Genomic DNA, 71,361 nt, shown 5'->3' with positions numbered 1-71,361 from the left:
ACCTCTTCTGTAGCTATAACCCGCATGTGTTTGCTGTCCCAGGAGATGGTCACGTTCAGGGACGTGGTTGTGGTCTTCAGCGAGGAGGAGCTGGGACTGCTGGACGCTGCCCAGAGGAAGCTGTATCGTGATGTGATGCTGGAGACCTTCAGGATGCTGCTCTCAGTGGGTGAGGATGGGGTCTGGGTTTCCTGGATGAGCGACTGGGACCAGCTGCTGGGAGCCTGGGAACTGCTGGAGTTGTTTTCTGGGTTTGGTTTTAGCTGTATAGGGGAGCCCTGCTTGGTTTTATTAACTTGACACAAACTAGAGTCATCTGGGAAGCGGAGCCTCACTTGAGAAAATGCTTCACCAGGTTGGCCTGTGGGCAAGTCTGTGGGATTTTCTTGATTGATTATTGCTATGATTTTGGCCCAGCTCACTGTTGATTGATTATTGCTATGATTTTGGCCCAACTCACTGTGGGTGGTGCTGGCTATGCCAGGTGGCTCTGAGCTGTGTAAGGAGCAAGCCAGTAAATAGCACCCTCCATGGCCTCTGCTCCAGCTCCTGTCTCCAGTCCCTGCCATGAGTCCGACCTTGACTTCCCACCATGAAGAGCTACAAGCTATAAGATGAAATAAAACCTTTCCTCCCCAAGTAGCTTTTGTCATAGTGTGTACAGGAGGCAGAGTAGGAAAGTGGGGACAGTGGGCCCTTCGCATTAGTTTACATAAAACCATTTACTACGTGCTTCTAGCTAGTTTTGTTTTATAGGCTATGTGGTAGTTCCTATTTATTAGTCCATTTCATTGGGAGGTATGTTTAAAATATATTCAGTGTGTGTGAGTGTATGTGTGTGTGCGCGTGCATACACCATGTTGAGGACAGGTGCCTATAGAGACCAGAGAAGGCTTCAAATTTCCTAGAACTGGTGTTAGAGGTGGTTGTGAGCTGCTGTGTAGGTGCTGGGAACCAATCCTTTGCTCTCTGGAAGAGCAGCATGTACTTTTTTTTTTTTTTTTTAACATCTTTTTACACTCAAACGACACAGAACAGCCAGTGCTTTTAACATCTGAGCCATCTTTCCAGGTTGGTAGTTCTTTTCGGCCCTTCCTCCCTCCCTCCCTTCCTTCGCTCCCTCCCTTCCTTCCTTTGGTTTTTATTTCTTTGACTCAGTGTCTCATATAACCCAGGCCAGACTATTCTCAAAGTTACTATATAGTAAGGGTGATCTTGAAACTGCTCTGCCAGTCTCTACTTCCCACTCTTTTTATCTACTATTTACAAACTAGACATCATCAAACTTTTGATTTTCTTTCTCTTTTTTCTTTTCCTTTTTTTTCCCACTAGCACACCAGCCCTTCACTCCGGGTCTGATAGCCCAGCTGGAGAATGAAGAGGAGCTCTGCAAGGAGGACGCCCCAGGAGGTGAGATCTCAGTTGGCAAGGATGCTGCCAGACCAGTGGGTGGGAGTGGTTTCTCTCCCAGGGGCAGGGCATAGCATTTCTCTCCTTAATTCTCCACTGGTTCCCTCTTCACAAATAGTATAATGGCTTTTAAAGTGCTTAGAGCAGGGCCGCTGAGAAGGCTTCTTAGTAAGCGTGCTTGCCCGAAGCAGAGTTCCATCCCTAGAACCTTTGTGTTGTCAGGGGGGAATAAACTGACTCCCTCAGGTTGTTCTCTGACCTCCACAGTCATAACATTGGTGGAGCACATGTATGTGCATGCACACACACACACACACAGAAAGAGAGGCCACACTCACTTACACTCATATTCATGCTTATAAAGACAAAAGACATGTTTCCACATTGGGAATATCTGCTTTTTTTTTTCTACTGGATCACCTAACAAACCATGATAAAGCACAGTGATGTGCTTATAATTCACTAGAACATTTGAATGCGACCACAGTTGATACCCAGATTTTGTTAGGAAAATTCAGATCTTTTGTTTTGTTTTGTTTTGTTTTATTTTTTTATGTATTTATTTTTTTGTTTTGCCTTTTGGAGACAGGGTTTTTCTCTATGTAGCTCTGGCTGTCCTGGAACTCACTCTGTAAAGCATGCTGGCCTTGAACTCACAGAAATCTGCCTACCTCTGCCTCCTAAGTGCTGGGATTAAAGGTTGCTCCCCTACTGCCTGGAAGAAAACCCATATCTTAGGCACTCAGAGGGCCTTGGTTTTGTGTCTCCTGTGTGTGTCAGGTGTTTTGTCAGTCTCCACAGAAACAGTGGGGCCTGTCTGTTTCCTAATGTGAGCCATGTGTTGCACGCCAGCGACTCTCAGTAAGGTGTTCACTTGTGTGTTTGTCTGGATTCTCATCTTATAGGAAGCCAGGGTGGACGTGCTGTGGAGAATGATGAAGACATGGAGTTAAGCTTCCTTTGTCCCAGAGAGCTCTCCTCCTGTCAGACCTGGCCACAGGGTGCAGGCTTGTTACCCGGGGATCAGGATTCCATGAAAAGATGTCTAAAGAGCAACGCTGAGTCTCAGAACCAGGGAGATTCTTCCTTCCTGGTGTGCGCAGGGATGCTGGTTCAGATTTCTGAGGATGGGAACTACGTGTTGCCTCCTGTAGATGATGACTCTGCCTCTCTGAGAAGTCAAGAGTTTCCTTCACTGAGAGCCCAGCAGTCTTGGCGGAAATCGCATCTCAGTGGGTCCTGTAATCGCCAATGGAAAGGTCAGCAAATGCCTAGGAATGTTTCTAGTCAGAGTTTATATCTTCAAGCTAATCAGGAAATCCACGCTGAAGAGAAACTATATCCAGGCGTAGAATGTAGAAAAGATTTCATATATTGTTCAAATTTTAACACTGAGCAGAGAGTTCACATGGAAGAGATTCTCTATAACTCTGAGGGTGGTGACCACTTCAGTCTGCCCCCACATTTCCCGGACTTTTCAGCAGTGTACCCCAGGGAACAACCTGATAAACATGCATGCAGTACAAGCTTCCATCAAAAATTGTGTATTCCAAGCCATCAACAACTTGACATCATTGAGAAACCTACTTATAAAGAGGGTGGAAATGAGTGTAAGAGCCGTCAAAATCTGCAGAAACCTAAGCCACACAAATGCAACACCTGTGGGAAATGCTTCAGTGACAGATGGGTTCTTACTGTTCACGAGAGAGTCCACACAGGAGAGAAACCATATCAATGTAAGGAGTGTGGGAAGTACTTCAGCCAGAATGCCTATCTACACTCCCACCGGAAAGTTCACACTGGAGAGAAACCATTCAAGTGTGAGGTGTGTGGGAAGGCCTTTAGTCGGAGTTTCTACCTACAAGGCCACCAGAGAAGTCACACTGGGGAGAAACCATATAAGTGTGAGGAGTGTGGGAAGAGCTTCAGTCGAAATTCCTACCTGCAAGACCACCAGAAACTTCACAGTGGGGAGAAACCATACAAGTGTGAGCAGTGTGGGAAGGGCTTCAATCGAAGTTCAAACCTTCAAAGTCACCGGAGAATTCATACTGGAGACAAACCATATCAGTGTGAGGAGTGTGGAAAAGGCTTCAGATGGAACTGTAATCTTCAAATTCATCAGCGGGTTCACACAGGAGAAAAACCGTATAAATGTGGAACATGTGGCAAAGGCTTCAGATGGAACTGTAATCTTCAAATTCATGAGCGAGTTCACACAGGAGAAAAACCCTATAAATGTGAAAAATGTGGCAAAGGCTTTAGTATATCCTCAAGTCTCCTGATCCATGAGAGAGTCCACATGGGAGAGAAGCCTTACCAGTGTGTTGAGTGTGGGAAGGCCTACAATAGGTATTACAATCTCCAGATACATCACAGAATCCACACTGGGGAGAAGCCGTTCAAATGTGAGGTGTGTGGGAAAGGTTTCACCCAGAAGTCAAATCTTCAATCTCATCAGCTTGTCCACACGGGAAGGAAACCCTATAAGTGTGACACATGTGGTAAGGGATTCAGTAGGAATTCAGGTCTTCTGATGCATCAGAAAGTCCATAGCAGTGATAGTTTCTGTAGGAGGAAAGAGTATAGGAATGGTTCTCATCCTTCTGAGAACCTATGCAGAGATGAAGGCCTGTCAAATACTGTTCTGTTTTGTTAATGAAAAGTAGTGTTTATACCCAACATGAATGCCAGTGGTTGTTGGGAAACAACACAGGATAGAGATTCATCAAATGTTTGCCAACATCTCAATAAGCTCTTGTAGAGGATCAAGAACTTATCATGAATGTCAGCAGGAATTAGCAAAAGTTTGATTATATGTGGAAGTTTCATTTCTCATAACCAATTGGTCCCTAATATCTGGACCCAGAAGCTGCTTCCCAAATTACCATGCAGAAGCTTAATATTACTTAAAAATGCTTGGCTAATACCTCAGGCTCATTATTAACTAGCTCTTTCAGTTGAAGTTAACTTGTATTCCTTAATTAGTCTTTGGCATTTGGTGGTTCCTGTTCTCAATAGGACGCACCCATTTTGCTCTCTCTTGTGTTTGACCTGAGTCTCCTGAACCTCCCCTTGCTTGTCATCCTTAGTTTTGTTGTCCCACCTATACTTTCTGCCTGGTTACTGGCCAGTCAGCCTTTCATTAAACCAATTCGTGTGACAAATCTTTACAATGTGCAAGATGATTATTCCACAGTATATCTCCCTTTTGTCCAATTAAAAAGTAAGTTTTGATGATACAAAATTGACTTTATTATTCAGTTACAAAAAATAATCAGAAATAGAAATCTTCCCTTATATATAGCACATATTAGGTTCCATATGGGTTTACCGGGTCCTCTAGTACAAGATAGTGATGAGATTGATTAACTAGGTTGAAATGTGCTAGAAATTTCATAAGAAAACCAGCATGTCAATAGCAAGAGTTTAAACCTTTTTTTCATCACTTTACAACAATACAAGGAAAGTATAAGGCAATTCCCCTACTTGTTCTTTATACAGCCAAACTCCAATACCTGTGAGAACTAATCCAAAGAATACTCAATGAAATGAACTTTGGCTGCTGGATGTGTTTCATTTTGCAGAATTTGGAAAGTTAAAATGTGTCCACCATATCATAGGTTCATATTCAGGATTTCAGTGGGCCACTGCTTTGAGTTCTGAAAAGGATGATTCTATAGTCACAGATTTGCTAGAAGTTATGGACCTTATGTTTTTGTACTCTGGATGTACCTAACGAATTATGGTCCTAATCACTTTGACATTTTCTGCCTGTTACACTTAAAAACCATGACCATGCCTAGGCACAACCTTTGGAGTCTCTAAAAGGAAGATGGGGCCCCAAAACAATTCCACCTGGATTGTGGTAATGTTACCAAGCTGACAGACACCATCCAAAGATTGACTTTGGATTACAAACGACTCAGGACAGTTTCAACATGGCTAGCTGAGATAACCCAGCCTCACAGACTACCCTAGCTAGAAGTTGAGATAAACCCTACATATTTCCATTATGCAGAGACTGAATCACAAATGCTTCAGCTACCTCTTCCAGGACTTGGTAATTATTCCAGTGATTTTTTTCAGGGTCCCTTAAAGATGCCATCACTCCCAGACAGCAGGAAGTAATTTTAAGAACACGAAATCCACATTCCCAAGTAGTGGGCAGATGATATTTGGTCAGTTGGCTATGGATATTTGTCATTGTTTAAGGGATTTGGTTACAAGTTGTTACTGGTAAAATGGTCAGGAAAAAAAACTGAACAAAGGAGGTTAGATTCAGGGTTTTTGTTCTAAAAAGAAAAAGGGAGGATATAGAAATATGAGGATAAAGGGTAAATTATTGAGTCTACTCTGAAAAAAGTGGGTATAGATGTAATAGGATAATAGATAATTGAATCTACTTTTAATCTATAAAAAGCAACTACTATAAGTGTTTTACATTCTATTGTATTTTTGTATATTGATAACATATTTGAGGTTATTTTTGTAGCACATACTACTTATACGTATCACTCTGGTTTAAGATATTGTACCTATACAGTTCATTTAACAATGTAATACTAAATTCTAGTCCTTAAAAGTAATTATTATTACAGACTATGACAATAAAGTAATGCAGGTAAATAGTCACCTATTACAATGGAACTTGTATTCATCTTAGGTTGTTTTCAAGATCAACCAATTATATTTCAGATAGGTGGTCTTCAAACACTTCAGAGATCTGCAGAATATGGTATTTATGTTTTAATAACATAGATTCTTTTTTCTTTAATGACAATGAGAAATGTCTGTTCCTGAAAGCACCAATGTACTTCAGAAAAGATGAGCATTGAGGATATTCCATATGGAGTTTACTTTCTTTGTGGTAAAAGTAAGCCACTGGTGAAGAAACTACCCTTGCATCAACTGTTGTGTTATGTCCAAATTGGACAGGCAGGACACAGAAGAAAGCAACTGTTCAACTTTGCGAAGACAAAGTAGAACAGCCCTTCAGAATTATCCTGCTCCACAGAAAAGTATGTCAGATATGCTAGGCCTATAGGCCGAAGATAAATGCTCCAACGTTATAGAGGAACCTTGTGTGGCTGTCCAGGCGGCCTGCTGTTTCTGTCATTTCGCACAGGTTTTAGAAGTTGATTGCTTGCACTTCTGTTTACTCAGGTAATATTTCCTTTGAGCATCTGTGATGGAATTGAAGACTAGAAACTTACAAAGGAATGTAAGATGTATAAAGTTTAGAGAGATAAAGCGATAGCTTTGGGTAGGTAATACAAATTAGGGTGAAAGGTGAATTAGGTATAACCCTTTGAACTCACCAAGATAGGATAAATAATGGAGTATTTCCTCTCAATTTGTCAAATGCAAATGGACTAGACATTGTTAATGTACTTCTTGATGCTATATATTGTTTATAATTGTTGGCCTTATTGTATATAGCTTTTTATGTTAGTTGTAACCTTTGCTTTTTATTTAGACAAAAAAGGGGAAATGTTTGATATTTTGTGTTCTGACAAATAAATCTTGCCTGGAAATTAGAGGGTGGAGCTAGCCACTAGTTAACAAATAACCATAGAGGTCTGGAGGTCTGTACAGATAGGAGACAGGAGTGATAAGGCTGAGTGGGGAGGGAGGAGGTGATTAGGGGTTGGAGACAGGATCTCAGCCCTTTTGACATGAGGATTCAGAGAGGTTCTAAGAAGTCTCTGGTGTCTGCTGCTCTGCTTCTCTCATTTTTCAGTTTTTACCCCAATATCTGACTCTGGGCTTTTATTGAGTAGAGTAATTAGGATCACACTTCATAGAGCTGGCAGGCATTGACTAAATAGGAGAAACTTGGGAAGAGAGGAAGGAGCAAGAAAAGGGGCCACCCACCGACCTATACAGCTAGGCATAAAAGAAGAAGACAAGATGTACAAAAATAGAGAGGTAAGGCAAAAAGTAGACAGGATAATTTAAGAAAAGCTGACAAGGAACAAGCTAAGGCCAGGCATTTATAAGTAATAATAAGCATCCATGTGTGTTTATTTGGGACCTGGGTGGTGGGCCCCCAAAGGAACCAAAAGAGTAGAGTAGTAACTACAAGCAAGTAGTGCTAACTACAAGCACCCATGTTAGATGGATCACAATGTTTTTGTAAGTTGTTTCAGGGGACCTGACACATTCTTTGTTGCTGTGTGGGTGTTGGGTTCACACAGGTCTGTGGCAAGAAGACTCAGAGACAAGAATGAATTTAGCCTTTCACAGCTGTAGGGTAATACCTCTAAGGACTGAAGCACTTTTCCTTTTCTCAGGACATTTTTATTTTCCTCCATATGCTCAAAACAACCTGAATGAAGTTTTCAAAAATAGAATGCCACGTGCAAATTCTCAGTTCATAAAGTACCACAGTTTTCCTGGTTTCTCAAACCATGTTTTGCATAGGCTCCTTGGGAATCCTTGGGAAACTCCCAGAGAAGATTCAAATAGAGTAACAAGAGAAACAGCGGGTGTCTGCTAAACAAAGGATTTATTAGCGCTAAATGCTAAACTAACATTCTCCAGCCAGTTGTAGCACATGACATCCTTGGGCACTACACTCACACGGTGAAGATACAGTCAAGAACGTGCATACACACTATTTAAAATGAGTAGTTTCTTTTGTATAACTTTGTTTTCTTCTTTCTGTATTCCAAGTTCCTCTATATGATAACTTCTTAGATTGTGGATGGTCGCTCTGTTGATTTTGTTTGCGTTTACTTGAGTTTCACGTTTGGAAAGTTTTCCTTTATTAAGATTACAAAGGAGGTGAATGTTGGAGAGCTGAAAGTGAATAGCGATTGGTAGAAGTGATTCGGACTAAGAATTCCCATACTTAGGTGACTATGCAGATGGTCTTGAAGGCGAGAGAGACCTTCCCTGCAGAGGCTGTGCCCTATAGCCCGGAATGTCCACGCGGTCCCTGACAAGCTCTATCAAGGGTCGATTAACACACAGTCTTCAACAGAAAGGTGGAAAGGCTTCGTGGTTAGACGATTCTGGTCTACAGGAACGCTAAAGACGCTGTTCCGGACCTAGAATTTGTGGAGATTTAATCTAGTTTCCTTATGGCGGCACTTCCGCCCTGGAAAGGCAAGGCGAAACACTGAGAATTGTGGGAAATGTTGTGTACGACCGTCCTGTCCCCAGATTACTAGAATAACATCCGTTGCAGGAGGTTTTGAGAGCTGCTCCACTCTGTCAGGAATTTTGGGAAATGTAGTTCGAAATCCCAGGTTCAAGGCTAATTTTTCTTCACAAGTCTTTGTGTTGTCCCTGGTCACCTCGGGAACTGGGAAGTGTGCTCCCGGTGGCCTGTGCGTGAAGGGTCACTTCCGCCCCAGGTGTGCGAGGCCGTGCCCCGCGTTCCTCTCAGAAAGGTGAGCCCTCCCTCTGCTGTCTCCTCCGGCGTCTTCCCGATAGTTTTCAGTTTGTCCCGGGTGATAGGCACCAGGCGTGGATGCTGGGAAGGAAATCCGCCTCAGAAGGGCAGGAGGCGAGTTGGCTGTGAATGAGCCTGCCGGAGCGTGCCGCGCTTGCGCACATTGACTCAGGCCTGGCCAGGGCTTCTGTTACCAGGACTGAGGATGTCGTGGGCGCCGGGAGGCCCCAGCGGTCTCTCTAGCCACTGTGGGAAATGCACAGTCGTCTCCGTCTGTGCCCCCGTTTCTTCCTCAACACTTTGGTACCTATCGACGAGTGAGCTCGTGTTTCCTGCAAGGCTCAAGACAGCGGGCGCGCGGCACCAGCTCTTGGCTATTATTTTGCTCTAGTGCTTTACAGGTTTGGAGGAAGCGCCCCAGTTCCTGGAAGCTCCAGAGACCCACAGATGGTCTCAGAGCTCCTGCTATAGGGTCCCTGGCCCCAACCTGACCACATCTGACCACTTCACCAAAATCTTCTCTCTCTCTCTCTCTCTCTCTCTCTCTCTCTCTCGTTCTTTTTCCCTTTGTTTTTGTTTTGTTATTGAGACAGTCGTTCCCAGCTATTGCTGGAACTGTCCACTATGACTGGGAGGGGGACGGGGCTGATGAAGTCTGTTTTCATCTTGTATCTTGCCTTCCTAATCCTGTATTTGAAAAAGAGCGTATGAGGAAGGAGACATCAGAGAACGGGGTGCAGTAGTCTGAATAAGAAATGAACCCATAGTCTCTGGTCTTTGAGTATTTGGTCCAAGGTAAGGGGACAGTGATGATTCCTGAAGTTTAGGTGGCATGGCCCTGCTGGAGGAAATACATCATTGGAGGGGGGGTCTGAGGAGGTAAAGTTTTATGTAATTGCAATTTGCTCTCCCTTCTTTGTGGTTTGGGTTCAAGATGGGAGCACTCAACTTCCTCCTCCTTATGCCACACCTGCCACCCTCTGGAACCAAAAGCCAAAATAAACGCTTTCTTCTACAAGTTGGTCATGGTGTTTTATCCCAGAAGCAGAAATGTAACTAATACATATGGTTGGAATTGAGCATCCTTCCTTTTCAGTACCCTCTCTTTTCATGGGCGATGGTGTGGTTTTTACTCATTGACGGATCTTTCTATGAAGCAGCCCTATTATTTTTTTCAGTAAATTCTAGAAGTGGTGAAGAACTACTTGGGCATATACAACAGGGACGCTAAATAAATATTTAATATTAAATACTTATAGAACTTTTATACAAATTATTAAGTTCAACTCTCACAAGAGCTTTATTTTGTATGGAACTATCATTCTCATTTAATTCACTTATTTTTATTACATCTATTTAAGGGAAAATAAAATAAAATCTGTTTTTAAAATGAAGATACAAATTCACTTAATCTACCAAAAGGAAAAATATAGTTGGGTGATGGTGGTTCATGCCTTTAACCACAGTAGTCAGGAGGCAGTGGCAGACAGATCCCTGTGAAGCGAGGCCAGCCTTCTCTACAGAGCGAGTTCTAGGACAGGCATTACACAGAAAACGAAGAAGAAGAAGAAGGAGGAGGAGGAGGAGGAGGAAGAGGAGGAGAAAGAAGAAGAAGAAGAAGAAGAAGAAGAAGAAGAAGAAGAAGAAGAAGAAGAAGAAGAAGAAGAAGAAGAAGAAGAAGAGATTATTCGCATTACATCCTGTGTAGATAATTGTAATTTTTTTAAAATCTATATATTTTCTTAATCTACAATCATTTCTACCTTTATATAAACTAGGCATGGTGAGATGGCTCAGTAGGTAAAATCACTTGCCACCAAGTTTGATCCCCAGGACTCTCATGATGGAAGAAGAGAATTGCTATGGAATGTTTATATCCACCCACCCACCACTACCGCCACCACCATCATCATCATTTATGCCCGGCAACGCTAAGCATACATGGGCAGCCCGTTCAGGGCGGTTCTCCAGTTGTTCCTATCCTGGGAAGTCCTAGATGCTTGTGTTATTGTCATGCCCACGGTTCCACAGTCTTTCTTTATGCTGTCTATCCAGTGTTTTTGGGTCTTCTTCTTCACCTTATCCCATGCACTCCTCCAGGCAGTTCTGCCTTTGGGGTTCTGTCGTCATTCATCCTCATAACATGGTTGATGTATCTCAAGCGTCGATGCTGTATCCTGTAGTTTACTTTCTTCTGTAGATGGAGATGTTTCTTAATGTCATCATCCTGTAGCCTAACTCTTCGTGTGACACCTAGAATTCTCCTGAGTCATGTCATCTCAAACACATTCAGCTGCTGTTCTAAGAAGCATTTCATTGTTCAGGTTTTAGAGTTGTAAAGAAGGCAGCTGAAGACAAGTGTCTCATACACTTGTAATTTTGTTGTTGTTGTTATGTCTCTTGCTGACCAAACCTTTCCTAGTGCCTGGATTGCAGCCCTTACTATCCTTATCTGCCTCTTGATGCCTGAAATAGTTCCCTCCTTTGAACTGAGTTTCCTCCCAGATAGACAAAGCTGACGGATTGCTTGAGGTTCTGATTCTTTATTACAATGTTGAAATCCTGTGCGCCCTTCCATATGTTGTATCTCGGTCTTCTTGATGTTTACTTTCATACCAAGGTTTTCATTGACTTCCACACTCTATTTACCATGGCCTGCAGCTCATTTGAACTTTCAGCAAGTAGTGTTGTATCATTGGGGAAATGCAAGTTATTGAGCTGTATATACCCACGCACCTACAAATAAACAAATGTTAAGAAAAAAATGGATTTGGGGATGGACAGATGGCTCAATGATTAACCAGGTTTAGATGGCTCATAACAAACTGTACCTTTTGATCCCAGGGATCTTCTGACCTCTGACAACACTGCGTGCCGTGGAGCAAATAGATGAGCAAGCATATGCATAACAATACATAAAAATTAAACTATAAAGTACAACATTGAAGTCCTCAACCCTTATACTAAAAAAATAATAATTCAAATATTGCATGTGCAAGGCCCTGGGTTCAAGCCCAGCCCTGTGAGAGAGAAGAGGCATAAAACATGCACGTTTCCTAACTAGAGAGTTTGTTGTTTATAGCAGAGCACATGCAACCCTAGAAAAGGTTTCTGAGTTTCATTGTAGTTTTAAAATTCTAATATTAAACACACCATGGGGTCATCAATATGGCTTAGCAGGAAAAGGCACCTTTTGACCTGAGTTTGAGTCTCAGGACTTACATGTTGGAAGGAGAGGATAACCCCAACAAGTTATCCTCTGACATCCATACACTTGCTATTGTATGTACATGGTCACATAATGAGCAAATAAAATTTAATTTTAACAAACAAAAATGCAGAAGGTGAACAAGTAGATGTGTTTGTTGCAATTCAAGATCAACCACTAAAGGCAAACAAATTTTGAAGTTAGAGCCAAAAGCTAAGAGATAAACTGAACGAAATGGTAAAAATAAATAATAAACAGCCCAAAATGAAAATGGACAGGAATAAGAGAAATAATATCAGGGAGAACAAGTCACAAGAATACCATGATGGACTGAAATCTAGCCACCTTAGTAGTTATAGGATGCCAATTGTTCTCGTTTTACAACTGTTGTTATGAGAAAATACTGTGATGTAAAGCAGTATAGAAGGGAAAGAGTTTATTTCAGCTTAAGGTTAAGAGCACTGTCTGTTCTTCCAAAGGTCCTGAGTTCAATTCCCAGCAACCACATGGTGGCTCACAACCATGTGTAATGAGATCTGGTGCCCTCTTAAGGAAGAGACCTGGTCATTCGTCCTCATCAACTTAGACCATGAAACCCAATATGGACAAGTTCAACAGTACTGCCATATATGGGCAGTCCATACTTGGTGCAGCATTGCCAGCCCATCATTGTGGAAATGTCACAGCAGGAACTTGAAGCCACTCGTTGCATCACATCCAGAGTCACGAGCAGAAGAAATTTATGCATGCATGCTTGCTTACTTGCTTGGTTGTGCTCAGCTTCTCTGCTCATCTCCAGTTCAGAACCTCTTGCCTAGGGAATAGTGCTTCCTACAGTGGGCTGAGCCTTACCACAGCCAGTTCAGATATGTCCACATGTGGGTTTGGGGATGGGTCAGAGGTTAAGGACACTTCCTGCTCTTCCACAGTCCAGAGTTGAATTCCCAGCAAAGACAGAGTAGCTCACAACCATGTACACAACCGTCTGTAATGGGATCTGATGCCCTCTTCTGGCATATATGCAGACAGAGCACTCATACCTAAAAAAAGTACATAAATAAAATTAAGAAAAAAAGATATGCCTGTATGCTAAGTTATATGGTCCATTAATGAGATTCTGTTTTCAGGTGATTCTAGGTTGTGCCAAGTTGCTAAAGCCAACCATCACATCAATAAAGCAAATACATCGCTTTAAAAGATTACAAATTGGGGCTAGGCAAGGTGGCACATGCCTTTTATCTCAGCACTTAGAACATGAATCATGATTGATAAAAAGTCAGAGAGAGAAATTGGGGTTCACCTCCTGGTTTTTGTGTTAAACTGATGTGGCTACTGGATTAAAGGTGTATGTTATTGCTGTGTGGTCTATAAGGCTGGCCAGTGTGAGACTGGTTTACTTTTCTGATCCTCAGGCAAGTTTTATTAAAATAGAAGTGAAATGCCACTGCATTTCCCCTTTTCATCTCAAACAAAAGAGAAAACTGTAACTAATGTGAGAACTATATATAATAAGTGCAATAACCATATACAATATATACTGGCAATAAATGCATCAACAATATCTATTTAATTTGCATTTGACAAATTCAGAGAAAATACTCCATATTTATCCTATCTTGGTGAGCTTAAAGTCTTGTATCTAATTTACTTTCTGTCACAACTTGCATTACCATCCAAAACTGTTTCTTGCTATCTCTCAACCTTATATACTTACATTTCTTTAATGAATTTCTTTTCTGAGTCTCGTAAACAAGGGAGATTATAACTATGTAGCCTTCATCTACCTCAGAGACCAAAGAAAGAAATGATATATCATAAGTGAACAGGAAGTGCATGCAAGTGAAAAATGTGAGTAATGACAGAAACAGCTGGCTTTGGACAGTCACCCAAAGTTCCTCTGCAATGCTGAGGCATCCATCTTCGGTCTACAGACCACAGGCCTAGCATATCTGACAGACTTTCTGTGAAGCAGGATATTTTGTGTCCTGTTTGTCTAATTAGGACAGCACACTGTCAACATTTGAGACGGGCATTTTCTTGCCCAGTGGCTTGCTTTTGCCACAAAGAAAGTACATTCCATGTGGAGTTTCTTTGATGCCCATGATCTTCTCTGAAGTAGTTTGGTGCTGCCAGGAACAGACATGTCTCATTCTTATAAAAGAAGAAGAACCTAGGTCATTAAAACATCTTAAATACCATATTCTATAGTTCTCTGAAGTATCTGAAGATAACCTGTCTCTCTAAGTTATATCTTTGTTTTACCTTAAAAACTTATCTCATGTAACTACAAGCTTGATTATACTGGGTAATTAACTACTAGCCTATATTTCCTTATTTTCCTAAAGAGTTGGTAATAATAATTTTCAAGGACTAGAAATTTGCATTACATTGTTAAATGAGCTGTATAGGCACAATACCTTGAACAAGATTAAAAATGTATGTACAATATGTTTTAACAAGATTAATCACAAATTTGTATCAGCATACAAAATTTGGTCACAGTATACAAAAGCCCTATCCAGTGTACAACACTTAAATTTAGTAGTTGCATTTTAAAAGTAGATTGAATAATCAACCTTTTAATCTTATCATATCTATATCCTCTCTTTTTCTTTCCAGAGTAGATTCAATAATCTACCCTTTTATCTTATCATATCTATATCCCCATTTATTTTCTTTTCAAAACCAGAACCTTGAATCTAATTTCCTTTGCTTAGCTTATTTTCCTGACCATTATCTGAAGCAACTTGTAACCAACACACTAAATGAAGATAAATATAATCCATTTTTTGTTGAATGTGGGCATAGTTTCTAGGCTGTTTCCTGCTGATTGGGGGCACTGGTAATCTTATGGGAACCCTCATTGGAATCATGGAATCTTATGGAATCATCTCAACCAACAGTCTTGAAGCTTCTTGAATGTAGAACTCAGAGGAAACTGCAACAGTGGTGCTCTAAAATGTTAGATCATCTGGGCCATCTTCTCCTATCAGAGATATTTCAAGGGGTCTTCCATGATCAAACCCTATTTTTCTTAACCCAGAGTGAATTCACAGCCTCTCACTTCCTGTGGAAAAAAACCAAACCTCTTCACCAAAGTAACATATCTTTTGACTTAAATTTTGAAGTCAAGGCATTTTCAAAATATATAGGTTGGATTAATTCAGTAGCATTTATAATCAAATGTCTTTTAGCAGCTATTGTTCCTTCCTTAGCCATTAAACAATTTTTTTGCCTTTAAACAATTTAAAGACAACACAGTAACATACAGTATCCAGATTCTTTGTGTATTTTCCATCTTTACGTGGAAGCTAAACAGGGGCAGATGGGAGCTGGGAGTGCTGGTTTTTCTCCTGAACTGAGGTGGCTAGGTTTGGGTTTCATTTCCTAGAACTGGAATACCAATCCCAGCTCTGGCCTGGGCTGGTGACTAAAAAACCTCAGGAAAATGACTTTTTCATAGATTTGTGCCCCAAAAGTTGGGCACCAAATGAAGCACAATTAATAAAAATTCAGAGAGAGAAGTTGGGGTTCAAACTGATGGTCTGAAAATCAAATAACCAGCCACTGACTCTAACTTTGACCTCAGTTCGAAAATGGTGATCCTGCCTCCAGGAATCTTGGAATGAGAGTGTGTCTGAGAGCTGTTTTCTCCATTTTATAATCTTCTCTAAGGCTTAGATTAAAGGCTTGCACCACTGGGATTAAAGGCACATACTGCGTGATCGCTATGGCAAACTAGTGTGGCTACTGGAATTAAAGGTTTGTGTTATTGCTGCGTGGTCTGTAAGATTGGCCAGTGTGTGGCTGTTTTACTTTTCTGATACTCAGGCAAGTTTTATTTATTAAAATACAAGTGAAATGCCACTACAGGAACACGCAAACAGGTCTCTAAATTCCAAACCAGCTTGGTTTACACAGTTAGTTCCAGGTCAGCCAGGGTGAGACCTTGTCTCAATCAATCAGCCAGCCATAATGAAACCTTGTATCAATAAATGAATAAATAAATAAAATCTATCTATCTATCTATCTATCTATCTATCTATCTATCTATCTATCTATCTATCTATCCATCCTATGTAAAGTTAAAAGAAAGAGTCAAGTATATGCTGTCTGAAAGAACTTCACTTAAGATACAAGGTCTGAGTAAATTAAAAAGTTTAGCTGGGCTGTGATGGCACATGCCTTTAATTCCAGAATTTAAGAGGCAGAAGTAGGTGGATCTCTGAGTTTGAGGCTATCTCAGCCTACAGAACAAGCTCCAGACCAGGCTCCAAGGCTACACAAGCTACATAGAGAAACCCTGTCTCAAAAAACCCTAACAATAATAACAACAACCCCTCCCAAAAAAACCCCATCAATAACAAAACCCAAAAAAGTTAAAAATATAAAAGATTAGACAGGCTGTTTCAGGCCTTTTCTTTTTGGACCACCAACCAACTTCCAGGTCATGACATAGAGACTTAATGTTAGTTTTGAATACTCCACCTAGCTTAGGCACATTTCTTTCTTTTCTTTTTTAAAATTTATTTATTTATTAAAAATTTCCACCTCCTCCCTGCCTCCCTTCCCTCCCCCTCCCCACCTCCCTTTCCCTTTCTAGTCCTAAGAGCAGTCAGGGTTCCCTGCCCTGCGGGAAGTCCAAGGTCCTCCCCCCTCCATCCAGGTCTATAAAGGTGAGCATCCAAACAAACCAGGCTCCCACAAAGTCAGTCTATGGCTTAGGCACATTTCTGACTAGCTTTTAACTTAAACTAACCTGTTTCTCTTTATGTAAGTTTTGCCTTGGGGCTTATTACCTTTCTTACTTCTGGATATCTTACTTTCACTGCTTCTGCCTGGCTGGTGGCATCTGCTTGACTACTTGTCCCAGGCACATCACTCCTTTTCTCCCTCATTCTTTTCTCGCGTTCCTTCCAAGCCAGATTTCTCCTAATTATTCTCTCTGCCCACTAGCCCCACCTGTCCCTCTCCTGCCTAGCTATTGGCCATTGAGCTTTTTATTAGACTGCTCAGATGTTTTAGGCAGTTAAGGTAAAACATGTACAACACATCTCTATATAATTAAACAAATGCAGCATAAAGAAGTAACACACCTTTACACAGTTAAAGTAACATTCTACAACATAAACAAATGGAATACATCTTTGCCCAACTAAAATAATCCACACAGCAGGCAACTCTCTGAGTTTGAGGCTAGGCTATTCTACAGAGTGAGTTCCAGAGGAACCAGGGCTACACAGAGAAATCTTATCTCGGAAATAAAAAAAAATGTAGGAAAAAAGAGTTTAAAAGATTAAAGAGAGAAGCGTATTTATAGTTTGAATCAGTAGTGTCCCGCACTGGCTTATGTATTTTAGTACTTGGTCGCTGGCTCTTTGCACTGTTTTGGAAGGTTCTGGGGATCTATCAGGTGGACGTTGGTCTGTGTGGATGGGCCTTGGGGTTATGATAACCGCGATTTCCCACCTGAACAGTGTAAGTGGAGTTTCTCTGTGCTGCAGCAGCTGTTTCCAACTAATTACACAGAAAGTTAGTATTAATTATAAGTGTTCGGTTGATAGCTCAGGCTTATTACTAACTAGGTCTTATAATTTAAATGAACCTATTTATATTAATTTACATTCTGCCACGTGGTGTTACCTCTCTTCTATCTTGTGCCTCCTGTTTCCCTCCTTGTATCTGGCTGGTAGCTCCTCTGACTCTGCCCTTCTTTTTTCAACATTCTCTCTATCCCCAAAATCCTGCCTATCCATCAGCCAAACAACATTTTTTTTATAGTTCCAGTGTATAAAGATTGTTTCCCCTCAGACCACTGCAGCCTGTTCATTCTGACATGAGGCATTTCCACATGCTTGCCCCACCATGCCTTTCTGACAACTCTCCAAGACCTAGAGCTCAAATACAGCTTCTCTGCTGTTAAGTCGCTCTGCTAGGTGTTTAGTTACAGTAGACTAATGAAGAAAGGAACCAACAGACATGGAGCACAGAGTGGTTTCTTTAATAGCAGACACAGGAGGCTTCAAGACTGTTGTCAGCTGTGGCAGGGGACAGTGCACCACGGGTCAGTTTGCCAACTAGACATGACATACATGACCACCCCAAATGTACAATCGCAAAACATCCCATGAAGGACAACAGACAGACCCAATCTATCTCTATACTTTTCTCAGTGAACATGCAAAAAGTATGCTGCACACCAATAAGAGACAAAGGCCAGAATAATACTCTCATCCTCCTGGACCTCGTTCACATTTCTTGAACAAGAAACTGCCATACATTCTCTTCAATTCTCTTCAGGTTGATTGTGTTGGGCTGAGTTTGCTGGTATCTCTGTTGCTGGTCTCAGATATGTCTCCCATGTAATCCACATATTTTAGGGAATAGTAACCAGGTAGAGTTCCCATCATGCCTCTTGCCTTGTGTAGGCTTGGGCAGACAGGAATTAGTAGTGGCTGTTTGTCATGGGTATGCCCTTCAATAGGAACCTTTGGCTCAGTGAGAATATATTCAGCTTCTTTGAAAACGGATGTGAAAGAAACAGTTTCAACACCCATCTATCCCTGTCCCTAGACAGTTTTGGTGGGATGTTAAAGACTGTCCATTCTACTCCAAAGATGTTAATGCCTTTCTGGTATGGCCAAAGAATGATGAGTATATGGATTTGTGATACCTAACCTAAATACTTCCCAAAGACAAATGAAGGCTGGTGTGTGGACTGCTAACTTCAGCGGCAACAAAAATAGTCTTATCAATTGCTAAGCATGTTTGATGTTTATTATGCACAGCCCCAATTCTGTGACAATCTGGTTAATGCCCCTTTTTTCTTTTCAAATTATAATATTTATTTTTTTTGTGTGTGTAGTAAATGCCTGTGTCTTTAGGGTGCAAACACCCATGGAAGTGCAGAGGTAGGAGGAGGACATCCGGTGTTTTGCTCTATTATTTCTCCATTCTCTGGAAAGAATCTCTCTCTGAACTGGGAGTTAAATTGGTGGCCAACAAGCCCCAGTGCTCCCCCTCTCCATCTCCAACAAGCATACAGCCATGAGGTTCTGATTCACATGAGTTCTAAGGATTTATCTCAGGTGCTCCATGTTTGTGAAATAAGCCCCTTATCCACTGAGCCATCCCCAGCCACCTAATTGTTTATTTACTTTTCAGTTTTGGGGGTAGAATTCAGTGCTTTCACCATTGAGCTGCGTCCTCAACCCTCACTGGTAGGTTCCTTGAAGTGACTCTACCATTGAAATTGTGTGGCACTATTCTTGGGGAGATATGACCAAATGCCTGCTCATCCCAGATAGAGAACATTGACAACCCAAAAAGTTCATCATGGTGACCAAATGAGTTTTTATTGAAATTTCTTATAAGAATATTACCTACAGGAGCAGAAATGACTCAAAGGCATCTGCATCACCAAAGCCCCCTCCAGCATGGTGACAGCTCACAAAACTGGAAACCCGGAGCACACTGCAGTCTGCAGGCAGGTCAGCCAGTTGGAGAGTGTCCTTTCCAGGTGCCTCAGTTGGTCAGAATCTGGTGCGGGAGAATTATCTGTATTCTGTCAATCATATTTTAATAAAACGCTGATTGGTCAGGCAGGCAGTATAGGTGGGAAAGCCAGACAGGAAGTAGGGGTGGAGCAAAGAGACTGGGAGAATTCTGGGAAGCAGAGAGGTTCCTCTGCCACTCCTGCGCAGACCACCGAAGAGGCAACATGTAAGCTGTCACACTGAGAAAGGTACTGAGCCCATGTGGCTAACATAGATAAGGATAATGGGGTAATATATGTTATAAGAGTTAACAAGAAGCCTGACCTAATGGGCCAATCAGTTTATAACCTTATGGAGTCCTGTGTGTGATTTTCCTTGGGAGTTGCCGGCTGTGTGGTACTGGGCAGGAATGGAAACCCCAACAAGCTGGCCCCGTCATGTTACATATGGCGCCCAGACGTGGATAGGTGAGTCCACGGAAGGCCTGGGAGAGTTTGGGAAAGAGTAGAGTGGGGTATGTTTTCTTGGTGGCAGCAGTTTTTCGGTTCTGCTCTGCTTGCTAGAGGCGGGCAAGTGCTCTCATCTAGGAGAGGCTTCTTGACTCAGCCTTGGCTGCAAAACCTTGCAGCTCATTGGGAGGTCCTGCCACGAAACACTTGGATGCTGTTGGTGGAGAGCTGAGCGCATGCTTTTCGGTCGTAGCAGGAAAAAAGCTGTGCTGTTTTGAAGTGCCGGCTTTCTGGGCTGTCCTGCCAGGACAAACTCTGACTCTTGCAGGCAGGCAGTCCGACTGAGTGTGGTCTGTGAGCAGAATGATGCAGCTTGCTTGCTAGCAAGGACCTTGAAACACGACAAGTTGTGGCAGTGAACACAGCTGTGGCTGGTATCTCAGCTATGAGGCTGAAAAGCTAAGGAATGAGCTGGATCTAGCCGTCAAAGCCACAGCTCTCCATATTGCTTAGTAAATTAAAGACTCATATGGTCAGAAAAAGAAAAATATACAGTAAAGAGAGATTCAAAGAGGAAGAAAACCTCTAAATGGTTTACAGTGTGTATATGCAGGCTAAAAGTTAAAGTTCTTAAAGTTAAAAGGAAAGAAAGAGAGTAGTTGGGTGTGGTGGTACACACCTTTAATCCCAATGCCTGGGAGGCAGAGGCATATCGACCTCTGTGACTTCAAGGGGTAGAGGTAGATTGACCTCTGTGACCTCAAGGTGTGGTAGTACACGCCTTTAATCCCAATGCCTGGGAGGCAGAGACAGATCTCTGTGAGTTCAAGGTGTGGTAGCATACACCTTTAATCCCAGCACTGGGGAGGCAGAGACAGGAGGATCTCTGTGAGTTCAAAGACAGCCTGGTCTACAGTGTTATTCCAGGACAAAGATATACAGAGAACCTGTCTCAAAAAGTAAAAGTAAAAATAAAAGAAATAGAGTTTAAAATAAAGATGGAGAATACACAGAGAATCTTGATACTGTATGCAATTATGCTCTCTTTGAATTGTTTGAATGTTGAGGAAGGAGCAACAGCTGCTAAAAGACTTTTGTTTATAAATGCTGCTGAACTAACCCAAGATAGGTATTTTGAAAATACCTTGGCTTCAAAATTGAAGTCAAAAGGTATGTTACTTTGGAGAAGAGATTTTGCTTTTGTTTCCACAGAAAACGAGAGGCTTTGGATTTATTCAGAGTTAAGAAAAATCATCTTTGACCAAGGGAGGCCACCTGAGAAATCGACAGGAACAGATGGCCCAGATGACAGAGTTCTACATCCAGAACTGATTCAAGACTGCAGCCTGAGATGATCAAGACTCCCAGGATACTTCAGTCAGGACTTGATTATAACTCTAAATTTTCTTTAGGTCCCCATAAGATCATCAGCGCCCCCAACCAGCAGGAAGTAGCCTGAAATACTACGCCCACATTCCCAACAAATGGATTATGGGTATTTTCCTTTGTTTAAAAAAAAAAAGAGGGAAATGGTGCGGGAGAATTATCTGTATTCTGTCAATCATATTTTAATAAAACGCTGATTGGTCAGGCAGGCAGTATAGGTGGGAAAGCCAGACAGGAAGTAGGGGTGGAGCAAAGAGACTGGGAGAATTCTGGGAAGCAGAGAGGTTCCTCTGCCACTCCTGCGCAGACCACCGAAGAGGCAACATGTAAGCTGTCACACTGAGAAAGGTACTGAGCCCATGTGGCTAACATAGATAAGGATAATGGGGTAATATATGTTATAAGAGTTAACAAGAAGCCTGACCTAATGGGCCAATCAGTTTATAACCTTATGGAGTCCTGTGTGTGATTTTCCTTGGGAGTTGCCGGCTGTGTGGTACTGGGCAGGAATGGAAACCCCAACAAGCTGGCCCCGTCATGTTACAAGAATCTCTGTCAGCTCAGCTGGTCTCTGCTTTGGGGACTTCTGTAGGTGTGAGCATCTTCTAGACAGCTTAGCTTGCTGAGATGTCACTCAGTATTCTTTACTGCTTATAAATGTCTGGGAAGGGAAAGGTCTAGTGAATCTGCTCAGTGTCTGGGACTTCACGAAGCTTTGGAGTTGTTCACTTCCTGAACTTTATTGAGTTTCCCTGCATGATGGAATATTTTACCTCCCCTTAGAACACCCTCCATCTCAGGAGGGTTACTGTAGGATGAGATGTTTTATCTTGGTAGACATTGCTAGACACATTGAGCCACACCCCAACCCCTCACTGGGAGCTCTAGACAGGGGCTCTACCACTGAGCCACGCCCCAGCCCCTCACTGGGGGATTCTAGGCAGTGGCTCTACCACTGAGCCACACCCCAACCCCTCACTGGGAGATCTAGACAGGGGCTCTACCACTGAGCCACACCCCAGCTCCTCACTGGGGGATTCTAGGCAGGGGCTCTACCACTGAGCCACACCCCAACCCCTCACTGAGAGATCTAGACAGCGGCTCTACCACTGAGCCACACCTCAACCCCTCACTGGGAGATCTAGACAGGGGCTCTACCACTGAGCCACACCCCAGCCCCTCACTGGGAGATTCTAGGTAGGGACTCTACCACCTAGGCATGCTCTAATCTCTCAGTGAGGTTAGAGTGCAAGGTCAGTTCTGTGATGACTCTTCAGGACACTCATGGGGACAGAGAGGTTTGATTTCTTACAGTAGCTGTCCACCGCTGGTGCACAGAATCCCACCAGCCCTTAACACTGAATGCCAACACTCTAACAGCCCTCTTGCAGAAGGCAAAATTGAAATGTAGAAGGTTAGTGAACGTAGCTATCGTTACTCCATGAGCACACACGTTAGCACCACACACCTTCGAAAGAATGACTTATAGTTATTAGTGTATGTGTAATGACAGAAACACAGGTCAGAGGACAGCCTGTGGGAGCCAATTCTCTCCTTACATGTGGGTCCTGAGGATTAATCTCAGGTCATCAGGCTTGGCAGCAAGCACCCTTAGCTTCTGAACCATCACAGCCCAGCAGCAACCTCTGAACACAGGAAATTTGTCTTTGATGCTGCTGGGAGCCAATAACCTTCTTTTCCAAGTTTCCCAGGATGGGAGTGAACATCTGGGGGATGTCCAGTATGAAATAAGAACAGTTGGGAAGGCTGTCCCTGCCTATAGCCTAGGGTGGGACATCCTGGGGGTAGCTGGAATGTGGCCTGATTTTCAGCATGTGTGTGCCTGCCTCTGGAGGCAAGGGGCATCTGGATCTCACCTGGCCAAGCTTGTATTTTACCCCTCTCATGGTGTCTGTCATCCTGTCCTGTCTTCTCAGGTCTGCACCATTTCCAGGAAAAAAGAAGGAGAAAATGGTCCAACTGCAGGTGTGTTGACATTTATCTGTGCCATTTATGCTTGTTTGAGTGTTTCTATTGCTGTGAAGAGACACCATGACCCTGGAAATTCTTATAAAGTAAAACATTTAATTGTGACCTACAGTTCAGAGGTACAGTTCATGGTATTATCATCACCATGGGGCATGCAGGTGGAAATGGTTCTGGAAAGGAGCTGAGAGTTCTACATCTTGATCCCCAGACAACAGGAGACAGTGTGCCACACTGGGTATAACTTGAGCATATGAGACTTCAGAGCTTGCCTTCACAGTGATATACTTTCCAACAAGGCCACACCTACTTCAACAGGGCCACACCTCTAATAGTGCCACTATGGACCAAGCATTCAAACACGTGGGCCTATGGAATCCATGTTTATTCAAACCACCACACTCCCTCATGTCTCAGAATGGGTGCACTGTTCCCTTCTTAGATCAGGGTAAGTAGTGGCATCAGGTACTGGGCCATGCATGTGTCAGGCACATAAAAAAAATCTTCCTGTGTTTAGTTATTTTAAAATCTATTTGTTTATTTATGGGGCAGTGAGCACTTGTGCTACAGTGTGCCTGTCGAAGTTAGAGGACAGATTTCAAGATCCTAGTCCCTGGCTTCCACCATGTGGGTTCTGGGATTGAACGTAGGTTGTCAAGCTTCGGACAAGTGCCTTCACCTACTGAGCTGCCATCATAGCTCTCATCTGTCCAATCGGAGCCTCCCCTTTGTGTGTTGGGGATGTTAATGTTCTTTTCTTCCTTTTTTTGGAGCTAAGATTTTACTCTGTAGCCTGGGTTAGCCCCATTATCGGCTATCAGTGGCTGGAGGGGCTTCAGCCTTTAGGCAGTACCCAGGGTTTATGAAATATCCATGAATGAGGCAAGGGCTAGACCTTTTCTATCTGAGGGGAAAATAAGGAAACGTACATGCTTTCTGATGGTAACTTTCTCTTTTACTTCATCTTAAAAACCTTCTATGAGAAGTTCTCTGTCTCAACAGTTACATGCTTTACATATAGCTACATATCTTTCTTTACATACACACCCCACCAGTTTGGCTAAGCTAAGGGCAATAATACAAAGTTCTGATGAAACACCTGCAGGATTTTTAGACAGGCTATTGGAGGGGTAAAGGATTACACCACTTTTGATCCCATGGCAGGAGATCGCCAAGCTGATGTAATGATGTCTTTTTTTTTAAAAATATTTATTCATTTATTATGCATACAATATCTGCCTACATGTGTGCCTGCAGGCCAGAGAGGGCACCAGATCTCATTACAGATGGTTGTGAGCCACCATATGGTTGCTGGGAATTGAACTCAAGACCTTTGGAAGAGCAGGCAATGCTCTTAACCACTGAACCATCTCTCTAGCCCCCGTAATGACGTCTTTTATAAGCCAGTCAGCATCAGACATTCGTAGCAAGCTGCAGAGGATGGAGGGACTGCAGGGATGCTCCCTCCAGGACTTAGTGAAAGAGACAGAGAAAGTGTTTCATAAGCGAGAGACTGAGTCTTAAGCGAGAGACTGAGAAAGAGAAGCGAGAGAGGGAAGGGGCGGGAGGTAGAAAAAAGAGAGGACCAGAAGGATCGTAGACAAGAGAGAAATTTGACTAAAATTTTGGCCGCAGTGGTAGGGGAGAAAAGAAAGACAGGACCTAGACAGATAGGAAACCTGGGTAACAGAAGACCAAAGATAAATAAAGACGGACAGAGACACCCTTTGGACAAAGATCAATGTGCTCACTGAAAAAAAAAAAAGAAAAAAAAAGGACATTGGGTCAAGGACTGCCCAAAACAATCGGCTGAACCTAAGAAGGAGCCAGTTCCCATCCTATCTGTCCTATCCCAGGGCTCAGAGCCTCCCCTGAGCCTTAGGTAACTCTCCTAGTGGGGGGGGCAACCTACCACCTTTTTGGTAGAACTGAAGCCCAGCATTCGGTCCTCACCCAAGCAAATGGACCCTTGAGCTCAAAAGCCTCTTGGGTACTGGGGACCACCGAGGGAAAGCTATACCGATGGACCACTGAGAGAAGAGTCAATTTGGGCACAGGGCAGGTGACCCACTCTTTCCTTCTGGTGCTGGAATGCCCCTACCCACTGCTAGACAGAGACCTCCTGTCCAAGGTCGGGGCACAAATTCACTTTTCAGACACTGACCTGGCTCTTCAAGTTCTAACCTTAAGGTTAGAAGATAAACACAGACTGTTTGAACTGTCCCCTCACCACCACCCCAGGACTGCCTATTGAGGACAAATGACTCTGTGATTTCCCCCAAGCCCGGGTGGAAACCGCAAGTATGTGGTTGGCAAACAATCAACCTCCCCTGATAATAGACTTAAAACCATTGGCCACTCCAGTGTCTGTAAGACAGTACCCCATGAGCTGCAAGGACCAAGAGGGAATTAGGCCCCACATTCAGAGATCTTTAACATGGGGCATCTTAAAAGCCTGCCATTCCCCTTGGAACATACCTCTTCTCCCAGTGAAGAAGCCAGGCACGGGGAACTACAGACCAATCCAAGATTTAAGGGAAGTTAATCACTGCACCCTGGACATCCATCCAAAAGTACCCAACCCTTATAATCTCTTAAGCACCCTACCTCCAACCCATACATGGTACTCAGTACTTGATTTAAAAGACGCTTTTTTTTCTGTCTGAGAATTAGCCCTCAGAGCCAGCCATTGTTTGCCTTTGAATGGAAGGATCCTGATTCAGGTGTTTCTGGTCAGCTCACCTGGACAAGACTACCCAAGGGATTCAAGAATTTGCCAACCCTATTTGATGAGGCCCTGCATCAGGACCTGACCAGTTTTCACACCACCAATCAAGAGGTAATCCTACTCCAATATGTGGATGACCTCCTGCTGGCTGCAGAGACTGAGCAGGAATGCCTCAAGAGTACTCAAGCCTTACCCGATTAGGTGAACTAGGCTTCAGGGCATCTGCTAAAAAGGCACAAATTTGCAAGAAACTAGTGGCCTATCTAGGGTACCTCCTGGAGGGTGGGCAGAGATGGTTGACAGACAGTCGGAAACAGGCTGTGGCAAAAACTTCCCCACCCACAGGAGCATGAGAAGTTCGAGAGTTCCTGGGGACTGCCAGTTTCTGTAGATTATGGATACCAGGTTTCACGGAGCTGGCCACCCCTCTGTACCCACTCACCAAAGCCAACACCCCTTTCTCCTTTGGAGAGGACCAACAGCGGGCTTTTGACAAAATAAAATGGGCCCTCCTTTTGGCTCCTGCTTTGAGCCTCCCTGACGTTACTAAACCACCTTATATGTGGATGAGAGCAAAGGGGTAGCAAAAGGAGTGATAACTCAGAGACTGGGGCCCTGGAGGAAGCCAGTGGACTACATCTCAAAGATATTGGACAATGTAATGGCAGGATGGCCCCCTTCTCTCTATATGGTGGCTGTAGGAGCCACCCTCGTCAATGATGCAGATAAGTTGACCCTGGGCCAGCCACTGACTATGATAGTACCCATTTCCTAGAGACAGTTATTCGCCAACCCCCTGATAGATGGCTCTCGAATGCCCACATAACCCACTACCAGTCACTGTTGCTGAACCCCGAACTTGTCACTTTCAGGAATGTGATGACACTGAATCCTACCACCCTGCTCCCCAATTCGGAACCCACTGCCTGGGTACCTCATGATTGCCATACCTGGCCAAGTACCACGGGACCAGGGGAGATTTGATTGATTGCTGGCTTCCTGATACGGATCATACCTGGTTCACAGATGGCAACAGTTTCCTCAAAGTTTTTATAGACACCTTTTCTGGCTGGACAGAAGCTTTCCCCACCAAACGAGAAATGGCTCAATTGGTGGTAAAGAAGATACTAGAAGATATTTTTCCTCGGTTTGGCCTGCCCAAGGTAATCAGGTTCGACAACGGCCCCGCCTTTGTCTCCCAGGTTGGTGATTCGGTGTACACCTGGAGACATCAGTCCCAGAGCCTTAAAACTCACTGAAAGGGACCCTACACCGTGCTCCTTACAACACCCACCACCCTTAAAGTGGACGGCATTGCGGCCTGGATCCACATGTCTCACGTTAAACCAGCACTTCCATAGAACTCCAGATGGAAGCTTCAATGCACCCAAAATCTCCTGAAGTTAAGACTTGTCAAAACAGCCTAATGCCGTCGGTTTTGCTAGCCCTTGCTTTGATACCCCTGCCCATCTATAGCAATCCCCATGCACCCCAGAAACTGACTTGGCAGGTTTTATCACAAATCGGGTGGGTGGTTTGGACCACCTCCAAAATAGCCCAGGTACTTGGTAGCCAGCCCTCACTCCTGATGTTCATTTGTGAGTGACTTAGCACTACTCAAGATTTAGTGCTGACCCAACAATATCAGGCTCTTAAAAGAGATCTCTAAGAATCCCAGGGGGATTGGGATTCGGCCAAATAAGAGGAGGGAATGTAGGACTCTAGGATAACAACTCTGAGACCATGTCTGAGGCGTCTTAGCCTTAGTATTCCCACCCTCCCAGGAACCTAACAAGTACACATGCACGTACTGGAAAGTTGGAGACTCTCCATCTCCCTGTGTCTTTGTGGATATTCTCCAAATAGAGCCCTGTTGCTGGAATTGGGACAAGATACCCACAGATGTACACAGATATTTTGACTCAGTTCTTGAGAAGGGGTCAAAGTAACCTTCAAATGTTTCCTCTTACCTCACCTGATCTAGCAGCTGCTCTCCAGCCCAGGCACAGACCAATTATTGTTAATAGCCCTTTGAGTAAGACAATCCCAATAGTTAAAAAACAGCCTCCAAGGTCCCCCCTTGTTTCTATAGCTTTTTGCTTTAAAAATAGCTTGTAACAGTCGTTTGGGGTCTTTTGGCTTCTCTAATGCTGAAAGACCCTGTCGCAACAGAATTAAATCCTCTTGCTTTTACATCAACTGTGGTGTAAGAGTGGTATCTTGGGGTGACTCCTCCTCAGTGATTGGACTTCAGGGTCCAACACTATGAAGCAGGATTTTTTCTTCTTTTTTTGATTTTTCAAAATAGGTTCTCTGTGTAATTTTGGAGTCTGTCCTGGAACTGGCTCTGTAGATCAGACTGACCTTGAACACACAGAGATCCACCTGCCTCTTCCTCCCCACAGCTGGGATTAAAGGTCAGGGATTCCAAGCACTGGGATCACCTTTGCTTGAGCTCTGTTTCTCTTTTAGACTGATTCAATCTTGTGTAGCCCAGGATGATCTTTAACTAACAGAGATCTCTCTGCCTCTGTCTCCCAAGTGCTGGAATTAAAGGTGTGTACTGCCACTCCCTAACCTCTTGTGATTTAGCACTACACTTTGATTTTCAGGCAAGCTTTGTTAAAACATAAAGAAAATATCACTACAAGATGCAGAGAAACAGAGAAAGACACCAATGTGAGCTTCTGGCCTCCATGTGCATTTGGACAGATATGGACATATGCACATACAGACTAACATACATTGTGCATTCACATGCATGCACACATATACATTTACACATGCACCACATATGTACACAAGCATATGCAAATATGAGGATTTCTTTGCAGCCCTCATGATGGATAGAAGGCAGACAGAGACAGGTACTTCTAGCTAAGAGGCTCTGAGTCCCACCTTGGTCCTCCCTCCACATCTTCTCAGTATCACCTCTTCTGTAGTCATAACCCACATGTGTTTGCTGTCCCAGGAGATGGTGACATTCAGGGACGTGGCTGTGGTCTTCAGTGAGGAGGAGCTGGGGATGCTGGACGCTGCCCAAAGGAAGCTGTACCGTGATGTGATGCTGGAGACCTTCAGAATGTTGCTCTCAGTGGGTGAGGATGGGGTCTGGGTTTCTTTATTTTTTAATATTTATTTATTTATTTATTTACTTATTTATTATGTATACAATATTCTGTCTGTGTGTCTGCCTGCAGGCCAGAAGAGGGCATCAGATCTCATTTCAGATGATTGTGAGCCACCATGTGGTTGCTGGGAATTGAACTCAGGACTTTTGGAAGAGCAGGCAATGCTCTTAACCGCTGAACAATCTCTCCAGCCCGGGGTCTGGGTTTCTTGGATGAGCGACTGGGACCAGCTTCTGGGAGCCTGGGAACTGCTGGAGTTGTTTTCTGGGCTTGGTTGTCTAACTGGAAGCACAGGTTTCTCATGGCTCCGTACATCTGTCCTTTGCCTGTATATGGGAGTCCTGCTTGGTTTTATTAACGACACAAGCTAGAGTCATCTGGGAAGAGGAGGCTCACTTGAGAAAATGCTTCACCAGGTTGGCCTGTGGGCAAGTCTGTGGTATTTTCTTGGTTGATTATTGCTATGATCATGGCCCAGCCCACTGTGAGTGGTGCTTGCTCTGCCAGGTGGCTCCGAGCTGTGTAAGGGGCAAGCCAGTAAACAACACCTCTCCCTATAGCCCAAGCTACACTGTTCTCAAACTTACTATATAGCTGAGGGTGGGCTTGAACCTCTGATCTGCTTGCTTCTATCCTCTTAGATACAGGTATGATAGACACATACCTCCATACCCACTCTTTTTTTTTTTTATAAATCTACTTTTGACAAAGTAGACATCGTCAAACTTTTGTTTTTCTGTCTTTTCCACATAGCACCCCAGCCCTTCACTCCAGGTCTGATAGCCCAGCTGGAGAATGAAGAGGAGCTCTGCATGGAGGAGGCCCAAGGAGGTGAGATCTCAGGTGGGAAGGATGCTGCTGGACATCCAGTGGGCAGGAGTGCTTTCCCTAACAGGGGCAGGACATAGAATTTCTCTCCTTAATTCTCCACTGGTCCCCACTTCTCAAATAGTATAATGGCTTTTAAAGTGCATAGAGTAGGGCTGCTGAGATGGATTCTTAGTAAGCGTGCTTGCCCGAAGCAGAGTTCCATCCCTAGAACCTTTGTGTTGTCAGGGGGGAGTAAACTGACTCCCTCAGGTTGTTCTCTGACCTCCACAGTCATACCATGAGTGGAGCACATGTGTATGTGTGCACACACACAGAGGGAGGGATATAGAGCACATGTAGACATGCACATACATACATAGACACATGCATGCACACACACAGAGACCACACACATACACATACAGAAATTGAGAGTGACCTGACACAGAGAGACAAGAGAGACAAACCACACACACACACACACACACACACACACACACACACACACGGACACATGCCCATACATGCACACAGACACACGCATGCACACAAATAGAGACCACAGGCATGCACACACACACACACACACACACACACACACATTCATGCTCACAGAAGACAAGAGACATTTTTCTGCTTTGGGAATATTCCCTTTTATTTTCTTTACTGGATCACCTAACAGCCCATGATAAAGCACAATGACGTGCTGAGAAATCACTAGGCCTTTTGAATGGGGCCACATTTAATACCCAGATCTTGTTAAGGGAACCCACATCTGTGAGTTTGAGGCCAGCCTAGTCTACAGTACTAGTTCCAGGACAGTAGGGCTGTTACACAGAGAAATCCTGTCTTGAAAAACAAAAACAAACAAACAAACAGCAACAACAACAACAACAAAAAGCCCAACAAAACAAACAAACAAACAAAAGAATGAGGAAAACCCATATTGTTTTTGTTTTTGTTTTTTTGGAGACAGGGTTTCTCTGTATAACTCTGGCTAATCTGGAACTCACTCTGTAAAGTAGGCTGGCCTTGAACTCACAGAGATCTGCCTACCTCTGCCTCCTGAGTGCTGGGATTAAAGGTTGCTCCACTACTGCCCAGCGGAAAACCCAGATCTTAGGCACCCAGAGAGCCTTGGGTTTGTGTCTCCTGTTTGTGTCAGGTGTTTTGTCAGTCTCCACAGAAACAGTGTGGCCTGTCTGTCTCCTAATGTGAGCCATGTGTTACACACCAGCGTCTCTCAGTAAGGTGTTCACTTGTGTGTTTGTCTGGATTCTCATCTTATAGGAAGCCAGGGTGGACGTGCTGTGGAGAATGATGAAGACATGGAGTTAAGCTCCCTTTGTCCCAGAGAGCTCTCCTCCTGTCAGATCTGGCCACAGGGTGCAGGCTTGTTACCTGGGGATCAGGATTCCATGAAAAGATGTCTAAAGAGCAACGCTGAGTCTCAGAACCAGGGAGATTCTTCCTTCCTGGTGTGCGCAGGGATGCTGGTTCAGATTTCTGAGGATGGGAACTACGTGTTGCCTCCTGTAGATGATGACTCTGCCTCTCTGAGAAGTCAAGAGTTTCCTTCACTGAGAGCCCAGCAGTCTTGGCGGAAATCACATCTCAGTGGGTCCTGTAATCGCCAATGGAAAGGTCAGCAAATGCCCATGAGGAATCATTTCCGTGGATGTGACAGCGTCAGTTGGTTCTCATATCACAGTGACAGTGAGGGGTTACACAGAAAGGGGGAAAGCTATAGTTTCCCTGACTATAGAGAAGAGACCATGAAGGTGTCTTCACTTAAGCAGGACTTGATTAAATCAGGGCCAGTGTCCTGCCCATGTAGTGAGTATAGAAAAGCCTTTGGCCATGGTGACGGCAATGAGCCCGACTCTCACACACATCAGCAGTTCAACTCAAGAGGGAAACCCTGTCCATGCAATCCACATGGAGAGGGCTGTCAGGACAGGTCAGCTTTTCACGTCCATCAGAGTGTGGAAACAGGAGCGGAAGGTGCAGCTGAGAGTTCTCTTCTGTGGTCCCCTCTGAAAGTGTGTGCAGAGCAAATGCTGTGCCAGGGCACTGAGAATGCCCATCATGCCTCCCCTCTCAACACTTGTGGATGTGCCAACCTGGGCGCCACCTCCCAGAAGAGCAGCATCTCTGAGAAAGCTTTGCCTTGTTGTTTACACTATAATAGTAATTTTAGGGTCCACACTAGGGAAGATCCCAACAAGTATGCGGAGAATGGGAATGTTTCTAGTCAGAGTTTATATCTTCATGCCAATCAGGAAATCCACGCTGAAGAGAAACTATATCCAGGTGTGGAATGTAGAAAAGATTTCACACATTGCTCAAATTTTAACACTGAGCACAGACTTCACATGGCAGAGACTGTCTGTAACTCTGAGTGTGGTGACCACTTCAGTCTGGCCCCACATTTCCAGAACTTTTCAGCAGTGTATCCCCGGGAACAACCACATAAACATTCATGCAGTACAAGCTTTGATCAAAAATTGTGTATTCCAAGCCATCAACAACTTGACGTCATTGAGAAACCTACTTATAAAGAGGGTGGGAATGACTGTAACTGGATTTCCAGCCCCCAAGGTCAGCAGAAACCTAAGCCACACAAATGCAACACCTGTGGGAAAGGCTTCAGTGACAGATGGGTTCTTTTTTTTTTTGAAAGTAAATTTTATTAAATTATAAAAGTTTCCATTTCCGCCCCTCTTCCCAACACCCTCCCACTCCCCCCACTCCCTCTCCTCCTCCCTCTTCGTCCCTTAGGGCAGTCAGGGTTTCCTGCCCTGTGGGAAGTTCAAGTTCCTCCCCCCTCCCTCCAGGTCCAGGAAGGTGAGTATCCAAACAGACTGGATCCCCAAAATCCAGTATATGCAGAGGAAACAGGTCCCAGTATCATAGTCAATGGCTTTTCAGAAAGACTTCGGGACAGCCACATTCAGAGAATCCGGCCAAATTCCGAGAATCTGGTTAGATCACGTCCTCGTTCAGTCCCAGTCCAACTGGCCTTGGTAAACTCTCATTAGATCCGTTCCCTTGTATCAGTGGGTGATAGGATCCCTCGCAGTCCTGATTTCGTTTTTCATGTTCTTCCTCCTTCTGCTCCTCATTTGGACCTTGGGGGGCTCAGTCCGGTGCTCCAATGTGGGTCTCCGTCTGTATCGCCGTCCTTCGCCAGATGAAGGATCTATGGTGATAAGCAAAATATACATCAGTATGGTTATGGGCCACGGCCGATTCAGGCACCCTCTCCTCTGTCCAGAGAACAATCTGGGGGATCTCTCCTTGGACCTGGGATCCCATATATAATCAAGTCTCCTGTAAACCCTAAAATGACTCCCTTAGTTGAAATATATTCTTCCCTGATCCCATATTCATCCTTCCTCCCTCCCCCCCCCATCCCAGGCCACCGAGCTTTCCCCATTCCTCCCCTACTCCCTTCTCTCTAACCCTCTCCCCTTCCATCAACCCTCCCACCCCCCCATGCACCCGAGGTTACCTGGGACTCTTGTCTATTTCCTACCTCCTGGCGGATAGCTAAATAATCTTCATCAGGTTTATCTTCTTATTTAGCTTCTCTAGGATCACGAATAATAGGCTCAAAGACCTTTAATTATGGTTAGAATCCACTTATGAGTGAATACATACCGTGTTCCTCTTTTTGGGTCTGGCTTACCTCACTCAGTAAAGCGTTTTCTATTTCCATCCATTTGCATGCAAAATTCAAGATGTCATTGTTTTTTACCGCTGAGTAAAACTCTAATGTGTATATGTTCCACACCTTTTTTAACCATTCTTCTATTGAGGGGCACCTAGGCTATTTCCAGGTTCTGGCTATTACAAATAGTGCTGCTATGAACATAGTAGAACAAATGCTTTTGTAGTATGTTAGGGAATCTCTAGGGTATATTCCCAAGAGTGGAATTGCTGGGTCCTGAAGGAGGTTGACTCCCAGTTTCCTGAGAAACCGCCACACTGATTTCCACAGTGGCTGCATGAGTTTGCATTCCCACCAACAATGGATGAGTGTTCCCCTCATTCCACATCCTCTCCAGCATAGGCTATCATTGGTGTTTTTGACTTTAGCTATTCTGACAGGTGTAAGATGGTATCTCAAAGTGGTTTTGATTTGCATTTCCCTGATCGCTAAGGAGGTTGAGCATGACCTTAAGTGTCTTCTGGCCATTCGAAGTTCATCTGTTGTGAATTCTCTGTTAAGTTCAGTACCCCCATTTTTTAATTGGGTTAATTAGAGTTTTAGTGTCTAGTTTCTTGAGTTCTTTGTATATTTTGGAGATCAGACCTTTGTCTGATGAGGGGTTGGTGAAGATCTTCTCCCAGTCAGAAGGCAGCCTTTTTGTCCTACTGACAGTGTCCTTTGCTTTACAGAAGCTTCTCAGTTTCAGGAGGTCCCATTTTTTCATTGTTTCTCCTATTGTCTGTGCTACTGGGGTCCTACTTAGAAAGAGGCCTCTTGTGCCTATATCTTGTAGACTACTTCCGACTTTCTCTTCTATCAGGTTCAAAGTAGACGGATTAATGTTGATGTCTTTAATCCATTTGGACTTGATTTTTGTGCATGGTGATAGATATGGATCTACTTTCATTTTTTTACAGGTTGACATCCAGTTATGCCAGCACCATTTGTTAAAGATGCTTTCCTTCTTCCATTGTATACCTTTAGCTCCCTTGTCGAAAATTAGGTGTTCATAAGTTTGTGGGTTAATATCTGGGTCTTCTATTCGATTACATAGGTTGACTTCTCTGTTCTTATGCCAATACCAAGCTGTTTTCAATACTGTAGCTCTATAATAGAGTTTGAAGTCAGGGATGGTAATGCCTCCAGAAGTTCTTTTATTGTATAAGATTGTTTTGGCTATCCTGGGTTTTTTGTTTTGCCATATAAACTTGATTATTGTTCTCTCAAGGTCTGTGAAGAAGTTTGATGGGATTTTGATGGGGATTGCATTGAATCTATAGATTGCTTTTGGTAGAATTGCCATTTTTACTATGTTGATTCTCACAATCCAAGAGCAGGGGAGGTCTTTCCATTTTCTGGTATCCTCCTCAATTTCTTTCTTCAAAGACTTAAAGTTTTTGTCAAATAGGTCTTTCACTTCCTTGGTTAGAGTAACCCCAAGATATTTTATGCTATTTGTGGCTATCATGAAAGGTGATGTTTCTCTGATTTCCCTCTCTGCTTCTTTATCCTTTGTGTATAGGAGGGCAACTGATTTTTTGGAGTTGATCTTGTATCCTGCCATGTTACTAAAAGTGTTTATCAGCTGTAGGAGTTCTTTGGTAGAGTTTTTGGGGTCACTTATGTAAACTATCATATCGTCTGCAAATAACGAAAGTTTAACTTCATCCTTTCCAATTCGAATCCCCTTGATCCCCTTATGTTGTCTTATTGCTATTGCTAGGACTTCAAGCACTATATTGAAGAGGTATGGAGAGAGTGGACAGCCTTGTCATGTTCCTGATTTTAGTGGAAAGGCTTTGAGTTTCTCTCCATTCAGTTTGATGTTAGCTGTCGGCTTGCTGTATATTGCTTTTATTATATTTAGGTATGATCCTTGTATCCCCAGTCTCTCCAACACCTTTATCATAAATGGGTGTTGAATTTTGTCAAATGCTTTTTCAGCATCTAGTGAGATGATCATATGGTTTTTTTCTTTCAGTTTATTTATATGATGGATTACATTGATAGATTTGCGTATGTTGAACCAGCCCTGCATCTCTGGAATGAAGCCGACTTGATCATAATGGATAATTTTTCTAATGTGTTCTTGGATTCGGTTTGCCAGTATTTTATTGAGAATTTTCGTGTCGATGTTCATGAGTGAGATTGGCCTGTAATTCTCTTTCTTGGTTGTGTCTTTGTGTGGTTTTGGTATTAGGGTAACTGTAGCTTCATAAAAGGAGTTAGGCAATGACTCTTTTGTTTCTATATTGTGGAATACGTTAAGGAGTATAGGTATTAGCTCTTCCTGGAAGTTCTGGTAGAATTCTGCATTGAAACCATCTGGTCCTGGGCTTTTTTTGGTAGGGAGATTTTTGATAACAGCTTCTAATTCTTCACGACTAACAGGTCTATTTAGATTGTTCACCTGTTCTTGGTTAAACTTTGGTATATGGTACTTATCTAAAAAAATGTCCATTTCTTTTACATTTTCCAACTTTGTGGCATATAAACTTTCATAGTAAGATCTAATGATTCTCTGAATTTCCTCTGTGTCTGTGGTTATGTCCCCCTTTTCATTTCTGATCTTATTAATTTGCATGTTCTCTCTCTGCCGTTTGATTAATTTGGATAGGGGTTTGTCAATCTTGTTGATTTTCTCCAAGAACCAGCCTTTTGATTCATTGATTCTTTGGATTGTTTTCTCTGTTTCTATTTTGTTGATTTCAGCCCTCAGTTTGATTATTTCCAGTCTTCTAGACCTCCTGGGTGAATCAGCTTCTTTTTTTCTAGATCTTTCAAGTGTGCTGTTAAGTCTCCAATGTGTGCTTTCTCTGCTTTCTTTAATTGGGCACTTAGTGCTATGAACTTTCCTCTTAGCACTGCTTTCATAGTGTCCCATAGGTTTGAGTATGTTGTGTCTTCATTTTCATTAAATTCAAGGAAGACTTTAATTTCTTTCTTTATTTCTTCCTTGACCCAGGGGTGATTTAGTAGTTGACTGTTCAGCTTCCATGAGTTTGTTTGCTTCCTGGGGGAAGCATTGTTGTTGAATTCTAATTTTAGTCCATGGTGATCTGACAAGACACAGGTAGTTACTAATATTTTTTTGTATCTGTGGAAGTTTGCTTTGTTACCGAGTATGTGGTCAATTTTCGAGAGGGTTCCATGAGCTGCAGAGAAAAAGGTATATTCTTTCCTATTTGGGTGGAGTGTTCTATAGATGTCTGTTAAGTCCATTTGATTCAATACCTCCAATAGGTCTCTCAATTCTCTGTTTGGTTTCTGTCTGATTGACCTGTCCATTGGTGAGAGAGGTGTGTTGATGTCTCCTAATATTAGTGTGTGTGGTTTGATGACTGCCTTGAGGTCTAGAAGAGTTTCTTTTACATATGTGGGTGCCTTTATATTAGGAGCATAGATATTCAGGATTGAGACTTCCTCCTGATGAATTGTTCCAGTTATGAGTATGAAATGTCCATCTCCATTTCTTCTGATTGATTTTAATTTGAAGTCGATTTTGTTAGATATTAGAATGGCCACACCTGCTTGTTTCTTAGGTCCATTTGCTTGGAAAACCTTTTCCCAACCCTTTATTCTGAGTAGGTGTCTGTCTTTGTGGTTGAGGTGTGTTTCTTGTAAACAGCAGAATGTTGGATCCTGTTTTCGTATCCAATCTCTAAGTCTGTGCCTCTTTATAGGTGAATTAAGTCCATTGATATTAAGTGATATTAATGACCAGTGGTTGTTGACTCCGGTCATTTTTTTTTTTAGGTAGTAGAGTGTATGTGTTTTTCTTCTTTGATTTGTGCTTGTGAATGGTCGCTAGATGTTCGAGTTATTGTAGGCCGTGTTGGGAATGTTGGATTCCTTCGGTAGTGATTTTCCTTCTAATATTCTCTGTAAGGCTGGATTAGTAGCTACGTATTGTTTAAATTTGTTTTTATCCTGGAATATTTTGTTTTCTCCGTTGATAGTGAACAATAGCTTGGCTGGGTATAGTAGTCTGGGTTTGCATCCATGGTCTCTTAGTTTCTGCAGTACCTCTATCCAGGATCTTCTGGCTTTCATGGTTTCCATAGAGAAATCCGGTGTAAGCCTGATAGGTTTACCTTTATAAGTTACTTGACCTTTTTCCTTTGCAGCTCTTAAAATTTTTTCTTTAATCTGTATGTTTTGTGTTTTGATTATTATATGGCGAGGGGATGTTTTTTTCTGATCCAGTCTATTCGGTGTTCTGTATGCTTCTTGAACCTTCATAGGAATATCGTTCTTTAGATTGGGAAAGTTTTCTTCTATAATTTTGTTGAATATATTTTCTGGGCCTTTGATCTGCAGTTCTTCTCCTTCTTCAATCCCTATTATTCTTAGATTTGGTTTTTTTATTGTGTCCCAGATTTCCTGAATGTTTTGTGAAGAGAATTTGTTGGATTTGCGGTTTTCTTTGACCAGAGCATTTATTTTCTCTATGGTATCTTCAGATTCTGAGATTCGTTCTTCTATCTCTTGTATTCTATTGGTTATGCTTGATTCTGTAGTCTCCGTTCGTTTACCTAGGTTTTCCATATCCAGCTGGTTCTCGGTTTGTGTTTTCTTCATTGCCTCCATTTCAGTTTTCAATTCTTGCACTGTTTCCTTTACTTGTTTGATTGTTTTTTCTTGGTTTCTCAGGGTCTCATTCACGGATTTACTTATTTCTTCAAACTTTTTGTTATATTTCTCATCTATTTCTATACTCATTTCTTCAAACTTTTTGTTATATTTCTCATCCAATTCTTTAAGGGAGTTATTCATATCCTGTTTAAGGGACTCTATTGCTTTCATAATGGCACTTTTTTCCACTTCTTCTGGGTTAAGGTGTTCAAGTCCTTCTGTTGTAGGTTCCTTGGGATCTGGTGTTTTCATGTTGTTTTTCAGATTGTTGGATGAGGTCTTGCCTTGGCATGTGCCCATCTCTTACTTCAAATGTTCTCTATTGGAACTTCTGTTACCAGGTCAGGTTCCCTTCTTGGGCAGGGACTTCACTGACAGAATGCCCACCTTTCCTCAGGCAGGCTATTGAAGCACAGGCACTCCCTCTTTCCGGGATGCGCTTACAATGCAGGCTCAGCTTGCAAGGCAGCTGAGCTGGGGAAATTTTATGGCCCCAGGGGGAAGGGAGAAATATAGGAATTCGTACCTGGATGGGAACTGGGATGGCAGGCGGGAGGGGGTAGCCAGCACTGCAGGGCGACCTGGGCGTCTATGGGGTCAGGGAATGTCCAAGCTCCTCCTCGCCGGGACCCTGCCACGGCCCAAAGCAAGCTCACCCCACCGATGGCCCTCTGCTAGAAGTCAGGGCCCCTGCTGGTCAGGAATGTGGCTGAGTTGGCACCTGGTCCACCTGTCCTCAGGGAGGCCTTTAAGACCCAGGAACTGCCTCGAGCCGGGCTGCGCCTACAGCCCAGGCCCAGCTCGCAAGGCAGCTGAGTTGGGGAAATTTTATGGCCCCAGGGGGAAGGGAGAAATATAGGAATTCCTACCTGGATGGGAGCTGGGATGGCAGGCAGGAGGGGGTAGCCAGCACTGCAGGGTGACCTGGGCGTCTATGGGGTCGGGGAACACCCAAGCTCCTCCTCACCGGGACCCTGCCATGGCCCGAAGCAAACTCACCCCACCGATGGTCCTCTGCTAGAAGTCAGGGCCCCTGCTGGATGGGAGCTGGGATGGCTGGTGGGAGGGGGCGACAGATGGGTTCTTACCATCCACCAGAGAGTCCACACAGGAGAGAAACCATATCAATGTAAGGAGTGTGGGAAGTGCTTCAGTCAAAGTGCCTACCTACACTCCCACTGGAGAGTTCACACTGGAGAGAAACCATACAAGTGTGAGGAGTGTGGGAAGAGCTTCAGTCAGAGTTCACACCTTCAAGGTCACCAGAGAGTTCATACAGGAGAAAAACCGTACAAGTGTGAGGAGTGTGGGAAGGGCTCTAGCTGAAGCTTTAATCTTCAAATTCATCAGCAGGTTCACACAGGAGAAAAACCCTATAAATGTGGAGAGTGTGGCAAAGGCTTCAGTAAGGTCTTGACTCTCCTGGCCTATGAGAGAGTCCACACGGGAAAGAAGCCTTACCAGTGTGGTGAGTGTGGAAAGGAATTCAGTCAGAAATCATACCTTCAAAGTCACCAGAGTGTTCACTCTGGAGAGAGGCCATATATATGTGAGGTGTGTGGGAAGGGCTTCAGTCAGAGAGCATAGCTACAGAGTCACCAGAGAGTCCATACCAGAGTGAAATCATATAAATGTGAGATATGTGCGAAGGGCTTCAGCCAGAGTTTCCGCCTCGAAGCACACTACAGGGCCCACACAGGGGGAAAACCATACAAGTGTGATATGTGCATGAAGGGATTTAGTGAGAGTTCCCGTCTCCAAGCACATCAGAGGAACCACACAGAAGAAAGACCCTACAAATGTGAACCGTGCGGTAAAGGATTCAGTGGGTATTACAGTCTCTAGGCCCATCACAGAGTCCACACTGGGGAGAAGCCATACAAATGTGATGTGTGTGGGAAAGGCTTCAGCCAGAGGTCAAATCTTCAAGCTCATCAGCGACTTCATACAGGAGAGAAACCCTACACGTGTGATGTGTGTGGTAAGGGTTTTCGGTGGAGCTCAGGCCTTCTGATCCATCAAAGAGTCCATAGCAATGATATTTTCTGTAGGGGGGAAGAGTACAGGAACGGCCAGACTTCCGAGAACCTATGCAGAAATGAAGGCCTGTCAAATGCTGTTCTGTTTTGTTAATTAAAATATAGTCTTTGTTACCCAACATGAATGCCAGGGTGGTTGCGAAACAGCATGGTATAGAGCCCTACTGAGAGCTTGCTGAAGTCTCAACAAGCTATTGTAGAGGATTAAGAACTTTCCAACATGCATGCCAGCAGAAATTAACAAAAATACGATGTCCATGTCCACCAGAACAGAAACTTGATGATAGAGACTTTGTCCATTGCCAGGGTTTCAAGAGAATGACTGGAGAGGTGACTCTGCCATGATGAGCACTTGCTGCTTTTGAAGACCACATGGCAGATATCAGACACCTACATGGGGCCCAGATATATATGTTCAGGCAAAACACTCATATACAGAAAAATAAGTAAATAAATGAAACCATGTGTAGTCGGATGTTTTTTCCCGACTGCTTGGTCCCAAATAATCACTCAGAGGCTTATATAAATTACAAATGCTCAGCCAATAGCTCAGGCTTATTACTAGATAACTTACACTTAAACTAATCCATAGTACTTATCTATGTTTAGCCACATAACTTGGTACCTTTTCTCAGTATAGCATTGTAGCAAGAATTCTAATTAGTCTTAATAAAAACCCGGAGTCAGATATTGGGGTAAAGATCAGAGAGACAAAGGAACAAACCACAGCCACCCCTCACCTTGCCAATTTCTCAGTCCCAAAAGGACTAAGCTCTTGTCTCCACCCTGCCTTATCACCTCTTCTCTCTCCCGAGCGATATCATTTCCTGTTTCCTCCTCCCAGGTGCTGGGATTGAAGGTATATGCCACCACTCCCTGGCCTCTATGATTAACTAGTGGATAGTTTGGCACTCTGATCTCTAGACAAGTTTTATTTGTTAGAGAATAAACAAAATATCACTACACAGCATCCTCACCTTGCTTCTCTGTGTTGGCTGGTGACTTTCTGACTTCACCCTTTTCCCTTTTCCCAGAATTCTCCTACTCTAGCTTTTGTGCTCAATCTCTTCCTACCTGGCTATTGGCCAATCAGCTTTTTATTAGCCAATGAGAGTAATACATATTCATAGTATACAAAAATATTATTCCACAGCAACCATGGTCTTTCCTAACTTCAAATAGTCGCTCAATGATTTTTGCTCTATGAGTAAAAATGTGCAAAGATACCACATTTGAAAATGTATTTCAAAATGGATTAGAAGAGATTGCAAATAAGTGACTATCATTTGAAATGTAGGACCTCAAACAATAGTCTCATTAAATAACAGCAGTTTGCTTAGCACCCCTATCTTTGTCCTAAGCTGACAGGTGCAGAATTCTTTAAATAATTGGTCTTCCTCTTTATGGTTCACTGTTAGGGCTGGCTGTGTGTGTGTGAGCACATGTGTGTTATGTATTAGTGCACATGAATGCAGTCCCATGAAGGGCAGAAGAGGATTTGGTTCTTCCAGAACTGGGGTTATAGATGGTTGTGCTAGGAGACGAACTCTGGTCTTCTAGAAGAACAGCAAGTGATCTTATCTGCTGAACCATCTCTCCATCCCCCCATTCATCCCTTTGTCAACCACTACTACCAAGGGAAGATTATGCAAGCCCATGGTGGCTTTATCAACCATGACCCTCTGAATTCCAAAGAAGAGACAATTCAGAGCTGTTTGGACTAGGAACAGTATTTGTCAGTATATACAAATGTAGCAATAAGAGAGGTGAAGCGTGGACCTAGTGCAGGCACTGGCCTTTCTGTTGCTTGCTAGGTTCTCTCACATGAATCCCTTCCTGTAAACTTTTTTTAAAATTTAGTTTATTTTTTTTAGTTTCTCAAGACAAAGTTTCTCTGTGTAGCCTTTGATGTCCCGGAACTCACTCTGCAGACCAGGCTGGCCTTGAACTCAGAGACTGCCTGTTTCTGTCTTCTGAGTTTAAGTGCTAGGATTAAAGGCATGCACTGCTGTTGCCTGGCTTCTCCATGCAAACTCTTGTCTTTGAGTTTCTCACAAGATGGCAGAATAATAAGGCAAGAACTCTGTCTCAGCAGTGTGTGGCTGAAGAGACCTCTGTAATCTTCAGTCAAAAGAGACTAAAGAGGCAGCAAGGGATATCCCTGGATCTTCAGACAACTAGACTACCCCTGGCACAAGCAACGGCAGGTTATGCTGGAAAAAGGGAAACTTTGGGCAGAGAATCTTTTGTGGTTCATGTACACAAGGATGGCCGAAAGCTGAGTGAACAGCAGGGACACGTGAAAAAGTCCCCCAGCACTTCCACTCTGACCGCAAGCTCAAAGCAACACTAAGTTGGCCCCGTGATACCGTCGAGACAACCACTTCAAGAGAGTGACCCAGTTCCAGCCAAACTCCTGGCCAGATCCATTCAATGTTCCGCTGTAATATTCTGGCAAAGCAGGTGCACCCAATTCCAGGCATAACACTACTCCTCCCATCCCTGTTGCTTTCCTGTGATGTGCAGCCTTTCCTTGAGCAATGAAGACAACCCTTTACTAGGAGACAGCAGACTAAGCACTACAATAACAGAGAAAACCAAGTTCTGGGTTTATTGGGGACTCACATTGCCCAGGCTTGCCTCAAACTCGTGACGATAGCCTTGGCTTGATCATTATAACCATGGGTCTAGGAAAAGGCAGATATTATCACACATATGCAGATAGGCTTCCATGCAAGTTGATAGAGGCAGCAGGGAGATTTCCAGACAGAAAGCTTGTAAAGAATGCTTCCGAATCTGACATGGTGCACACACAATTAGCCGGTGTAGGCAGGAAGATTATGAATTTGAGGCCAACTTGGGCTTCAAAGTGATACTCTGTCTCAACAACTACAAAAATTATGCACATCTGGGTGGTGGTGGCACACTCCTTTAATCCCAGCACTTGGGAGGCCAGAGGCAGGTAGATCTCTGTGAGTTTGGGGTCTGCCTGATCAACAAGAGCTAGTTCCAGGACAGGCTCCAAGGCTACAGAGAAACCCTGTCTCAAATCCCCCGCCCCCCCCCCCCAAAATGCATAACATAGCTTGAAAAGTAACAGAGGACTTGACTGTAGGTCAATAAAAATATACTAAACTGAGCCTGGCATGGAGGTGCATGCCTGTAATCCCAGAATTTGCAGAATTTGAGTGGTGGAGTCAGAAGAATTAGGAGTTTAGACTTTTTATCAACTACAGAAGAAGTTTGAGGCTATCCTGGGCTACAAGACATTCTATCTTTTTTTTTTTAAATTAAACCCCCCAAATGTGAAGAAAATAAACATCCAAAAGTAGAATAGTGTGGGGTCTAATGTTTGGATGGTTGGAGGCCCATGGTAGAAAGCAGAGAAAGAAGAGGGAAAGAAAGAACAGAGGAAATTAAAAAGTATTCGAGGGATAAAGGCTAGTGAAAGACCTCACCTAGATTCAATTCTCATGCAGGACACAAACAGAACAGGGTGTGGCAGCATGGGGCATAGGCTTTGAAGAAATGGGGGCCAGCATGATCAGGAATCCAAGGTACAGAATCTACAGAAGGGACACAAGTCTGGAGGCAGACAATGAGTTTCTAGTCCAGTCTGAACTTAAAAGAGATCCTATCTTAAAAAAAAATGCCCCACCACCAGGTGTGGTGACACAAGCCTTTGATCTTAGCTGGCAGATCCCTGTGAGTTCGAGGCCAGCCTGGTCTACACAGCAAATTCCAGGACAGCCAGGGCTACACACAGAAATCCTGTCTCAAAACAAACAAACAAAAGAAGAAAAAGGAGGAAGTACACTTTATATACTATTTCCAGAGGGAAGATGGGACAGTGTTAACGGGGCTCATCAAGCAATGCTGCACAGGGGGGGAACATAGTACCTTAAGCGCATTCCAGATGAGCATGCAGCAGCCGAGGGACTGATAACTACAGCGTCTTCACAGGGGAAAGCCAAGTTCCCAGGACCTTTCAGGCCCAGGTCTCAGCTCCAGACCAGCCCTGCCAATCCCACTCCTGAGCAAGGACACAGAAGTAGGTTCCCTTTGTGTTTTCACTGGGGCCTCAGAGAAAGCCCTGGATTAATCAGTCCAACCCTCAACACTGCGTCTGTGCATTCTATGTGCATGGGGTGCTGTGGATACCAGAAGAGGACATTGCATCCTCTGGGACTGGGTTCTTGACCGTTGTGAGCCATCATGTAGATGCTGGGAACAGAACTCTGCTCACTGGATGAGCAGCCATTGCTCTTAACTGTCGAGCCAGAGAGAGCTTTGCATACAACATACAATTATATCAATTTTAATATTTATTAAGATTTATTCTGTGTATGTGCAGTTGCTTTAGAAGCGAGGCCAGAGGGTACTGGGTTCCCTGTAACTAGAGTCACGTGTTTGTGAGCTGCCCAGTGTGGGTGCTGGAAACCAAACTTGGGTCCTCTGTAAGAGCAGAATGAATTCTTAACCATGGAGCCATCAATCCCATGTATACTGATTTGAATTAAAAAAAATATTAGTTTTAATTTTCTTATTAATTCATAAAGCCCTAAAGCAACACAAAGTCTTGTTATTAGAGTGGGCTCTAGCTGTAAGCTGTCTCCTTGGTGTCCCCACCCCACCCTCGAATGTATTTTGGGGAGTTGCAGATGTCATTCTATTCCCCAAATCTCAGTCACAGCACCCCCTGTTTTAAGAAACCACCAATGATGAAGCACTTTGTAATTCTGCACTGATAAACATTTGGTCCAGATAAGCAGCTGTCACCAACCCTGCTTTAACGTATGTGGCCAGCTCACTGGAAGCCGAGTTCGGATTTTGTACCTTTCTTATTGGATTACACATTCAGGTAGGCATAGAGAGGTTGTCTTGCTGACTTTATGTGACTACAACAAGCCATATTATATACACATAAACCTCAAGTCTTTTGTAAATATGTGTTTCTGTGGTGGGCTGGGTGATGCCAGCCTTCCTTAGGCTTCTTCACTGAAACAGGTAAGAGTCACAGGCTCCTGTCTGCTGAGGAAAATTTGAGAAGTGGAGTGGCTGGGGTCAAAGATATTTTAAATTTGATGCTTACTGAACACATTTCCAAAAGTAGAAGAGAACACCCTGCCCTGGTTTGGTATGTTTCTGTGATAAAACACTGAGAAAAACCACCTTGGCGGAAAAAGGGTTTATTTGGATTACACATGCCAGCCACAACTGATCACTGAGGGAAGCCAGAGGAGGAGTTCAAGCAGGAGAAGAGGGAGACACCGCTTACAGGTTTGCTAGCCAGGACTTGCTAGGCGTTTGTTTGAGACAGTCTCACTATGTCACTCTGGATTTCCTGGAACTGACTCTGTAGACGAGGCTGGCCTAGAATTCCCAGAGATCAGCCTGCCTCTGCCTTCTGAGTGCTGGGATCAAAGGTCACAAGACTTGGCTGCTAAGCTTGCCCAGGACCACTTGTCTGGGGCAGCTACCCCACTCCAGTGAGTGGGGCCCTCCCACACAATCACTAATAAAGAAGATGCCCATAAACTTGCCCACGGTGCAGTCTCATGCAGGCATCTTTTCAGTTGAGGATATTTCTTCCCTGCTAGTGTCAAGCTGACAATCTGTAATTCCAGCTCCAGGGGGCCCTGACACCACCCTCTGGCTTTCAAAGGTACCTGCACTCCTGTGCACACATACACACAAACAAATAAGTCAAAATAAATCTGGTTTTTTAAAAAAATTGGATAACAGTGTATATAATAGTGTATAACAGTGGACTTAGTGCAGCACATATTCTGTCTCTACGATACACTCTTCCAGACTTAGCTCAATAATCTGAGCTGCAGGTTAGAGCAGATTCTGGACTTGGGTTTTATCCAGCCATCTATGGTGAATGGACACATTTTTGTTATGTTTTTAGAGAGGGAGTGGGGATGAGAGAGTGGCACCGAGTTGAACTGTCCTTTGGGCAAGGGGCTTATTAACAGAGTAGCTGCAGCATGGAGATGCTGAAGGGGAGCTTTTGTGACACTTAGAAGATGTCTTCTTGTAATGTGTAGTTTCTTGAATTAATTCATTAATCTCTCTCTCTCTCTCTCTCTCTCTCTCTCTCTCTCTCTCTTTCTCTTTGTGTGTGTGTGTGTGCTCGTGTGTGCATGCGTGCTACAGCATCTGTGGAGGTCAGAGGAACACTTGAGGGATGCAATTCTCTCCTTCCACTGTGTGGGTTCCAGGATTGAGTCCAGGTCATCAGACTTGGTTGGGTAAGAACCTTCACCTGCCAAGTTCATCCTGCTGGTCAGAGGCAGAGTCTCCTGTTCCTGCCACTCTGGGACTCCAGGAGAGCTGGCATGGAATCTTCTGCTTGTTCCATTATAGCACTTTGCTTGGGCACAGTGTGAACTGTCAAGGTGTTATTCTCCTTTATTGTGAGAAGCAATGAATTATGTTTTTACTGTAGCCATAGGTTGTATTAGTGATAAATATTTGGGGATACAACATTGGATAAAAGGTGAATCCCTTAAACATAATATCCAGTGCACTCAAGAACTCAGTATTCCTAGTTTTAGCTTACCCTTCACTCCCAGCAAATGTGAGTGTGTTTGGAGGGGGAGTGTTTGTGGCACAAACTAGTAGTCACACATGTCAGGTGTGAGCACTTCCAATGGACAGCATCCTCAGCCCTCACTGGGGAATTTTAAAAAGAGGCTCTACCACTGAGCCCCACATGCCCCAACCCCTCACTGGGGGATTCTAGGCAGGGGCTCTACCACTGAACCATATCACCAGCCCTTCACTGGGGGATTCTAGGCAGGGGCTCTACCACTGAGCCACACCTCCAGCCCCTCACTGGGGGAATTCTAGGCAGGGGCTCTACCACTGAACCACACCACCAGCCCCTCACTGGGGGATTCTAGGCAGGGGCTCTACCACTGAGCCACACCCCAGCCCCTCACTGGGGGATTTTAGGCAGGGACTCTACCACTGAACCACACTCCCAGTCTCTCACTGGGGGATTCTAGGCATGGGCTCTACCACTGAGCCACATCTCCAGTCCCTCACTGGGGGATTCTAGGCAGGGGCTCTACCACTGAGCCACACTCCCAGACTCTCACTGGGAGATTCTGGGCCGGTGTGATGGTTCAAACAAGAGTGGCCCCCACAAGCTCATATAGTTGAGTACTTAGTGACCAGGGAGTGTAACCCTTTGAAAGGATTGGAAGGATGAGAAAGTGTGACCTTGTTGGAGGAAGTGTTTGTCACTCGAATGGGCTTTGAGATTTTAAAAGCACATGCCAGGCCCAGTCTCTCTCTCTCTCTCTCTCTCTCTCTCTCTCTCTCTCTCTCTCTCTCTTTCTCTTTCTCTCTTTCTCTCTCTCTGCCTGTGGAACAGGATGCAGATCTCAGCTACTTTTTCAGCACCATGCCTGCCTGCTTCCATGCTACTTGCTGTGATGATAATGGACTAAGCCTCTGAAACTGTAAATACTTCCTTTTATAAGAATTGCCTTGGTTATTGTCTTAGGATTTCTAGGTGGAGATGCCATGATCATGGCAACTCTTATAAAGAAAAAACATTTAATTGAGATGGCAGCTCATAGGTTCAGAGGTTCAGTGCATTATCAACATGGCAGGGAGCATGGTAGTATGTAGACAGACATGGTGCTGCAGAAGGGGCTGCTGCATGTTGATAAGCAAGCAATAGAAAGTAGACTGCTACACTCAGAGTAATTTGAGCACAGGAGAGAGACCTCAAAGCCTGCATCCACAGTGACACACTTCCTCTAACAAGACCACATCTTCTGATAGTGCCACTTCTTTGGGGGGTCATTTTTTTTCAAACCACAACATTCCACTTCCTAGTTCCCAAAGTCTTGTAGCCACAACATAATGCAAAAGTGCATTTAGTTCAACTTCAAAGTCCCTATAGTCTATTCATGCAATTTTTAAAAGCTATAATCCCCTGTAAAATCAAAATAAAAAAGCAAATCACATACTTCCAGTACAAGATATACATTACCATTTCAAAATCATAAGGAAGGGAGCATAGTAAGGAAATACCGGACCAAAGCAAGACCAAAAACCAGCTGGGCAAACTCCAAACTCGGCATCTCCATGTCTGATGTCAAAGACTCTTCAGATCTCCAACTCCTTCCAGCTTTGTTGACTAAAACACAGTTCTTTCTCTTGGACTGGTTCCACTTACTGTTAGCAGCTGTTCTTGGCAGGTGTCCCACATATCTGGTATCTCCAACATCTTGGGTTCTCCAACATAATCCTGTAGTGAGGGGCTGCGGGCAGGCCTGCTTTTCATCCTGCTCAGCTCCTGCACGGATAGTTTAGCCCCAGAAATAACAACACACAAATTGTATTCATTTAAGCACTGCCTGGCCCATTATCTCTAGAGAGTTAGTTACTGGCTAACTCTCACATCTTGATTAACCCATTTCTAATAGTCTGTGTAGCATGACGAGGTCGTGGCTTACCGGGAGAGATTCAGCATGTCTGACCTGGTGGCTGGCTCCATGGCGTCTGCCTCATTGCCCTCTTCCCAGCATTCTGTTCTGTTTACTCCGCCTACCTAATTTTCTGTCCTATCAAAGGGCCAAGGCAGTCTCTTTATTGACCAATGAAAATAACACAATAGACAGATAACCCTCCTCCATCATAATCCAGGCTTCAACTTTACAGCTTCACACAATGGCCTCTCTAGGCCTCCATTCAGGGACACCGCGACACATGCCTGACCTCAGTGTCTCTTCATAGTTGTGGTGGAAGATTCCATAACCCATTTCTTGTATCCTTAACTCTAAAACCAGAACCATGTGGCTGAAGCTGCCAAGTTCTGCTACTTACTGGGACTGTAACATGACCCTCTCATTCAATAACATGTTCACCAGCTTTCTGTTTCTGATTGTTGCCTTCACTGCCTAAGCCTGGCTGTTCTGGAACTAGCTCTGTAGACCAGACTGATCTCAGACTCAGAGATCTGCCTGCCTCTGCCTCCTGAGTGCTGGGTTAAAGGTGTGGACCACAACATCCTGCTTTAAACTTTTCTTTAATTCCATTTTACAAACTGGAAATTTAGTTGGTGGGATCTTGTCCTAAGGTAACCACTCCCTTTATTCTTTTAATGATTTTTAAAATCCATTTATCTCTTTGAAAACAGGATTCAGCTCTGTTCCACTTCCTGGTGCCTCTTTATCAGTCTGTGTATTTTGTATTTCTGTTTGCTCAGTGTGGCAGATTTTCTGCTGGCCTGGTGCCAGAAAGCTAGAAACTAACCTTAACCCCCACCGGGTCACACATGACCTAGCTCAGGAGTTAGCACCTAGCCCTAATCCATCCTTTTGTTGCCCTGTGTGAACCTTGTCTATGAGTTTCCCAAGGATACGAAACCTATGCAAAACTTGGTTGAGAGGGAAACCAGGAAAACTGTGCTAACCCCCTTGTTGATGTAACATGAGTGGGGCCTGTTTGTTGGGTCTTCTTTCCCGCCCTGCCCCCCAGCTGCTTAGTCCCAGAGAAAAATCACACTGAGATCTTTATAAGTTATAAAGCTGATTGGCCCATTAGGTCAGGTTACTTATTAGCTAACTCTCTCATCTTGATTAACCCATTTCTCTGATCTATTTTAGCCATGTGGCTCAGTACCTTTTTCAGTGGGGCAGCTCACATCCTGCTGCTTCAGTGATCTGGGCAGGAGTGGGAGGAATAAACTTCCTCCTCCCCAGAATTCTCCTGCTCTCCTTGCATCATTTTCACTTCCTGTCTGGTTTTCCCACCTACACCTCCTGCCTGGCCAATCAGCGTTTATTTAAAACATGATTGACAGAATACAGACAATTCTCCTGCACCAGTTGAGACTTGGTGCTTGGCACTGTGTTTTTGGAAGCTTCATTCAGGTTGTATTGAGCATATGGAAATCAACTGGTTTAACAGTAAATATGGAGAAAAATAAAAATTCCCTAGGCGAAGGGAAAGCTCTCCAGTCCACCAAGGCAGGAGACCTCTGGAGCCACAGAAGACTAACTTTCATCCTCAAAGTATCTGAGTTTTCTTTGGATGGACTCATGTGAACCCCACCCATGCCACAACATCTGCCACAACTCAACCTTCTTCTTTTTTTCATTATAAATCTCTATTAGGGTTACTATAATAAACACACAGCAGAGTCTATACCATTTTGAGATTTCCTCTTCCAGTTGGATTAATCCAAAACTCTTCACTTTAACCTCAGCAGACTCTTTGGACAGGGCAAAAAAAGCAGTCAAATTATTTACTAAAATATTGTAGGAATAGTTTCTAGGCAACATGCTAAAATTATTCTCTGAAACCTCACAAGCCATCCCCCAACAGTTCAAATCACACTCAGCACCACAGTCTTTACGCCCCTACTTGTAGCTACAAATATTCCCTGTCCCACTGGTCCCCCTGGACCTGGTTTTCTCCACCTGCCTGTTCCTGAGCCACTTATGAAATAACCACTCAGGTTTAATATTAATTACATACTCTTTGGCCTATTAGCTCAGGCTTCTTATTAACTAGCTCTTACATCTTCAATTAACCCACTTCTATTATTTTGTATTTTAACCACGAGGCGCATGGTTTGTTACATTTTGCTTCTTGGGAGGCTACACAGTGTCTCCCTGGCTCTGGCTTCTTTTTCCCTTCATTCAGTTTAGTTTTCCTACCTATCTCTTATTCTGCCCTGCCATAGGCCAAAGCAGCTTCTTTATTAACCAATGGAATAAAACATATTCACAGCATATAGAAGGGAATCCCACATCACCTACTAGTACGACCCATTAGGCAGCACTTAAAACATTCAACTGCTTTCTTAACCTAAACTCCCAAAGTCCAAATTCCTTCACAGAAAAACGTAGTCCAGCCTATCACAATAATACCCCAGTTTCTGGTACCAACTTCTGTTTTAATTAGTGTTTGTATTGCTGTGAAGAGACATCATGACCATGGTAACTTTTATGAAGGAAGACATTTAATTGAGGTAGTGGCCTATGGTTTCAGAGGTTTCGTCTATTATCATCATGGCAGGGAGCATGGTGGCATGCAGGTAGACATGGTGCTGGAGAAGGAACTGCTACTGCTTGCTATGCAGGCAATAGGAAGTAGACTGTAACACTGGGAACAGATTAAGCACATAGGAGACCTCAAATCTTGCCCCCAGAGTGACACACTTCCTCCAACAAGGTCACACCTCCTAATAGTGCCACTCCCTATAGGCTTATGTGTCAATGACATTCAAACAACTACAAAATTGGAGAAATATGAAAGACTTTGGGACTTTGGACTAGAAAAGCAAGTGGAGCTTTAACCAGAGCTTAATGGACTGTTCTAGCAGGAACATGGAAGACAGTGGTGCTGAGGGTGATCTGAACTGTGCGGACCCAGGTCAAGAAGTTTCAGACGAGAAGAGTATGAGAAAACAGTCTAGAGTCCATTCTTGCAATATTTCGACCAAAAAAAAAAAGAAAAGTGGCTGATTTTTGCTCTTGTCCTAAAAATCTTCCTGAAGCTAATTTGAAGAGTTTTGGGTGAATGGTGTAAGCAGAGGAGATTTCAAGACACCCTCCTATTGACTCTGTCGTGTGGTTATTAGTGGTCACTCTCAAGGAGTCCTGTAATGGAAAGAAGCAAGCTGGACAGAGAAAGCACAGAATGTATAATCCGGGGCAAAAAGAAGCACTGGGAAGTGCAATGGATCTCAGTCCAGTGCTCAAGGAAATAAAAAAGTTTAAAGAAAGGTTGATGCTAGATGGAATGAAGGGAATGTTGACCTTAGGGCAAGACCCCACCCAGCTAAGTTTCCAACTTGTGAAAAAAAATTTAAAAAGAGCTCAAATATTTAACTGCTTAAGCTTTTCTTTAATTCACTTTCACAACCACAGAAAGATGATGCAGATGTATTTGAACAAAGAGGTCAAGTTCCAGCCACATAAAGCATCAGAACTTGGCAGTTTTGGCCACGTGCGTTTAGAGTCCTGGATACACGAATACAAGGATACAAGAGATGGTTCAGCAGTTAAGAGCTCTTCCAGAGGTCCTGAGTTCAATTCCCAGCAACCACATGGTGACTCATAACCATCTGTAATGAGATCTGGTGCCCTCTTTTGGCCTGCAGTCAGGCCGAACACTGTATATAATACAAATAAATAAATCTTTTTTAAATAATTTATTTATTTATTAAAAATTTCCACCTCTTCCCCACCTCCCTTTTCCCTCTCCCTCCCCACCTCCCCCTCCCCACCTCCCCCTCTGTACCTCTCCCTCCCCACCTCCCTTTCCCCACCTCCCTATCCCTCTCTAGTCTTAAGAGCAGTCAGGGTTCCCTGTCCCGTGGGAAGTCCAAGGTCCTTCCCCCTCCATCCAGGTCTATAAAGGTGAGCATCCAAACAAACCAGGCTCCCACAAAGTCAGTCCACACAGTCCACACAGTAGAATCAAAACCCAGTGCCATTGTCCTTGGCTTCTCAGTCAGCCTTCATTGCCAGCCACATTCAGAGTGTCCATTTTGATCACATGCTCCGTCACTCCCAGTCCAGCTGGCCTTGGTGAGCTCCCATTAGATCAGTCCCACCATCCCAGTGGGTGGACGCACCCCTCGTGATCTTGACTTCCTTGCTCATGTTCTCCTTCCTTCTGCTCCTCATTTGTACCTAGGGAGCTAAGTCCAGTGTTCCAATGTGGGTCTCTGTCTCTATCTCCACCCATCGCCAGATGAAGGTTCTATGGTGATATGCAAAATATTCATCAGTATGGCTATGGGACAAGCCATACTGTCCCATAAGGACATGTCCCATAAGGCTATGGGCCTTGCCAACTGACAAGGCCAGTTCAGGCACCCTCTCCTCTGCTGTCCAGGGAACAATCTGGGGACCTCTCCTTGAACTTGGGAACCCCTCTAGAATCAAGTCTCTTGCAAAACCTAAAATGGCTCCCTTAGTTGAGATATTTACTTCCCTGCTCCCATATCCATCCTTCCTCCATCCCACCCATCCCATCCCTCAAAGCTATCCCGAATCCTCCCCTTCTCCCTTCTCTCTACCCATCTCCCCTTACATCCACCCCCACCCCACCTCCCGTGCACCCAAGTTTGCCTGGCAATCTTGTCTACTTCCAATATCCAGGAGGATAACTATATGATTTTCTTTAGGTTCACCTTCTTATTTAGCTTCTCTAGGATCACAAATTATAGGCTCAAAGACCTTTAATTATGGCTAGAATCCACTTATGAGTGAGTACATACCATATTCCTCTTTTTGGGTCTGGGTTACCTCACTCAGTAAAGCGTTTTATATTTCCATCCATTTGCATGCAGAATTCAAGATGTCATATAAACAAATCTTTTTATTTATTTATTTATTATGTATACAATATTCTGTCTGCATGTATGCTTGCAGGCCAGAAGAGGGCACCAGACCTCATTACAGATGGTTGTGAGCCACCATATGGTTGCTGGGAATTGAACTCAGGACCTTTGGAAGAGCAGGCAATGCTCTTAACCACTGAGCCATCTCTCCAATCCCTAAACAAATCTTTTTAAGAAAAGAAAGAGGTAATGTAATCTTCCTATACAGTTAAGGAAAGCCTCCGAGGCCATCAGTGATTCAGAATTTTCTTGTATGAAGGCCTAGAAAGGCCACCGTGTGAAACTGTGAAGGTGAAACTTGTATTATGTTGGAGACCCCAAGATGCTGGAGGTGCTGGAGATGTGGGATACCTGCCAAGGAGAGCTGCTAACAGTGGAGACAGCCCAAGAGGAAAAAGGGTGTTGCAGTCAACAAAGCTAAAAGGATTTGGAGATCTGAAGAGCCCTTTGACATCAGAAATGGAGATGCAGAATTTGGAGTTTGTCCAGCTGGTTTTTGGTCTTACTTTTGCCCAGTCTTTCCTCACTATGTTCCCTTTCCTCCCTTTTGGAATGGTAATGTCTATTCTGTGCCATTGTTTGTAGTAAGTGTAATTTTTATTTTTACAGAGAATTGCAGTTAAGAGATTGCATGCGTCTCAGAAGAGACTTTGGACTTTTAAACAATGTTGAGCATATGATAGACTATTGGGAGTTTTGAAGTGAGTAAAATGCATTTATGCTTTAAGATATGCTTATAAGTCTATGGGGGCCAGGGAGTGGAATGTTGTGGTTTGAATAAGAATGACCGCTATAGGCCCAATATTCAAGTGCATAGTCACCAGGCTGTTGTGGAATATTACTTTACCTGTGTAAAGAAGATGTGTTACATTTGTTTATGCTGCATTTGCTTAACTATGTGGATATGTGTTGCTTTGCCTGCCTAAGGCACCTGATTGGTCTAATATAAAGCTAAATGGCCAATAGCTAGGCAATAGAGGGATAGGCAGAGCTGGTGGCCTCGAGGCAGGCTGGAGAGAAGAGAGAACAAGCAAGAAAGAGTGGGAGTTGCTTGGGGCCAGCCAGGCAGCTGCCAGCCAGCCAGACATGGAGTAGGTCTTACAGAATGGCGGAAAGGTAAAATCCCCAAGGCGTAGCATAGATGAAGAGAAACATATTAAGTTATAAGAGCTAGTGGGATAAGCATAAGGTAAGACCAAGCATTCATAATTAATAAGTCTCTGCATCATGATTTGGGAGCTGGTTGGTGACCTAAAAGAAAGCTGCTACATCAGGAAGTGGAACTCTGAAAGAATTAGAAGGATTGGGAGGTGTGGCCTTGTTGAAGAAGGTGTGTTACTGGGGGTGTGGGCTGTGAGGTTTCAAAAGCACACATCAGGCCCAGTCTTTTTCTCTACCTCTGTGGCTATGGATTCGGATGTAGCATTCATTTGCTGCCCTGGCAGCTGCCAGTATGCTGCCATGCTCTCCATGAACTAAGCCTCTGAAACTGTAAACAGGCCCCCAAATAAATGCTCTCTATTTTAAGAGTTCCCTTGGTCATAGTGTCTCTTTACAGCAATGGAACAGTGACTCAAGCCAGGTGGTGGTGGCCTTTAATCTCAGCACTTGGAAGACCGAGGCAGGAGAATCTCTTTGAGTTTGAGAGCAGCCTGATCTACACAGCTAGTTTCAGGACACACAGCCAGGGCTACACAGAGAAACCCTATCTCAAAAACCAACAAACAAAAAACAAAGAAGGTGACCAAAACAGTCTGTGTTCTGGAGCTCTACCACTGAGCCACACCCCAGCCCCTCACTGGGGGATTCTAGGCAGGGGCTCTACGGTTGAGACCACCCCCATTCCTCACTGAAGGTTTCTAAGCAGGGGCTCTGGCTCTGCTGCTGAGCCAAGTTCCCACAGCTGTGCAGTTTAAGCTTTAAACTTTTGTAATGCAGCTAGACGGTGGTGGTGCACAGCACGGGGTGGGGGTGGGGTGTCCATGAGTTTGATGCCAGCCTGGTCTACAGAGTGAGTTCCAGGGCCAGCTCCAAAGCTACAGAGAAACCGTCCTTCGAAAAACAAACAAACAAAAATCCCCAAACCAAAAAACTTTGTAATGCAATATAATATAGTACATCAATTTTTTAAAAGTATCCACAGTTGTCTTTAATGGCATTTCAGAAATGTACAAAACGAAAAGCAGTCCTGAGAACAAGCTCCTGAAAACCGATTTCTGCTGAGTGCACTCTGTTTAGAATAGCTTGAAGCTTATGGACGCTTTAGCGTTCTGGGGAATGTAGTGCTAGGGAGGCGTCAGAGCTAGGCGCTTCCTCTGAGGCATTCTGGGAATTGTGGTTTTGGTATCAGCGGCTGTCGGGGATCGCTTCCGCTTCTGCAAGGGGAGGCTGCCAAGCAGTGCTTCTAGCGAGGGAGATCCCGGAGCGTCCCGTGGCCCATCGTGTGTGCTCGTGTTACCGGAGTCTTCCCCGCAGGTACCGAGCCTGCGACCTGGGAGGAAGCGGGGCGGCCGCGGCTTGGTCTTCTCTCTCTGGACTCTGCATGAGGCGGCGCTGCCCGGGATTTCTGGACCCATCTCAGCTGCTGGGAGCCCACGGGAGAGTCTAGCATCCCCCTGGAGCCAGGCAAGAGGAGCTGTGATGACAGATGGCCAGCATCCTGAAGCCTTAAATGGTATGCAATTCTGTTTTTAAAATGCAATATTTCTGCGGTTATTTATTTACTTAGAGAGGGGGCCGTACCACAGCTTGTGTGTATGGAGGAGGTCAGAAGACAACTTTTGAGAATCGAGGCTCTCCTTCCTCCGTGTGGGGTCCAGAGAATTGAACTCAGGCGGTCACGCTCAGCGGCAGTCACCTCTGCCCGCTGTGCCATCTCACCGATCCAAACTCCCCTTTCTTTAGAGAGGGTTTTACGTTTTTATTGGTCATTATCTTCATGCGTGTGGGAGAAGAGACTTTGTGGAGGCTTTTGGAGATGAGCAACGTTTACTAGTAATTACATCTTTTAGAACGAGAGACGGGGGAGGGGACAATTTAACTCCTACGGATGGAAACAATTATATTAAGATAGCTGATCACAATGAACAGACCCTTGTGAGTTTGATGATCACTCACACACATCTTTCATCAGAGTTGCGAGCAGCTTTGTGAAGTTAAGAGTGTCTGCTGCAGCCCCGAAGCTGCAGGGAATAGGAATGCAGACTTTGCTAACACTTTGCGGTGGGTGAGGTGGAGCACGGGTGGCTTGGTATCCTGGAGCTTACTCTGCAGGTTAGTGCGAAATAGGTAGAAAAGCCAGGCTGAAGCACACAGACGTGGAATGGCAGCGCTTGGGGCAGATGAAGAAGCTGAGGAAGTCGCTGGACTAACTGTGCTAACAATGCTCTCACAAAACGCTTCTACCCCAGCCTGCGTCCCAGAGCCCTGCCTTGCCCCAGAGAAAAGAAGAGAACAATGACCAAGTTAAAGGTAAATTGAATGGGCTTCCTGCACTCCCCTCAGGGCTAGGGATTGAAAACAGGACCTCTGTATGCTGGGCAAGCACTCAGTAGCCAAGCCACACTGAACTGAGTGAAAGTGTGAGAGGGTGTTGCTAAGAAGAAAGGTCGGGCGGGGAGGGGGGGGGAGGGTGTGGTGGTAAAAAAGGATAGTGGGGGCATGTGCTCAAAGTGTGCTGTAAAAATTTGTAAAAGAATAAATTTTGAAATAGAGAAAGTGTGCTGGAGAGATGGCTCAGCAGTTGAGCTGTTCTTCCAGCTGGTGTTTGGCTCCCAGTGCACACACTTCTGATAACTCAAAAGTGCCGGTAACTCCAACTCCAGGAGATCCAATGCCCTCTTCCGGCCTCTCAGGGTATCTGCACACACATGTACACACACATAGCCGATAACATACACATACATTAAAAAAGAATTAAGTTCACGTACATTTTAAAAGTAACATCATTTTCTGTGGTTTGCCAATTTTATTTTGCAACTGAGTGTGAGTTCTCCATATTGGTGTGGTTTATGAAACTTTTTCATTTTTAAATTTTGTACTACTAATTGTGTGTGTGTGTGTGTGTGTGTGTGTGTGTGTGTGTGTATACCGGGGCCAGTGGTGGTGGATGTGAGCATGACAAGGCATTCATGTAGATGTCAGAGGACAGCTTTTGGGAGTTGGGCCTTCCTCTTGAAGAAGTAGTACCTTGACGAAGTAGGGTCTTCTAGTTGGCAAGTTCCAGGCCGCCGAAAGGCCCTGAACAAAAACAGAAAAAGGTGGCTGGCCCTTGAGGAAGGACACCGAGGTTGTCTCCTGGCCTTTACGTGTGTGTGCACACTCATGCACATAATTACACATACATGCATGCATACTTATGTACACATGTGCATACAGAGGACTGGTCACATTCATTTGCCTCCTTTGGCATTCTGAGTATTCAGATCCTGCACAGTCAGAGAGTATCTGGCTGCTGCCATCTACACAGGTTTGGAGGTGGACCCAACTGGGTGGGGGTGGTGGAGGAATGAGGAAAGGAGAGACACACAGAAACATGTGCAGACAAGCTGGTATCACATGAGTCATGTGCTCTGATGGAGACACCAGCAGCTCGAAAACTCAGTACATTTATGACCTACCATTGAGCAGTAGGAGGCTGAGGCATGTTTCAGTTCATTTAAACAGGAATTATAATGCAAAGGAGTGTATTTTACATGGTGTTCAGCCAAGTTCTCCAGCTACCTACAGTTAGTTCCAAGGAGTAAATGCATTTATTTTGCTAAAAGCAGTGGTAGCTTTTCCAGTTAATTGCAGACAATAAGTATCCCTCATTCTTTAATATTCTGGCATAACCAGGACACTTAAAAAAAAAACTTGGGTACTTTGGTAAATGATTAAAAATAACAATTTTCTGAAACTTTCACTTAATTAAAAAATTTACATTTATTGTATTTGTATGGGTAGTGTCCTTTAAAATTTATATGTGTATAGTACAGCCTTTATGGAACACTATGTGATCATGAATGGCATAATACAGACAATGATGGTAGTGTTGCTGGACATATATTGTGTTTCATATGTGGTCCTAGGTCCTTTCTGTGGTCTCATTAATGGGGAAACTGAGGCACTGAGAAGTCAGTTTCCCAAGCTCATCAGGCCAGGGATGCACAGAGCCTTGGAGCATGAACCAAGGCTCCTATGGTTTGTAGAGCCTGTGCTTGCACCTATGATCCTGACCGCAGCTGCTGTTGGCAGAGGCATGCTCCTGAGAACACAGAATAGAGCTGCTGTCTGTTCCAGAAAGTTCCCGCAAGCCTGTTAGATTGACAGGACTAAGAACACGAATGATTCAGACTTGAGTGCCATCTGTCATATAATACTCCAGGACACAGAAACTATTCATACGTAGAAGTTTGGATTTGGAAATACTTGTGTAGACTTTACAAATAAAGAATTCTGAATCAGAACTCTATCATGTTCTGCCAGTGTGAAACACTTTAAAATGATGTCATCACTCATAAAATGAGTTTCAGAACATTTTGAATTTGGGGATGAAGGTACACCCGAGCCTTGCTGCCCAGGAGGAGCTGGGCATTGCCAGCTGTTTCCAGCACAAAGTCGGCACATTATTCCTGACATGGGTTTGCGCTCTCTAACTCGGATCTCTGTGGCATCCCCTTTAACAGTGACCCCGCTACACAAAAGGCGCCGATGTTCCTTGTGCTGGTGTTTTTCTCTATGTAGCCATGGAAAGGAGTGGTTAGGCCCCCTGTACATAGTTGCTCAGGTCCTAGTGGCACTGGGTATGAAACTGAGGTGGTGCGTGTTTGCTGTCACAGGAGGCAGTGACGTTCAGGGACGTGGCCGTGGTCTTCAGTGAGGAGGAGCTGGGGATGCTGGACGCTGCCCAGAGGAAGCTGTACTGTGATGTGATGCTGGAGACCTTCAGGAACCTTCTGTCAGTGGGTGAGGATGGCGGCCTGTGTCCCTTGGCAGTGTCCCAAGTTCACATCGGTGTCTTCTTCAGTTGCTCTCACTGCTTTTCTCTTAGGTTTATTTATTTTTTATTTTGTGAATTTCTGGGTGTTTTGTTTGCATGGTGCCCACAGAGGTCAGAAGAGGATATCACATCCCCTGAAACGGGGGTTACAGATGGTTTGGAGCTATCATGCGGGTGCTGCAAGACCAACCTGGGTCGTCTGGAAGAGCAGTCAGTGATGTGGGAAGTCCTTCTGTATATGTGTTGCTTTTATTGGTTGATGAATAAAGCTGATTTGGCCAATGGCTTAGCAGAGTAAAGTCAGGTGGGAAATCTGAACGGAGCTATATATAGAAAGAGTAGGCAGAGTCAGGGAGATACCGTGTAGCTGCCCAAGAAGCAAGAGGTAACAAACCATGAACCTCATGGCAATACATAAAATAATAGAAATGAGTTAATTTAAGATATAAGAGCTATCTAGAAATACAGCTGAGCGATTGGCTAAGCAGTGTTGTAATTAATATAGTTTCTGTGTCTGGGCAAAAAATTTGGGTCTGGGCAGCCGGGAAATGAATGAGCAGTCTCCGTTTACATAATGGTGCTCAACGTGGGGCACAGATCCATATAAGACCTAAAAAAGCTTACAAAGAAAGAAAAGAACTTCTAGACTCACAACATTGGGAGCCAAGCTCAGTTTCTTGGTAGCCACATGTTTTTCAGATAGGCTCTGTGTGTTGGTGGTGAGTAGAGGTGCAGTCTCCTTCTACAAGTCAGCACTCAGATTGGTCTCTCTAGGCCCTCCTCTTGATTTCTTAAAACTGTGTTTTACACACAGATGCTGTTGTTTAGAAGTTTTCTAAAACACTCTTTATGTATACGTGAGTGCGCTTGCAGGTGAGTGTGTGTGCCTTTGTCAATGTTCTGTTACTGTGAAGAGACACTGTGGCCATGATAGCTTCTATGAAAGAAAGCATTTATTTGGTGCTGACTGACAGTCTCAGAGGTTTGGTCCATTATCATCATGGTGGGAAGCATGGCGGCACATGGGCAGACATGAGAACTGATGGTTCTACATCCAGACTCGAAGGCAGCAGGAAGAGGAAGATGATGTGGGATTCCCCACTGTATGCTGTGAATACCATTGGTTAATAAAGGAACTGCTTTGGGCCTATAGCAGAGCCAGGTGGCGATACACAGATTAATAGAGATGGGTTAGTTTAGGATATGAGTTAGCCAAAAAATACACTTAGGCTATTGGCCAAACAGTGTTGCATATAATATGGTTTCTGTGTGATTATTTCGGGGCTGAGCAGTCGGGAACCAAACAAGCGGCCTTATTGCAACAGAGAGACACTGGGCTTGGCTTGATCATTTGAAACCCCACATCTTGCCCCCACTTCCTCCAACAAAGGACGCAGCTCCTAATAGTGCCATTCCCAATAGGCCTATTGGAGTCATTTTCATTCAAACCACCACTTTCTACTCCTTGCTCCCCATAGGTTTGTAGCCATATCAGAATGCAAAACTGCATTTAGTCCAACTTCAGAGGTCCCTATGATGATGATCCATAGTCTATCATAGTCTCAATTCTGTTTGAAAATCCTTAGTTCAAAGCCTCTTCTTAGATTCATGGCAAACTCTTAACTGGAATCTCCTGTAAAATCAAAATGGAAAAGCAGCTCACATACTTCCAACACTCAAGGGCACGGGATAATCATTACCATTCCAAAACGAAGGGGAGGGAGCATAGGACATGCTGGAACAGAGCAAGACTGAAAACCAGCTGGGCAAATGCCAATGTATCTCCATGTCTGGTGTCAAGCGCCCTTCCGATCTGCTGCTCCTTGCACACCTCTCTCTCTTGGGCTGGGTCCACTCTCTTATGACTCTGGGGTCTCTAGCAAGTTCAGGCTTCACCTTCACAGCTCCAGCCAAAGGCCTCATTGGGTCTCCATGCAGGACACCCCTGACACATGTCTGGCCTCAGCAGCTTTCCTTAGCTGTGAAGGGAGATTCCACAACCCCTTTCTTGTATCTTTGACCCAGAGAGATAAGTGCAGCTACCAGAGCCCCAGGACTGCTCCTCCCCTGTGGGGGTGCTTCAACCACAACCAGAGAGTTACATTGTGCTACTCCTGCCTCAGACTCTTGGCTTCACATTTTACATTTTACTCAGTAAAATCAAGTAGTTGTTTTGAGTTTTTTTTTGTTTTTTGTTTTGTTTTTTGTTTTGTGACAAGAGCTTGCTATGTAGCTCAGGCTTGTCCAGAAACCTGTGATCCTCCCTGCCTCAGCTTCCCAAGCACTAGGGTCCACTGTGCCTGCCTGGGACCCCACCTTCCTAGGGCTCACACTTTCAGCTCTGCCCATTTCCATTTTCTTCCTGCTTCTGTTTCTGCCGCCATTACTTGCTTCTCTCTGGCTGGAACATTCTTCCCTGATGAAGTGCCATGCCACCCTCTCAGACTCTGCATCGGTCTGCTCAGAAGTTTCTGCAGGTCCTTCTGCTCCAAGCTGCTTCAACTGTATGTCCTGCTTACTCCCCACATTTTGCGCTCGCATCTGCTGGTGTCTGAGCACCACCAGACTCGTCACCATAGATTTGAACCCAAATCCCGAGTGTACACTGAACAGCGACTCTGTGGAGCCTGTGTCTTTGGGTGTGCAGCTGCAGTGTCGTCTGCCTTGAGAAGGCCTTCAGTGCTCCTCACAGGAACATCCCTCTCCTGACCCCTGATCTGATCCTCTCGCTCTTTCTCCCGCTGACTTTGTTCCCGGTGCTTCCCACAAGCCACTGCACTGCCTCCCAGAGTCACCGAAGTTACCGAAGTTACCGAAGTTCCCGCTTCAGGATTTGTTTGGCTCGCTTTCATATTGTCATTGTCTGGTGTCCTTGGGGGACCTGTTGGACAGTGTTGTAACCTTTGTTATTGAATCAGGGCATCTGCTGGTTTTGGTTGACTTCTGAGATCTACTCAGATGTCTGAGCCTCTTACCCCATCCTCCGCGATCCTGGAGAGCAGGTGTTTGAAGAAAACCAATTCTGTTCATTCCTGTCTCTGCATTCTGCCTTTTCCCCAGAGAAGGCCTTCCCTACTCAGCCGGTGTGTTTGGAGGCTTGCCCTCTGAATGCTTTAACTGTCTTCTAGTAGTTTCCAAGTGAGTATGTGCGATGAAGTCATTCCAATCTTCTATAATGTGTGCTTTTGCACTGATGTTCTCAAGCTGGACCTCGGTTTCTGAGCCCTTGCTGTTCCATTCACTCTCTTTATATCTTCCCTCTTTCCCTCAGCCTCAAAGTTTCTTGTGCCTCCCCATTACACTCTCATCCTGGCTCTGAGTCAGGTAAACCAGGTCGGTCTTCACATGGCCCACAGACAGGTTTGGACCAGGCAGGCCTGGTCCTCTCTGCTCCTTCCTGTCTCAGGGAGGACCCATGCTTACTTCAACCCATACCATCCCGCAAATAAAAACAGATCCTGAAAAGCACTCTCCCTGCCCCCATTAGTCTGCACAGCTATGCACAGGCCTATGTGAGACAGGTAGGAGGCAGAGGATAAAGGTGTCCTTGAGCCTTTGCTCTTGGGCTCGCCCTAAATTTCCCACCATGTCACACTCTTGAGTGCATGCCATCTTTATTGTAGACCCTAATTCCCAGAACTCCCGGAAGTTCGCCCTCAAAGCTGGTCTCTAATGTTTCCAGAAAAAAAAACCCAGGACTTGATGTCCCCATCTCTGCTGATGTCACCTTCTGTTCTCTATTCTTTCAGGAGGCCAAGGTCCAAACAAGATGGAGACTCTTCTTACAGCAGGATTAAGGTGCCTCTTACTGGGGCGGCTTCCGTGCTGGCACATGATGAGCTGTGATGTCAGCAAACTGGCAGGAGCGTCACGTGTGGGAGCTCCAGGTGCCATGGTAAACACCCAAGGAAAGGGTTCTCACTTTCTGGAGCAGTGTCCCTCCACCCGCCACAGGGGAGCAGAAGAGCTACCCTGGGCCTGCATGGATGACAGCTGTCTTGAGAGTCTCACAGGAGAACATTCTAGTATTACTGAAAACCAACAATGTCCATCTGGGAGAACTCAGAGAACTCAGAGTTCTTGGAGTGAAACAAATCTTAGCGATAGACAGAACCTTTGGAGACACTGTCAACAGCTTCTGGTGAAAACCAAGTCATGGCTGCCGCCTCCGGGTGGTGACATTCTGGGTTGGATGTCCCCCGGCAATAACAAAGTGCTGCACAAAGGAGGCAAAGCCCATAACAGCGGCGACTGCGGTAAAATCAGTTTTGCAGTGTCGCCCTGCACCCCGCATCTTGTTTCCACAGAGCAGAAGGCCCAGCAATGCAGCAAGGGTGAAGAAGCCTTCAGTGGCCGCCCGAGTCTGGGACTCCATCAGCAGGTCCTCTTAGGAAAGAAGTCACCTGTACACAGGACACACGAGGACAGCAGGCATAGCTCCAGTGTCTCCGCTCAACAAAATGTTCATCCAGGGAAAAAGCGCTACTGGTGTCACGAGTGTGGCAAAGGCTTCAGTCAGAGCTCAAATCTGCAGACGCACCAGAGAGTTCACACGGGGGAGAAGCCCTTTACCTGCCCTGAGTGTGGGAAGAGTTTTAACCAGAGCTCGCATCTGTATGCGCATCTGCCCATCCACACGGGCGAAAAGCCCTACCGGTGTGACAGCTGTGGGAAAGGCTTCAGCCGGAGTACAGACCTCAACATCCACTGCCGAGTCCACACTGGAGAGAAACCTTACAAATGCGAGGTGTGTGGGAAGGGCTTCACGCAGAGGTCACACCTCCAGGCCCATGAGAGAATCCACACAGGAGAGAAGCCTTACAAATGTGGAGACTGTGGCAAAGGCTTCAGCTGTAGCTCGAACCTCCACACCCACCAGAGGGTCCACACCGAGGAGAAACCCTACAAGTGTGATGCGTGTGGGAAGCGCTTCAGCTTGAGCTTCAACCTGCACAGTCACCAGCGAGTCCACACAGGGGAGAAGCCCTATAAGTGCGAGGAGTGCGGGAAAGGTTTCAGTTCAGCCTCAAGCTTCCAGAGCCACCAGCGGGTCCACACGGGAGAGAAGCCGTTTCGCTGCAGCGTGTGTGGGAAGGGCTTCAGTCAGAGCTCGTACTTTCAAGCCCACCAGAGAGTTCACACCGGGGAAAAACCGTACAAGTGTGATGTGTGTGGGAAGCGCTTCAACTGGAGCTTGAACCTTCACAATCACCAGAGAGTCCACACGGGAGAGAAGCCCTATAAATGTGAGGTGTGTGGGAAAGGCTTCAGTCAGGCCTCAAATCTGCAGGCCCATCAGAGTGTCCACACTGGGGAGAAGCCGTTCCAATGCAACGCATGCCCGAAACGGTTTAGTCAGGCCTCACACCTCCAGGCTCACCAGAGAGTTCACACAGGCGAAAAGCCCTACAAATGCGACACGTGTGGGAAAGCCTTCAGCCAGAGGTCCAATCTCCAGGTCCATCAGATCATTCACACTGGGGAGAAGCCGTTCAAGTGTGAGGCGTGCGGGAAGGAATTCAGCTGGAGCGCAGGACTTAGTGCTCACCAGAGGGTCCACACAGGTGAGAAACCCTACACATGCCAGCAGTGTGGGAAAGGCTTCAGTCAGGCCTCACACTTCCACACGCACCAGAGGGTCCACACCGGGGAGAGGCCCTACATCTGCAGCATCTGCAGTAAGGGTTTCAGTCAGAGGTCACATCTGGTCTACCACCAGCGGGTCCATACCGCGACGAATCTGTAGGAGCCCTGTAAGACATCTCATCTCCCTGGAAATCCGTGCTGCTGATTGTCAGAAGTTCCTCAGAACCCAGAGCCTTTGAAGACTTCACAGGGGAGACGTGCTTTGTTTGGGAGATTGATTCTTTACAAATGTCGGGAATCACAGAAGGGAGAAAAATTGCACTATCCACGTACAGTCACCACGAACAGAAGTTGCCACCCTCGGGTTATGACACAGCCGGGCAAACCCCAGCATCCATCCAGGTCTCTGAAGACAGGCTGCAGGAAGGGCTTTAACCAAAGCCGGACATTGGCAGGTGTTGACTGAGCGTCACTTCCTCATAGGAAATGCTCCTCTGTATTCTGCTATGCAGAGCTGTGTGTAACTCAGGGCCCTATGATTCCTGAAGAAAGTGGAGAAGGGCTCTACAAGTAAGACTCATGTTTAAAAACGCTAACCAGTCCCCAACCCTGCATTCATACTGCTTCATATTCCTCAGTAATCCTATGAAGAGCCTTAAATCATCTCCCAGAAGGCACAGGGGCTTCCACACACCTCTAGTATGTGGCCTGCCCCATCTAGCCATGGTGCTTTGAACAACATAGCAACTTTGTACTTAGGATTTTTTGGATTTGTACTTTATAGACTAAAACAAAGTTTTTTTTTTAAAATTCTGTATTTATCAGACTAACATGAACTGAAACACATTCTTCAGAATGTGGAATTTTGGGCCCTGAGTTCACTGGGGAGGGTTTTTACGGTAACCAACACTGCAGATGTTTTCCCAAAGTGTTTACTATTGACAAAAAGGCTCTTAGTAAACGTGAATGGTTCATTAGCTGCTTCTCCTCCTTTCTCCCTAGTCTTGGTCAGACCGTCCTCCCTGAACCCGCTTGCTTCTGTCCACTTCTGAGCTTCTGATTTACACTGCTCCCACAGATTCTCCAAGTTGTATCATGTATAAAGGACTGTGATTTCTTACAGCTTCATAGGCTGTAAAGGTCAAGGGTCAAGTAGGGTCTGACTGTGTCATCCGATAACAGGAAGTATGCAGGAATGATCTAAGGGTGACTGGGGTGTTACCCACATGGTGGCTCATGACAGCTATTAACAACAGTTCCAGGGGATCTCATGCCCTCTTCTGATCTCCAAGAGCAACACACACACACACACACACACACACACACACACGATGCATATACATCCAAGCATTCATTCATTCACATAAGTAAATCTAAAACCTTGAAGATACAGAGAGAATGCAGGATCCCACAGTGACAACCTGAGCTACATTGTAGGGCAGTACTCTCCTGATGGTCTCTGCTCCACGTCTTGCCTCTTAAATCTCAGTGCTGACCAAATTTGCTTCTAATGGAATGGCTGTGATCAACATCATCTCGACAAAGCACCTTGGGGAGGAAGGGCTTATTCTACTCTTCCATGTCACGGTCCATTCCCGAGGGAAGTCAGGGCGGAACCTGAAGGCAGGAACTGAAGCAGGGGGCATGAGGAAACAATGCTTACTGGCCTACTCCCCATGACTCAATCCGTCTACTTTTTCCCTTTTTCTCTCTTTCTTTTTCTTTTTCCCTTGAAACAGAGTTTCTGTGTAGCCCTGGCTGTCCTGGAACTCACAGGTTGGCCTCAAACTCAGAGAGGCCTGACTTCCTCTGCCTCCCAAATGCTGGGATTAAAGGCCTACAACACTACTACCTGGCCCAGCCTTCTTTCTTATACAGCCTAGGGCCATCTGCCCGGGGAGGGGGCAGCACCAAAGTGAACTGGGCCTCTCACATCAATCTTTATTTTTTATTTATTTATTTTTTAAAAAGATTTATTTATTTACTTTCTTTACAGTATTCTGTCTGCATGTGTGCCTGCAGGCCAAAAGAGGGCACCAGATTTCTACAGATGGTTGTGAGCCACCATATGGTTGCTGGGAATTGAACTCAGGACCTCTGGAAGAAGAATCAGTGTTCTTAACCTCTGAGCCATCTCTCCAGCCCCCTCACATCAATCTTTAATGAAGAAAATGTCCTACAGACTTGCCTACAGGCTGATTTGGTGGAGGTGTTTTCTTAATTGATGTTTCCTTTCCCCACATGACCATAGTTTGTGTCAAATTGACAAATTAATTAGTACAAGTACACATTCAAGCCACAGCAAGCAGATTGCAGGAGCCTTCATTTTTTGTTCCCCAACCCCTATTGAACTTGTCTAGGAGAGGCAGGAGGATCAGAAGCTGAAAGTTGCCCGCAGGTAAGAAGCAGAGTTTGAGATTAACCTGGGCTACACAAGACCCTATCAGGGCTGGAGAGATGGCCCAGAGGTTAAGAGAACTGGCTGCTCTTCTAGAGGTCCTGAGCTCAATTCTCAGCAACCACGTGGTGGCTTACAATCATCTGTAATGAGATCTGATACCCTCTTCTGACATGCAGACAGAACACTGTACACATAATAAGTAAATAAATCTTTAAAAAAGACCCCACAAAAATAACTAAATAAAAATAAAGGAGGAAAAAGAAAGGCTAGCTGTGGAAGCCAAGCACTGGAGCGGGTCGGTCAGGAGGGTGTGCAGCTACAGGTCAGAGTAAAGACTGTCTCAGAAAACAAAGGGAGATGGTGACATTATTGGCTGCACCCTAGTTAATGAGGTGATGACTGCAGGGTAACTAATTTATTAACCTAGGACAATGGCTCTTGCTTCCAGCCTGTAGGGCCTGGGGCAAGGTGTTATGTCCAAATCCATGGCCTGTACACATTATTTTCCCGCCTCAGATTCCTGGGGCAAAGGACTCAGAGGACAACAGCCTCATTTTCTATATTCTTCTGGATCTTGTCCATATTTGTGAGCATCTTCAGGTACATGTGGGGAGCAGCTTGGTGTTTTCAGTGGTTCACCCAGGGGCCTCCCTCTCAGAGTGCTTCCTGAGAAGCACATTTCAATGTTATTCTTTATTTGTTTGCCCCAGTACAATTCCTTTATGTGATGCTAAGACTCAGACTTAAGGCTCCATGCATGCTGGGCACACACCCTGCAATCTGAGCATACCTCGATACAGCTCCTTTTGTTCAGTTGCTATGGATGCTGCCGGTTACCCATTGAGTGATACCGCACTCAGAAGCACGGAGAGGATAAAATAACCACTTCTCTGGAAATCTGACCTCTGGGAATTTTCTTTCCTGCGTCTGTGTTCTAGACCCCTGGTCTCTTCCCAGAATCCACCCACACTGATTCCTGGCCCACGGTGGAACCCCTGACCTTAGCTGGCTATAGAAAGAGCTGGTGATAGTGAGTGTTTTGCTCAGGGAACTTAGTGAATGTAAAAATTTGAGATCCTAGAAATTTAAGCGCTCACCAAAAATCACGGAGCAGATGGTGTTGGACATGATGGAGTGAAAGAGGAGGGCTGGGTTCAGCAAGACCCTGGAAACGAGAGGCACATCATCAAGCTCTAGGTGTCCCTTACATTGTTCCTCTGGCTGATTTTCAGATGATAGTGCCATCTCTTGGTTGACCTGTATTTCTGTAACCGTGCTGTGTCAATTATTCTCCAGGCATCTGCCATGGTGGGACTCCTTGTGCATCTGCTCTCTCTGGTCTCATCTCTGATCTCTCTTTGAGAGTCTGTCCTCCTTCATGCCCTTTGCCTTAGTTACTCTTCCATTGCACTGCGAAGACACCATGACCAGCACAGCCTAGAGGAAAAAGGATTCACTGGGGCTCACAGTTTCAGAGGTGAAGCCATGACCATCATGGTCAGGAACATGAAAGCAGGTGGACAGTCATGGTGCTGAAGCAGTAGCTCAGAGCTTACATCTCATCCATGTAGGAGGTAGATAGAGCACCATCTGGGAAAGGCATGGGCTTTGGAAACCTCAACCCATCCCTAGTGACCCATCTCCTCCAACAAGGCCACATCTCCTAATCTGTCCCAAACATTTCCACCAACTGGAGACCAAGTATTCAAAGATCTGAGCCATGAGGGTTATTCTCATTCAAACTACCACAGCCTGTTACTCTCACATCCATCCGTCCTCCCCACCGAGACATTTGTGTATCTGTTGACTCTTTCTAGTATCTTTCTAGTATATATTTTAGTTCTATATTTTTCTGTGGAATTTCTATCTCAAAATGTATCCTTGGATCTTTAGCTTTCCATCCCCTGTCCTGTCTCAACCCCCTGAATTGGTCTCTACACCACTCTATCAGGATCTTTAGCAACCACACTCTCCATCTCTGTGACTCCATTGTGGTGACCTCCTGTACAGACCTCTGGGACTTAGCCCAGGTTTTCCAAACCTCCACCACCAGGCCCAGAGTCTCCACCCTGATTCCATTCTTCATGCTCCATTTTCTGATACAAAATTCTTCTTCATGGTGATCAGACAGAACACCTTGTGCAATTTCCAAGCCTTTCTTTGGTCAAAAAATAAACTAATAAAAAAGTCGTAACTAGGCAGGCAGTGTTGGCACATGCTTTTAATCCCAGCACTCAGGAGGCAGAGGCAGGCAGATCTCTGTGAGTTTGGGGCCAGCCTGGTCTACAAGAGCTAGTTCCAGGACAGGCTCCAAAGCTACAGAGAAACCCAGTCTCGGGAAACTAAAAAAAAAAAAAAAAAAAAAAAAGAAAAAAAAAGTCATACATAAGAGTAGTGTTGGGTGGGAACTTCCCTCCCCTAACAGAAGGACCATCCCGTACTCACCAGTTCCTGAAAGATGGATCAATGATGGCCATGAGTTCTTGTCTAGAGAAAGCCTCAGCCTGATCCATTAGGGCCTTCCAAGGAATAGAATAGGCTGAGGTCAATGTATGCTGTGACAGTATTTCCATATTTCCCCTCAGCTGCAGAGTCAAGGCCCAAACCTCAAAAGCTGACCCTAGTGATGAATCCTTCCTCTCACTGGATCACACTCCCTTGTATCTGGGTGTCATCAGGTTAGTGTTGTATCCGAGTCACAGGGACCCCAAGAAGACCACCAGAGACACAGACTTACTGAAATGTAAAAACAAGGTTTAATCCTGCTGTGCAAATTGTGACAGGGACCTTGTTTCGCACACTAACACAGCGGGGGCCATAGAAGGTGCCCTACTGTTCTTAGGCAGGGTTTATAAAGGCAAAAGCTAACAACTCTATTGTTATGGGTGACTCTCTGATTGGCTCAAGTCTAGGGATTTTCCACTCTGCTGATGTCAACCTCGAGCAGCTGGGCTGCTGTCTAGGGAACTTTGCTCTGCTGATAGCCACCTTGGGGCCTAGCACAAAATGGAGTTGGCTTTGTCCCTTCATTTTCCCCCTTTTTTTGTTGATCGACCCAATTCTGGGTCTCTTATAGTTAGTTCACAGATATCTTCTGTCCCGAGGGGTCTATGGTTTTGAGAGCGCTGCACCATAAGTTGGATGGTCCCCAATCTTTCCTTCATAAATTGGACTAGCCTACTGAGTATACATGGTCCGGAAGTCAGCAGTATCAGCAAAATTACCAGGGGTCCCGTCAGAGTAGAGATGAGAGCAGTCAACTGGGGGAACTATTAAACCAGGATTCAAAGCATCCGTGGTAGGCTTTCACTTCTCTCTTTGTAAGTCCCTTCTGCACCCTGGCCTGGTATTCCTTACAAGTCCTGAATGGTCTATATAGAAATAACATTCTTCCCCCAGGGCTGTACACAACCCTCTCTTGTTGTAAAAGGATTAGGTTCAGTCCCCTTCTGCTTTGTAAAACCATTTCAGCCAGTGAGGAGAGGGAGTCCTGCAAGTGGGAGACTGAGTTCTCTAGGCATTCTATGTCAGCATCTATAGCTTCTCTCAACGCAGAGTGATGTTCACTTTGGAACAGAAGAGAGGCAGTTCCTGTCCCCAACCCCACGAGGCTCA

At 44.6% G+C, this 71,361-nt stretch overlaps 3 protein-coding genes across 5 annotated transcripts in view; all 3 read left to right on the top strand.

Annotated features, from left to right (window-relative positions):
• LOC146895992 (zinc finger protein 112-like) overlaps nucleotides 1–6,950 on the top strand; it is an 11,825-nt gene extending 4,875 nt beyond the window's left edge. The window contains exons 3-5 of one of the 2 annotated variants that reach the window (XM_085693693.2): nucleotides 43–169; nucleotides 1,333–1,410; nucleotides 2,316–6,950. In XM_085693693.2, the coding sequence (XP_085549819.2) occupies nucleotides 43–169; nucleotides 1,333–1,410; nucleotides 2,316–4,069 (1,959 nt within the window). In that variant the 3' untranslated portion in view covers nucleotides 4,070–6,950. Of the gene's footprint in view, nucleotides 1–24; nucleotides 170–1,332; nucleotides 1,411–2,315 lie in introns of those variants that run through there. The other variant, XM_085693696.2, reaches the window with a different exon arrangement.
• A 20,215-nt stretch (nucleotides 6,951–27,165) lies between these two features.
• LOC148123407 (zinc finger protein 112-like) lies at nucleotides 27,166–32,702 on the top strand. The gene is made up of 5 exons (XM_087911126.1): nucleotides 27,166–27,267; nucleotides 29,037–29,163; nucleotides 29,838–29,843; nucleotides 29,950–30,027; nucleotides 31,297–32,702. Exons 1-5 carry the CDS (start codon nucleotides 27,166–27,168, stop codon nucleotides 32,700–32,702), a joined length of 1,719 nt encoding a protein of 572 aa, XP_087767252.1.
• A 23,442-nt stretch (nucleotides 32,703–56,144) lies between these two features.
• Nucleotides 56,145–66,322, top strand: LOC125396663 (uncharacterized). 2 transcript variants are annotated; one of them, XM_048428651.3, is made up of 4 exons: nucleotides 56,145–56,453; nucleotides 57,190–57,250; nucleotides 59,599–59,725; nucleotides 63,509–66,322. In XM_048428651.3, exons 2-4 carry the CDS (start codon nucleotides 57,236–57,238, stop codon nucleotides 65,503–65,505), a joined length of 2,139 nt encoding a protein of 712 aa, XP_048284608.3. In that variant the 5' UTR covers nucleotides 56,145–56,453; nucleotides 57,190–57,235; the 3' UTR covers nucleotides 65,506–66,322. The 2 variants fall into 2 exon arrangements, with proteins under 2 accessions (XP_048284608.3, XP_048284609.3); XM_048428652.3 differs by lacking the exon at nucleotides 57,190–57,250.
• The last annotated feature ends 5,039 nt before the right edge of the window (nucleotides 66,323–71,361 follow it).

This window comes from Myodes glareolus, chromosome 1, assembly GCF_982192425.1.
Source record: "Myodes glareolus chromosome 1, mMyoGla1.1, whole genome shotgun sequence".
NCBI lineage: Eukaryota > Metazoa > Chordata > Mammalia > Rodentia > Cricetidae > Myodes > Myodes glareolus.
The sequence above is the reverse complement of the archived record's forward strand: the minus strand, read 5'-3'. Positions and strand labels throughout refer to the sequence as shown.

Bases quoted from the DNA above. Each gene is read 5' to 3' on its own strand.
- LOC125396663 (XM_048428651.3), top strand. The intron at 59,726-63,508 runs GTGAGGATGGCG...CTATTCTTTCAG, and splicing joins CAGGAACCTTCTGTCAGTGG to GAGGCCAAGGTCCAAACAAG.
- LOC148123407 (XM_087911126.1), top strand. From the start codon at position 27,166: ATGGCTCAATTGGTGGTAAAGAAGATACTAGAAGATATTTTTCCTCGG. The intron at 27,268-29,036 runs GTTGGTGATTCG...TTGCTGTCCCAG, and splicing joins GCCCCGCCTTTGTCTCCCAG to GAGATGGTGACATTCAGGGA. The intron at 30,028-31,296 runs GTGAGATCTCAG...CTCATCTTATAG, and splicing joins CATGGAGGAGGCCCAAGGAG to GAAGCCAGGGTGGACGTGCT.